This window comes from Vulpes vulpes, chromosome 5 (assembly GCF_048418805.1).
Source record: "Vulpes vulpes isolate BD-2025 chromosome 5, VulVul3, whole genome shotgun sequence".
In the NCBI taxonomy this organism is placed as follows: domain Eukaryota; kingdom Metazoa; phylum Chordata; class Mammalia; order Carnivora; family Canidae; genus Vulpes; species Vulpes vulpes.
The window spans coordinates 12,166,749-12,238,837 of NC_132784.1; the positions used below are offsets into that span (position 1 = coordinate 12,166,749).

General features: G+C 43.3%; 1 pseudogene; it reads left to right on the plus strand.

The window, feature by feature from the left end:
- The first annotated feature begins 6,786 nt into the window (after positions 1-6,786).
- On the plus strand, positions 6,787-21,579 carry LOC112932613 (sal-like protein 4; annotated as a pseudogene).
- The last annotated feature ends 50,510 nt before the right edge of the window (positions 21,580-72,089 follow it).

Consider the following 72,089-nt stretch of genomic DNA (forward strand, 5'->3'; position numbering starts at 1 on the left):
TGACAGCATTTTCTATCCAAATTCTGCCTCTTGCTGTGTTTGTAGGGGCCTCATTTTCCATTCTACCTAGCATACTTCTTATACTCTTGTTAATTTATTTTTTTAAGTAGTTTTCCTATGAAAAAATATATTAATTTATTTCAATTCAATTATCATACAATGTATTATTAGTTTCAGAGGTAGAGTTCAGTGATTCATCAGTCTTATATAACACCCAGTGCTCATTACATCACAGGCCCTCCTCAGTGCCCATCACCCAGTTACCCCATCCCCCATCCACCTCCCCTCCAGCAACCCTCAGTTTGTTTCTTATGATTAAGAGTCTCTTATGGTTTTTCATTACTTTCGTGTAACTAGGGGTGGTGGAAGGGGAAGAGGGCGGGTGTTGGAGGGGAATGGGTGACGGGCACTGAGGCGGACACTTGACGGGATGAGCACTGGGTGTTTTTCTGTATGTTGGTAAATTGAACACCAATAAAAATTAATTTAAAAAACAAACAAACAAACAAACAAACAAACAAACAAATAAAACAATGAATTCTCAGGGTGCCTCGGTGGCTTAGTCAGGTAAGCATCTGCCTTTGGCTCAGGTCATAGTTTCAGGGTCCTCGGATCAACTTTAGGTTAGGCTCCCTGCTCAGCGGGGGGTCTGCTTCTCCCTCTCCCTCTGCCCCTCCCCTTGCTTGTACTCTCTCTCTTTCATAAATAATAAAAATAAATATATATATTTTTTAAATTCACAAGGTCACAAACAGTGAACTCTGTAGTTTCAATTCTTCCGGGCTATGCCTACTGGCCTTCAAGTCCCTATCAAAAAGGTCCATGAAACCTGATTTGCTTACTTAATTTTCCCTGAGAGGAATTTTATGGTTATTTTCAAAGTAATCAACACCTCCCCTGCTTCCCTGCTGCATCATGTTGCCCATAGCTGGGAAAAACTGTCTGTGGATCCTACCTCTGTAACGTGTGACCACAGTCTGTGGCAAGTTGACATAACGCTCAAGAGCCTGAAGTCTTCAGACACATTTCCTGGGTTAGGTTCTGTCTTCCCCAGTTCCTGGCCTCTGACTTGGGCACATTGCTTCTCTATTCATCGAAATCCTCATCTTTAAAATGGGGATGCTAATAATATTCCCCTGGGGTTGTTATGAGAATGAAATGAGTTAATCCACTAAAGTGTTTATCTTGCTAAGTAGCAGCTATTATGCTTACTAGCAGTAAGTAACCTTAGGCAGACTATCGAACTCTTCAGAACTGTTATGTTTTTTCTACATATAATAAAACTCCTGATGACCCTAGCCACTTCATCAGACTCCTTCTTTGTTAATTTTTTTTCTGTTCATGCACTGCTGGGAGAGTTACACGTGCAATACATACCAGGATTCTGTTCAGATTGCAATTGCCCCAGAAGGCAATTGCCCAGCATTTGCATAGCTCATTGTTGAGGCAGACTGCTGCTTGATAAAGACTTGATAATGAGGAAGATTATAAGCATTGGGCTTAGGATCTCCCTTTCTCCAAATGCCTTCTGGATTCAATCTGAAATCAGGAACAACTAAAATGTTTGAAAGTTTTAAAAAGGTGACAATTACACAGTCAAGGAGACCATTAGAGAGACCTATATCGAATTCTGATACACTTTTCCTTCTGCCTTTCCTTCCTCCACCTCTAACACATCAGTCTATGCAGGCACTATGCTAGGCTCTAAGGGTAAAGTGGTAAACAAAATAAAATAGTTCCGGCTCCCTTGGGGCTTATAACTAATGGAAATGCAGACAAGCAGTCAAGTAACTATAGCCCAGCTTAGCTGGATCAGAGTAGAATGAGTGGAAGTTATTGAGTTTATCACCCCGAAAATGTTGTTTATTATAAACCTCCCTAACCATATCATACCCATCTTAAGTAACAGACATAATTTTTTTTCCAGTTCTTTTTTTTTTTTTTTTTTCAGTTTCAGAGGAAGAATTTAGTGATTCAGTTGCATAGAGCACTTGGTGCCCATTCTATCAAGTACCCTCCTGAATGGCCATCACTCAATTATTCCTTGTTTTCACCCACCTCCCCTCCAGCAACCCTCAGTTTGTTTCCTAGAGCTCAGCATCCCTTATGGCTATTTTAGAACAGGTAACCTTGTACAATATGCAGGATATTGTTACAGATACTTTATATCCATCAATTTATATTGTTCTATAGCTTCTTTGGGAGGTGTTTACTTAATTATTTCTCCATCTCTCCATCCGTGCATCTATCCATCCTTCCAAACTTATTGAATACCTCATACATTTTATCGAGGCACTGCACTAGAAATTGAGTATAATGATATATGGTTCTAGACCAAGAAAACCTCGCTATCAAATAGGAAATGATAATAGATAAACACATAGTTATTTTATAGTAATGAGTATGATGTAGGTGTGGGCTTCTCAGGGAAGAGAGTGTTTCTGGTTATTTATTGTTTTTTTTTTTTTTTTAAGATTTTATTTAATTATTTATGAGACACACAGAGAGAGAGAGGCAGAGACATAGGCAGAGGGAGAAGCAGGCCCTCTGCGAGGAGCCTGATGTGGGACTCAATCCCAGGCTCCGGGATCACAACCTGTGACAAAGGCAGACACTCAACCATGGAACCACCCAGGTGTCCCCTGGTTATTTGTTGTTATGTAACAATTCATTCTAAACTTAGCAGCTTAAAATAAGAAGAGTCATATGTTATCAGTAATGGTTTCTGAGGGTCAGAAATTCAGGAGCAATTTGGTGGGGCAGTTCTGGATCAGAGTCTCTATGAGGTTGTGGTCAGGTGGTGGCTGGGGCCTGCAGCATTGCAAAGGCTTTTTCACTCATGTGTCTGGCTCCTGTGCTGAGAAGACACAGCAGTTGGGGGCTGGAGCAGCTGGGGTGGTTGGTGACCTTTGGACATCTTTCTGCAATGGTTTGGTTTCTCCACATAGTCTCTCCCCTGCTTGGTGGCTTCTTGGTAAGTGGACTTCTTATGTGATGGTTCAGGGCTCTGAAGATGTATCTCCAAAGAGGGCACAAAACATTATTTTTCACTGTTGTCATCTTTTATAAGGTAAGACTTGACTCTAGGCTTTCATGCATTCTATTTGTGGAAACTGTCACAAAGCCTTGCTCGCGGTCAAGGGAAGGGGAAGTAGATTCCACCTCTTGATGGAGGAGGAGAAACAGGGGAGCAGGCTACCGGAAGAGCATGCGAGACTACAGATACTGCTATAGTCAATTTAGCATCTGTCCATTGCTGCAAATACTTTTCTTAATGGGAAGGTGTGCAGGAGCAGTGCCAAGGTGTGGTGATGCTCGGTCATGGTTTAAGGATGAGTAGGAGTCGGCAATCTGGATTAGGTAGGTAGGGCATGTTTATTATTTCCACTTTGTAAATGGGGAAACTGACATATAGGAGTTGATAATACACCTAAGATCGTGAACATTCCTAATGGAAATGCTGGACGTGGTTTCTAGTCTCCTGAACCTCAGTGTGGTTCTCAAGATAGCCAAGAGAGTGTCACCCATGCATGGGACATTTCCTCACCCCAGCTCCAGGAGGTTGATACTCCAGGAGTCGGAAGTGAGGGCTTTTGTTTACCAGAAGGCTATTAGATACTCTCTGTGAGCTCTTTGATTCTTAAATCGATTATTTAAAAAAAAAATAAAAAAAAAATCGATTATTTAATTAACAAAGACTACTTAACACAAATTCCCAGATACTGGAGATTCTAGGAAGTATGCTTGAATTTAAGGAAGAAAAATCGATTATTTAATTAACAAAGACTACTTAACACAAATTCCCAGATACTGGAGATTCTAGGAAGTATGCTTGAATTTAAGAAAGAAAAAAACTTTTACTCCACAGAGTTAATTCCTTAAGGAGTTACTGAGTGAATTGATGAATTGAGCTGGTAACTTATTGCTTCTCCCTCCCTCTTCCCCCCACCTGTTTTCTGTAAACCTTTGGAGATGATTGGATGAGGAGAGTACTCTCCTTAGGGATCTTCAGGTCAAAAAGTGTTTACTGAGAATGCAGCACCAGAAACTGCGTTATAGGTTGAGAGAAGAAGTGCACATGCCAGAGAATTTCCTTCCCAGAGCTTACACATAGTTAGTCTGAGGGTCAAGCAGGAACCTCTGTGTCTATAATGTGCGTGCACTGCTCTGCTGGTATTGAACGGGGGCCGGGGGGAAGGGCTGTCCTGTAGGATGGGAAGGCAAGCAGGGTGAGGAGGGATGTGCAGACATTCCCCAGGCATAGGCTGGCGGGAAACAGGCAGAATAAAACATAATCTTTTGGGATTTCATGCAATCCAGGATTAACTGGACTGGTAAGAATAGTGAATAAAATTAATTTGCTCTCCTTCTGGCCTAGTAGATTCCACTTGCCCACTTTAGTAGGTTTCCTTAGCCAGTGTCTCCCTGCACCTTTATGGATCCGATATAGGACTAATATATTTTCTCATTTGCTTCAAAAGAGGAAAAATATTATAAATCTATAAAACGAGCATTAAAGCATGGGCTGCATTTCAATACCCGTTGTTTAGTTTGTGTAGAGCTGAAGTTGTACTTTATCAATATTAACCTCTCAAGTTGGTTTGGGTTTGGGATGCATGGAGTCCTCAGTTTTGTAGGGCTTGCTTTAATTATTCCAGGGAAAATGTAACTACACTTGTAAAAATTGTATTTTGTCTTTTGTTTTTGCTGTGTTAAAATAATGACATAAAATTTGCCATCTTAACCATTTTTTAGGTGTACAGTTCAGTAGCATCGAATGCATTCACATTGTTGTGCACCTGTCACCACCATCTATGCCCAGAACTATTTTTTGTCTTGGAAAACTGAAACTCGATACCTATTAAGCAAGGACTCCTCATGCCCCCACCTCTCCAGCCTCTGGCAAACACTATTATACTTTCTGACTTTATGATTTTTAGAAAAGATTTTATTGATTTATTCATGAGAGACACAGAGAGACAGGCAGAGGGAGAAGCAGGCTCCCTGTGGGGAGCCCAATGCAGGACTTGATCCCAGGACCCCGGGATCACACCCTGAGCCAAAGGCAGAACTCAACCACTGAGCCACCCAGGTGCCCCTGACTTTATGATTTTTAACTACCCTAAATACCTTGAAGTAAGTGGAATCACACAGTATTTGTCTTTCTGTGGCTGGCTTGTTTTCCTCAGTATAATATCTTCAAGATTCATTCATGTTGTGGCACATGCAGAATTCCTTTCCTTTTTTTTTTTTTTTAAAGATTCCATTTATTTATTCATGAGAGACACACAGAGAGAGGCAGAGATACAGGCAGAGGGAGAAGCAGGCTCCATGCAGGGAGCCTGACATGGGACTCCATCCGGGTCTCCAGGATCATGTCCTTGGCTGAAGGTGGTGCTAAACCGCGGAACCACCCAGGCTGCCCAATTCCCTTCCTTTTTAGGGCTGGATAATATTCCACCATATGTGTCTATGACATTTTCCTTGTTCATTCATCTGTCTGCTCTTGGGCCTGCATCCATGTTTTAGCTCCCCTGAATAATGCTGCTATGAATATGGGTGTACAAATCTCTCTTTGAGAGACTGCTTTCAGTTCTTTGGAGTATATTTGGAACAATGGAACTGCTGGATCATGTGACAATGCCATTTTTAATTTTTTTTTTTTTAAGATTTTATTTATTTATTCTTGAGAGATAGAAGGAGAGACAGAGCCAGAGACACAGGCAGAGGGAGAAGCAGGCTCCATGCACCGGGAGCCCGACATGGGATTCAATCCCGGGTCTCCAGGATTGCGCCCTGGGCCAAAGGCAGGCGCCAAACCGCTGCGCCACCCAGGGATCCCCCCATTTTTAATTTTTTGAGGGAGCCTCCATACTGTTTTCCATAGTGGCTATTTCATTTTACATCAACTATACTTTTTAAGTGTGTTTTTTATTTGTAGTCTCCTCTTTAAACTGGAAGGCTGCGTCTGGCTTCCACAGGAACTTCTCAGTTTCCAACAAACGTGATCTATGGCCACTGGGGACAGCAGGCTCAGGGGTCCTGCAGCCATCACCACTGGAGCCTCCTCGCTGGGTTAAAGGTTCCACATCTCTCTATCTCCTGGGATGCTTTCTCAGATAATTCTCAGAGGTCTGCCTGTGTTGGGTCCTTAAATGTGCCTGGGTCATCACCACATGTCATGGCAAGACTGCTACATCAGAAAAAAAAGCCAGTCACAACTTAAATGCCCGACAATGGGGGAATGTCTACATAAGTCACACTGCACTGCCAGGCTACTGAATGCATTGCTATGGTTAAGATGAATGAGGTAGCTCTGGGTGCTCTATCAGAGAAAGATCTCCAAGATGCATTGTTGAGTAAAAAAAAGCAAGGTTCAGAGCAATACATGACATCATTTCTGTGAGAGTTGCTCCCACGAAACAGTGCTATGTATTTTCATGGGTACACGTATGTGAATGCCAATGCAAGAAGCTCTAGAAAGAGACATGCCAAAGGGTAGCAGCAGTTATCTGTTTAGAAGACAGGATGGGGCATGGTGGTCTAGTAGGACTTTGACTTTATCTGTAATAGTTGAGAGTTCTTGTTGCTTATGTTTTTTATTGTTTATAAGGAAGAGACCATACTCAGGTGTTACCTATGGGATTTAAAAACTAAAGAGAAGCCAGGTAGAGGTGACTGTTCTAGGTGCTGATTCTGGGCTACAGGGAGATGGATGCCATAGGGATATTACATTAATTCAACAAGGAGGCCTTTTGTCTGAGGTGGCTCTGAAGCCATGGCAACATGCGTAAGCAAACCCAAATCTAAGTCCATAAGTGCCTCAAGGTTATGAAATCAAAACACTAAGGACAACCAATCACAAACAGCCAAGGAGGCTCTCAGCTATAGTCAACCACATAGCTTGCTTGCTTGCTTTCTGCCTCTTCTCTCTAGAAGTCTTTCCCCTGGCTCCTGTCCACTGAGCACTCCTAACTGTGTCTGCTTTGGCACTGCCTGATTCAAATTGATTTTTGCTCAAATGAACTCTTAACATTTTCAACATGCCTTGGTTTATCTTTAACGGGAGAAAGGCCAGGGCTGGCTCACATACTAGTTCTGCTGCTCAGAAATGTGTTGATTTAGCGGGTCACTTACCTTCCCAGCCCCATAATAACTACCTTGGAAGGTTGTTAGGAGAATTATGTGTAATAATTGATAAAAATCACCAGACTCTTCTTACTGTTCTTGAATTTTGGTCCCTGACTTCAGGGCCCCAGCCTAACTACTGGCTTTGAACTTTTCAGGGTTAGACACCCACTTAGAGTCTGCTGTTGTACTTTTGTTTCCAATTCCTGTCCAGGTACCCAACATTCCACTTGGAGGGTTAGTGACCTCCCTGGGATGGAGGGTGCTCACTGTTTGCACTCCTTGTCATTTGCATTCTCATCCAATTAACACAAAAAGGACCGTTTTCAATTCCTAGCACATTCTGGGCCTTTATTCTCCTCTGGCAGTTCTCCTCCAGAAATTCTTCTTTGTGTGGGAAGTGGGCATTTGTAAATCAGTGGGAGTTTTGCCTGAAAGCAAACAGCGAAAGGAGAGCCCGCAGTGCCTGTGGATTTATTGGGATCTGGTACAAAGAAGGTAGGCTCTTGGTGGTGAGTTGGCCACTTTGGCTTCCTGCAAGAGCAGGGCTGCTGCCTCCCTCTGTGAGAGAGGAGACACTCCCAAGTTATTACATTTACAGGTCAGTGGAGGACTTGCAAGCTTTAGTTTCTTCCTTTATACATATTTTTGTTGTTTTACAAAATTATGTGCCTTTTGAGCTCTCTAGGGTGACGAAAAACATGGCTTTTAATTCCTTTTGTTCTCCCCCCAAGAACACACTGCCAAGCAAGAGATTTTGCTGCATGCTTATTGATTTACAGAGTATGTGTGAGACCCAAATTTCTTGTAGTCCTTCTTTCTTGTTGCTAACACGAAGAATGTGGATTTCTCATTGTTGATTCAGATGAGACTTTGTTGTAGATGTCCTTGGTGAAATGAACACTCAAGCCCAAGGAGGTGTCCATATTTCTGGAAGGATTGGCTCCACCTATAAATGGTCCAACAGCTACAGAATGATGGAGGTTTAGAGAATTTGGTCTCTTTGCCCACTTTTTCGTCCTGGTCCTCTCACTCTTTTGCTAGAAACTTCTGTAGTAAGAGTCTTCTCTGGGAGTGGTTGCAGCAAAATGCAAAATTGTCTAGAAAGGGGAGCTGATTAAGTCAGGGATCGTCAAATGGTTTTTGTGTCCTACTAACCCCCAAAATATTCTTTAAAAAAGCCTAAGAGATATGACATTAACTATCTCCTATCAGATATTAACAATATAAATCAGCATAGTAAAAGTTTGAGATGTTCTCAAGTAAATAAAGTCATTGACATTTTTCAAGCAGTGTAAACTCTTTCATCATTTCGAGGAACCAGTGTTCTCAGAACATACCGTTAGGGTATTTTGAGTTGTCTGTGACACTTAGCAACAACCTCATGGAATTTGGTTGTTGCTTTTCCCAGCTACCCAAGCTGGGTGAGATCCTGGGACCAGAGGAAGGAAAGTATGAAGAAAGTAGCAAAACCTGGAGTCTGCTCCAGGGGCAGTGGGTGTTGGTGTTTAATGACATCTAAAGGGCATAGAGAGCCCTGGTTAATTGATTAGCAAGAAGGAGACTTTATACAATTACATTTTTTTAATGTATTGGCTCCAATTGTATTAATTTTAAGAGAACTTATGTTCAGCCATTGGCAACTATTAAGCTGTTTCAGTGTTTTTTTGTTGTTTTTCTTTTTCTTTTCCTTTCTTTTCTTTTTTCTTTTTTTTTTTTTTTTAGCAAGTTGTGGATCCTTATATGACTTATATGGAGTAAATCCTAAATGGGATTGTGTAGTAAACCAAATCTTTTCTTCCTCCCATCTTCTCTCATTTCCCTCCACTGTCCCACCTTCTTCCTTTTCTGCTTCCTTAAAAGGCTCAGTCCCTTTGCCATTTTAGATTCCCATTTGACTCCTTTGGAAGATTTCTCAACTAACCAGTTTTAATAGTCTATACATTTCTGAACTTCACTCTTAGAACTTATGCTTAGCTCCTTTAAAGCTTCATTGGTCGGCACTTAACAAAATAAAGCAGAGTCTGTAGCAGTAACAACTAGGAGAGTAAGTCCCAGCATCAAATAGACCTCAAGTCCAAACTCTGGCTCTGCTGTGGGGGATACTGCAGCCTGGCTTGTCCAATCTCTATTCCAGCCTCCTGTTGTTCATCTAACTCTGTTAGGAAAGCTGTAGATGCTAAGAGCCAGAGCATCTGGGATTGCTCACATGACATTATTCTGGTAAATAAGTTATTACTTAAATATATGGTGGGAGTAATGGGGGAGAGAACATGGAGTGCCAGGTGCCTTACTGTTTTTCATTAGAGCTCTTTCTTCTATTTCTATGGGTGCCCCAGTACAGAATTTGTGATTTTTTTTTGTTGAAATGTTGCTGAAACCTTACTCCCCAAATAGAATTTAGTCTAAGTTGAGGTCTGCCTACCTCTCTCAACAAGTCCTTGGGACTGAGGGTTAGAGGCTCTTTGGAAGATCATGTTCTCAGCCGTCTGTCTAGAGATAGGCACTGTCTGCTTCCAGGTTGGAGTGGGCCAGGACAGAGCATGACATGGAGAACAGAGTTCCAGAGCAGGTTAGCTGAGCTGGGGAGGCAGTAACCGCTGGAGTTGTGTATTATCAGGATCAGTGTTAGGATAATGAAGGTTATACCTGGAGAAACAGGTGAGGTTTCAACTCTGAAGACTATGATGATGATGATGATGATGATGGAGAATTGTGAGTTCAGCACTCCTGAGAATAAAGACAGAGTGGGCCAGGAAGCAATGTCTAAGTGGTGACTGTGCCATGGCACTCTGGTTGTGACATGGCCCTTGTGAGCTGTGTGGAGTGTGAACAATGCACTACCTCACAGGAGGAATGTTTGGAGCAGACAATTGCCTGATTCTGATAACCTTGTTTCATTGAGGTGGATTGTTACCATGGGGGCATCCACCAAAAGATTTTCCCTGTAGGTCTCAGTTCGCTGATAGCAAAAAGATGTATTGTCCGTTCCCCTTGACTATTTCCTGGGATTCTTTTCTCCAGCTCTGTGGAAGCTGGCATGATGGAATGTACCTTGGCTTCACCATACACCCCCCCTCCAGGCGTTTGAATGATCTTTTTATCATCCCAGTTCTCAGAGCGTGGCTCCTTAGCCCTCTGCCAAAGATCACTCAGTGAATGAAGCCAAGTGTGATGGTTTTAGAGCTTTGTTGACTCCTAGTTTTGGAACAACTGCCTGAGCACAATGTATAGAGTGTTTTTCTTGTCACTGGGCCATGGAGACAGCTTGTCCCTGGCTTCAGTGAAAAGCCGGCATTGGAGGGTTGATGACTGGCTTCTGTGGTCTTTTCTCCCAGTATGGGAAGGTCCTACATACTATTAAAGATTAAGAGAAAAGGTGCTCCATTTCCCCTGCCCACCTATTCTGGAGGCCTATTGTCTGCATTCTGCATAAACGTACCTCAAAGAAGACTGTTTGATGCATAATTCAAATTTAGAAACAGGCACTGTGTGAAAGCCATATAGAATGCATACATTCTCTAAACAGGTTAGAATATTTAGCATCCGGGGATCCCTGGGTGGCTCAGTGGTTTAGCACCTGCCTTCAGCCCAGGGTGTGATCCTGGAGTCCCGGGATCAAGTCCCACATTGGGCTCCCTGCATGGAGCCTGCTTCTCCCTCTGCCTGTGTCTCTGCCTCTCTCTGTGTGTCTGTCATGAATAAATAAATAAAATCTTAAAAAAAAAAGAATATTTAGCATCCTTATCCTTTTATGCTGGGTTTTCTTTTGGATCCTACTTTTTTCAAGTTTGCTCTCTGCTTTCAGAGCCTCCAACGAAAGTTGTAAATAAGGCTTGTAGGTTGTGTGGGTTGTGCACTGCAGAAACACATCTCCTCTAAGGGCTCTAATATACTGTATACATCATGACTTCTTGTACTTACTATAAGAAAATCTGGCAGACGGCAATATGAGTTTTGTTCTAACAAATATGGAAAATTTTCTGACGACACATGATGTGTTTTGAGGAAGGGGTACTTTTTTTTTATTTGTATGAGGGTCCCAGAGAAGCTGGCTTCAGGAAACTTGAAAGAGGTTTCTTCCCCTTGCTTCATTACATGAAGGTGGCCAAATGTCTGTGTGGCTCCACCTAGATATTATCTGGGAGCTAGAAGCTCATCCAACAGATGGGGAGACGAATTAATTGGAATTGAGGCAGGCACTGGCTTGTGGCCCTCTTGTTCCTTAGAAATTCCAGTGGCTACCCTGGAGTGGGCAGTGGTCTCCACGAGAAGTGGAAGCCCAAGGCCTGCCTTTCTATAGCACTCTGGATGGAATGGTGGCTGTACGAAGCCAAGGGAGAATGGATCTGCTTAGAAGTCTTGGCAATAGATTCCAAGGCCCGCTTGGTACAGGTCAGGGACATCCCACCTCCTAAACAGGTCTTGCTAACTTGGACCCTGAGTATCTTAGCAGCAACTGCTAGGGATGTGATGACATAGATCCTCAAATTTTCTGGTCTATGTAAGCCATTCCTCTCTTCCTAGGACTTCTGAATTTGCATGATGGTAAGTGTCTCACCAAATTAAGTTGAACATAAAAATAAAGCAAGGTGACTTTCCTTGTACTCAAGTCGAATGGAGCATGTTTATATGCTCTACACCTGAACACGGATGACATAGTTAACTGAGAATCACACTATTTCTAAAGCAGGCCTCTAGTGCCATCGTTGGAAATAAGTATGACTTAGGTAAAGTCTGTCTTTAGCATTTTGTCTCTTTCTTTAAAGAGCTTCATCCACTTCCCCTCAGAAACCCAGCATATATCTAGTGCACGTTTGCCAGGCACCCCATTCTCCACGCCTCAGTTCTGTCCCTATCTAAGCATATGTGACACATCTACCCCTTCCAAATTTACCCTTTGGTAACAAATCAGGGGTGACACATTAACGGCTTACAGTGAATTAGCAAGTTACCCTGCTGTCAAAGACGAAAACAAGCCAGAGACCCAATTAGCTGAGGCCATTTATTCATAAGCTTGCAGCTACAAGGGGATGGTCCGCTGTCACTTCCCTTTCAGCAGGGGTTTGAAGGAGCTGGGAAGGTTTCATAGAATAAAAATTGTCCTGAAGATCATCTCTGCTGAGCATTCCATACGGGTAGCTTTCTGATTGGTCTTTAAGTATATTTGGTAGTCTTTAATTAATTCCCAATGTGTTTTTCCATGACTGCTAAATTTTCAGGTTGGGCAGAATTGGAAAGGCTTCTCTGCCTTTTCAGGGCTAGCTTAAGATATTTCTTAACTCCAGAGGGCAGAGTGGGATATCTGGACCTGGCAGAGACCAGGAAGGATTTCTTTCCTTTGTGAAAGAATGTGCTAGTCTTACTTCCAAGAATGCAAGTCCTCAAGAAATAGTTTCTTGTGGGGGTGCCTGGGTGGCTCAGTCGATTAAGCAAATGACTCTTGATTTTGGCTCAGGTCATGATTTCAGGGTTGTGAGACTGAACCCTGCAACGGGCTCCATGCTGGGCGTGGAGCCTGCTTAAGATCCTCCCCCTCCTCTGCCACTAAGACAGTGGCTTAATCTCCAAGGAAAAAAAGATAGTTTCTCATTCGCGGGACTCCATTCCTCCTCCTTTCTTATTTCAACAGCACAGAAAGAGCAACAATCACAAAAGAAAAAAAGACTTGCTTACTGAGTACTTACTAAGTACAGACTCTACAAGGTAAGTGGATTCCCATAAAAAAAAAAAAAAAAAGAAACTGATGCTCAGAGAGGTTGGGTGAGCTAACCAAGGCCCTTCAGCTATTCAGCTTGTAAGAATCAGATTTGAGACCAGGACCTGTTTGGTTCTGATACTGTGATCTCTCAACCATACCATCTCCTTATTGGGTAAGACTGAGGAGGGTAGTGACAGCAGCTATTCAGACCTTCAGGCAGGACTGGAGGGGGACCAGTCTTGGGTAAGGAACACTACTGGCATAGTCTAGCTCAAACCTCCTGTTTGGGCCAAGCTTTAACAAGCTCACGTGTAGCTCCAGCTTTGCACGGGAAACGTCTACTCTGAAGTCCAGCACCTTTCAGTTTCAGGGGTAGTCGCATTAGGGAAAATGGCCAAGGAGGAGGTGGAGGTAGCAAGAGGACTGTAGGTAGGGTCTGGAAGGGACAAGCAGACAGTGGCAACCCAACTGTTACTAAGTGCATTTGCTACTAACATCTGCCACCAAAACCTTACATCTTTAGACAGAGGGTAGAAAAAAAAATATGTTATTAAACTCTCAAAAGGCAAAAGAAAATGCAGCAGAGATGAGTATTTAAGTTCTAGAGATTTTCTCCCTTAATATACCGTTGTGTGCTCTTCTTCCGAAATTTTCAGCTCAGTCACATGACTCCACACACTCCTTTTATGGATTTACTGCCTCAGTAATTTGACATTAAGGTAGGATGATAGGGCACGGTGTCGAAACAGCCTCCATGGAGTGAGGAGAAGTGACAGCAACCATCCAAGAGAAGATAATGTTCTCTTTAAGTGACTGTCTGATGGGACTTTACTGTATTTTGTGGTGCATCATAAAAACCTCTCTTTCTGTCACTTTCACATCTTTAGGGACCTGATACCCTTGGATCCCAGGTGTGAAGGCCTTACCTAAAGCTCCCTTCCCCATGCCCTTGGGCATGCATACGTGACAGGGAGGAAGATGTAGACCTTGGGGGATATTTCTAGGACCTCGCTGGCTTCCCATTCACCACCAGGATGATTCCATCTGCAAATGGGGTATATTATTAGTACTTGAAAGCCATCCAAGGAAACTGGTTTTAGTTACAGCTTTGGAAGGGGCCCCTCTGGGTGTAACAAGGGAACTGGAATCAGATGTTGTCAGGGGAGGCATTGATGAGTTAGAAGTTTCTGACACCCCCACCCAGATGCCTAATGAATGCAGATGGGAGACGGGAGACCCATAAACAGATGTTTCTGTTGTTTGTGAATTTTATTGTGGAGGAGAAAAAAGGTTACCATGTAAATCAGAGCAGAAAGCCACTATGAATTACTCATTACTTTTTAACTGCCAACAATTAATGTCCCTTTCCCAAATAGTGTTTTGCTCTGTCTTTATTACTTAGAAACTTGTACTTTCATTCCCCAGAGCTGCTAAGTCACACTGGAAAGACGTAGATGGTATTTCTTCTAGAAGCATGAGGACTGCCAAACTTCTGCATGTGAGCCATATTTTAAAGAGAGTTACAAGTGTACTGAGCCAGGAACCTCCGTGTTTCTTGGGCCACCTGTGAAAGGTGATGCAGAAAGGAGGAGCCATCAAGAACTATCTAATGGTTCCCAACCTAGAAACCCAAACTCTTCTTGTGCTGCAAACTACTTAGAGCAGTTTGGTATTTACCAGATGTCCCTTGAGGTCCCCTGACCACTGAGATATAAATGAAGCTGCTTCTGATCCCATGCCAAATTCAGTAGGAAGTCTGAGTCATTCCCAATCTCCCCAGGGTTTCTGGGAGGGAGTGGCTTATATTTCTGCTGAGGGAGTGGCTTGCATTTCTGCTGGTCACACCTCTCACTGTGAGCCTCTGTTCTAAGTCACTCAGTTCAGAGAGTGCTGCTGTCCCCATATGCTGTCATGTTTCAAAATGCATCATCTGAGCTACAGTATCAGTCTCTGTGCTTGCCTTATCACCTCTTTCCTGGATCCCCACCACAAGGCCTTCGCATGGTGTTGACTTTCATGAAGACTTGGCAGATAGAAAGGACTGATATATCAAAATGCAAACAACCTAAAATTGAACAATATTCTTTGTAAGCCCTTCACCATCTTTACCAACCCAAGTTCCAGCTTCCTACATGTTGCTCAGTGGTACTTTTCACTCCTTCATCTGGTTTCACTCTGTTTATTTTCCTTCCCTCTTCTACTTCTATCCCCTTCCCATTAAGGAACAGCAATAAAAAGCTCAAAGCACTCAGATCACCTCCAGGTCTCCTTGCACATCCAAGGTCTCACAAAAGTGTTTTGTGGCTTAGTGGACCATGACAGTGGCCTCTGCCTTTCCCCCTCCCTAGCAGTGTCTGCTGAAAGGGAAAAGAAGCAGTGGAGAGATTTTAGCTCTCACTGAAGTGGTTTATGAGACTCCTCCCAGCCCCCTCCTTTGAAGACAGAAGTCTGTGGAGCCGATTTTGGGTTTAGTCATTCTCCCTTTTCATTACTAGTGTTTCACTGCATTACATGTCTTATATAGTCCAGCTAAGCAGACTTATGTTCAAAAATGTGTCCATTACTGTGAATCTCAAGTATTCTTCCTCGGCCAACAATTTGGGAACTTGTTGGGGATGCAAATTTCCAGGCCCCACTCTAGACCTACTGAGTCAGAGACTCTGGGGGTGGGATGCAGCAGTCTGATTAACATGCCCTCCAGCTGATTCAATATACCCTCAAATTTGAGAACTGCTGAGCTAACAGATGGGCCTAAAAGACATCTGGGCAGAGAACACCGACCACAAATGCCAACAAATCAGTAACTAATTAAAGTACATCAAGATACTACATTCTTCCAACAGGGTTGGTGGTTGTGGAGGGGCTGAGAGCCTTGTGGGTTGTACCAAGTGAGGCCAAACAGGAGAGTTAATGGAAGTTAACATTTACTGGGAACTGACTACGTGTGGGCACTGCTCTAAATTGTTACATGGTGGTTCACTATTCCCCCTCAGTAATCTTGTGATGTAAGTATTATTATCATCCTCATCTTATAGATGGGGAAGGTGAACCACAGGAGACAGCTACCTTGATTGAAGACATACAGCCAGGAAGGGAGAGTGCCCACACTAGAGCTTTGGTGTCTCCAGTCCCTTCCCTCTTCTGTTGCCACTTCACAATACCATTTTCTTTGCACCTATCTTTTTTGAAAGGACAATTTTAACCTCCTGCTTAGCCTCTTCCCCATTGGTAGTGGAAGAAATGCATTAAAAAGGCTGTTGGCTACTCTGCTTGAAAAGAAAGGGAACCAAGACAACAGAGTCATTTCAATGGCTCTCTTTTCTTATTTGTAGGGAAAAGAACTTTGAGAGGCAGTATACCACTATAGGGAAATACAAACTTTGAAATCAGATGGATATGGGCTTAAAGCACCGCTCACTGCTGGCTGAGTCTGCGGGCAAGTTACTTACCTCATCTGTAAGATGAATATGATAATACACATCTCAGGGTGGTTGTGTGAGCCCCCAAAGCCTACATATGCAAAGCTCCAATGAAAAACCTAAGAATGTGAGCCCCTTGCTTGCCTTTTCCTTTCTCCTGCATAGAATGATTTCCATGGAAAAGTAGAGTTTAGGAATAGATTATAATTTTATGGAGGATCCCTAGATATAAACAAATAAAAATGGAATGTTTCTAAATTTTTTCTTCTTCTGCAAGGGGATTTCAAAGCTTCTGATTGTTGATACAGTGGTAAAATCCACTGGTGTTTTTTTTTAAAGATTTTATTTATTTGAGAGAGAGAAAGAGAGCACAAGAACGAGCACAAAAGGAGGTGGTAGGGGGGCAGAGGGAGAGGGACACATAGGCTCCCCACTGAGCAGAGAGCCCAAGATGGAGGCTTCATCCTAAGATTCCAAAATCACAACCCAAGCTGGAGGCTGATGCTCAACTGACTGAGTCACCCAGGCACTCCTAAAAGCCACTGGTCTTGAGCATAGGTTATTAGGAAGCAGGGGGAGCTACTTACCTATATCCTGGGTATGTGGGCTGCTGTTTATCTCCATGACTGATATATGGAATTGCTCTCGGGATCATCTGGATTCTGGGTAAAATCTTCCCCAGAAGACCAGAAATTTCCTGTTCCTCTGGGGCTTCCTCACCATCTTACTTAGAATCTGTGCCTTCTAAACATGGCAAGACCTCTTAGCAGCAATGAGCAGGGACAAGTATTCTTGAGATGAAAGTGTGAAGGAGATAAATGCACCATGGAATGTTTAATTTTCTTCAATAACCTCACTTCCAAATCCCTCCTGACCTTAAAATGATTAAGATAATAAAAAAGCTTTGTCATTTCGTTGACCTACCATTGGCCCTCATAAAAAAGTCATCATGAACTTCAAATGTTAGTGTGTAGTACTAATATCATTTTAACTTTCCATATTCTTTACTTTCTCTAGTAATTATGTTCCTTCAAGTAATTTTTTTCTCAGTGACTATCCATGGTACATTTCATGCAATTCCAAAGTCTCAAAGAAACTTTCCGCTGGCCTGAAAGATGATTATACGGTTATAGAAAAGGTGTGTGACTTTCATGCCCAACATAAATGTTCTTTTTGTGTGTGTGTGTGTGTGTGGCAAGTGTGCCCTGATCCTCCATTGTCAGCCCATGTGCTTTGAGGAAATGCAACCACTCTGGATGACAGCACGTATCACATGATGTAAGCTAGTCAGTCAGTGCATCCTTTCTGGCTGTCATGACTAGTTCAGGAATAGGTCCAAGATCCAAGTCAGGTCGATTGGGTTCAGTAAGGCCCTCCTCAAAGATTGCGTGTACAGTATTATGGGAAACAAAGTCTCTCTTTCTTTGGACTTCATACTATATCAATGGGAATATAGGATGCTGGGCCTGATCCTGAGGATCTTGAGGATAAAGCCATCAAAGAGAACACTGAGTTGAAAGCTGATTTCTGATGGTATTATCAGCTATCTTAGTCTGCTTGGGCTGCTATAACAAATTACCCTAGACTAGGTGGCTTAAACAACACACATTTATTTCTCATAGCTCTGGAGGCTGAGAAGTCAAAGATCAAAGTGCTGGCAGATCCAGTGTCTGATGAGAAATAGCTTCATGGCTTGTAGACGATCATATTATTGTATCTTTACCTGTTAGAGAGCAGAGAGGGAGCAAACTCTCCTGACTTTCACAAGAGCACTGATCCTCCTTAGGTTTCCACTCTCATGTCCTCAGTAAATCCTAATTACCCGGCAAAGGTCCTGCCTCTTTTACCATCATATTAGAGCACAGGGTTTTACTTTATTTTATTTTTTTAAAGATTTTATTTATTTAGTCATGAGAGACACAGAGAGAGGGGCAGAGACACAGGCAGAGGAGAAGCAGGCTCCCTGCAGGAAGCCCAGTGTAGGACTTGATCCCAGGGCCCGGGGATCACAACCTGAGCCAAAGGCAGCCAGACGCTCAACCACTGAGCCACCCAGGTGTCCTGAGCATAGGGTTTTAACACATTTAACATTTATGGGGGTAACAGAATTTGTGGCGGAGTGGGCAAATAACCGAGGCTCTCCAGGCGCCCGATGCTCGCACCCTGTCGAGGCGCAAGCAGGGCAAACCCCAGCACATCAACTCGGAGGAGGACCGGGGCGAGCAGCCCCCGCAGCCCCCGCCCCGGAGTTTGCAGATGCAGCTGCAGCGGCGCGGGCAGCGGGGGAGCCGGGGGCTCCAATGAACCCCCCCGGGACCGGCAGTGAAGCCAACAGGGATGGAGTGACTGCAGAGAGGACTCGTCGGGAGGAGGCTCGCATCTGTGAGCAATGCTGGGCAGAGTTCTTCAGCTTCTCGGAGTTCTTAGAACGTAAGAAAAATTGCACTAAACCCCAGCCGTGCTCACCAGGAGCGACAGCGAGGGGCCGGCGGCCGCGCTCAGCACCCCCACCCCCCGCCCCAGCACAGCCCAGGCCCTGCGGAGGGTCCCGGGGAGGGCGGCGGCGGCTCGGGGGAGCTGAAGGAGAAGCCGGGCGCCGAGTCTGTCGTGTACCTGAAGGCCGAGACCGCCCTGCCGACCGCGTCCCAGGACATAAGCTACTTACCCAAAGGCAAAGTGGCCAACACCAAGGTCACCCTGCAAGCACTGCGGGGCACCAAGGTGCGGGTGAGCAGCGCAGCGCCCAGCGCCCAGCGCCAGCAGCCCGCGTGGGGCCTGGAGCAGATCCTGCGCCCGCAGCAGCAGCTGCAGCAGACCCAGCTCGCCGAGCACATCCGCGTGCAGGGGAGCAAGTGGGCCTCGCACGCCCTCCACTGGGGGGGGGGGGGGGCAGGGGGCGGGGGCGGACACCCTCAAGACCCTGGGCAGCCCCAGGTCCCAGCAGGTTTCCGCGGCCGTGGCCCTGCTCAGCCAGAAAGCCGGCAGCCAGGGCCTGTCTCTGGACGCCTTGAGGCAGCCCAGCTGCCTCACCAGACACCCCCTCCAGCGCCAGCTCCCGGCGCGGGCGCCCTTCGCCCCGAAGCCCGAGGGGACCAGGGTGCTTGATGCCCAACGTCATGTCGCGCCTTCCCGGTGCTTTACTACCTCAGGCCCCAGGCTCTGTGCTCTTCCAGAGCCCTTTCTCCACCGTGGCGTTAGACCCGTCCAAGAAAGGGAAGGGGAGGCCACCGAACGTGACCCCGGTGGAGGCCAAACCCAGAGACGAGGCCGTCCTCTGCAAGCACAAGTGTAAGCACTGTAGCAAGGGTTTTGGGACCAAAACCTCCCTGTAGATCCACCTCTGCTCCCATACCGGAGAGAGACCCTTCTGTGCTCTGTGGCCACCGGTTCACCACCAAGGGCAGCCTCAAGGTGCACTTTCATGACATCCCCAGGTGAAGGCCCACCCCCAGCTCTTTGCCGAGTTGCAGGGCAAAATGACGGCAGGCAACGGCATTCCCTATGCACTCTCTGTACCCGTCCCCGTAGATGAATCGAGTCTCTCTTTAGACAGCAAACCTGTCCTTTTTGTTTGTTTGTTTTTTGTTTTGTTTTGTTTTTAAAGATTTTATTTATTTATTCATGAGACACAAAGAGAGAGAGAGAGGCAGAGACACAGGCAGAGGGAGAAGCAGGCTCCATGCAGGGAGCCCCACCTGGGACTCGATCCTGGGTCTCCTGGGCTGAAGGCGGTGCTAAGCTGCTGAGCCCCGGGGCTGCCCGCAAACCTGTCCTTGTAAGAGGGACCCCCAGTCTAGGGCTACCTCAGAATCTCTCTTCAGGGACTAACCCCAAAGACCTTCTGGGCGCCCGCTGCCCAACCACCTGCAGCCTGGGCCTTCCCCTGAAAGTGAGGACGGATCCCTACTCTCTGGGGGGGGGGGGGGGGGGGGAGGGGCGGCAAACCACACTTCTCCGAGGGTTGGTGGCTTCCAAGAGAGGGGGACCCCCGAGCCAGGGTCACAGACCCTGAAATTAAAGCAGCTGGTGGAGAACATGGACAAGGCCACCACCGACCCCAACAAATGTCTCACTCGTCACCGGCTCTTGAGCTGCCAGAGCTCCCTCAAGATGCATTACCGCCCCCACACCGGGGAGAGGCCGTTCCCGTGCAAGATCTGTGGTCGGGCCTTCTCCACCGAGGCCAACCTGAAGACGCACCTCGGGGTTCGCCGGGCCAACACGTCCATAAAGACGCCGCACTCGTGCCGCATCTGCCAGAAGAAGTTTAGCAACGCGGTCCTGCTGCAGCTGCACAGCCGGATGCACGTGGGCGGCCAGATCCCCAACGCGCCTCTGCCCGAGAACCCCTGTGACTTTGCGGGTCCCCAGCCGCCCAAACGGCAGCGCAGGTGCCACCTGCCACGATGACGTCATCTAGGGCATCGATGGGGACGAGCGGGGGGCGCCCAGGACGCTTCGGGGGGCTCCCCGCGGGTCCAGGGTCCACTCGGCACCGCCCGCCCTGGCCGCCCCGGGGGAGGGGGCCCTGCTCCCCGCGTCCTGCAGCGGCAGAGCCGCAGAGGCCATGGCTTGACCACGGCTCTGGTCCTCGGTGATGGGGCACCCGGAGGAGCAGGGCCCAAGTCCAGGTGTGCTGGGGACCGCGTCCTCCCCGGCGCTGCCCCCGCAGTAGCCAGGCAGGGGCGTCAGGTCCGGGTCCCCTGATGCCGCCGCCTGCCATCAACATTTCCCCAGCCCAGCCGACCTGGGTCAAGGTCCGGGTCCCTGGGGGCGGGCGGGACCCCGCGGCCGCACGCGGCGTGGGGGGGGCCCCTCCTCGGGGCGCCCCTCGAATTCGCGAGCGGACTCGCACCGCGGAGAAGCCTTGCGTGTGCAGCATTCGTGGGCGAGCTGTTACCCCCAAGGGCAACTTGCAGGTCCACTCTGACGCCCGGGGCGAACAGGGCTCGGCCCCGTGGGGGGAGCTGGCCAGCGAGGACAGCAGGGCGCTGCTAGGAGCTGATGGCAGGAGAGTCCCTGAGATGTTTCCAGAGGAAGTCCTGGCCCCTGCGGTGACCATGGGCCCTGTGGTGTGGACCCAGTACACCACCGTGCTCAGCGGGCGTCTGGCCATGAAGACAGTGAGCTCTCTGTGATCCAGAGTGGGGGGATTCCCACCCCCCCAGTCAGCCTGGGGGCCAGCTCCACTGCGAACACCGCCACTAGGTCGAGATGAGTGGCTCCCAGCCTGCCGGCAGCGCTGAAGGGGAAAAACCAGGTGCTGCCCACAGCGGCCCCAAACACCAATTCCCTCACTTCCTCCAAGAAGATAAGATTGCAGTCAGCTAAGCTCTTTTTCGAGGGAGAAATGCAGGCAGAATGACCTCTAGAACTCTACTACTTTTCTTTTCTTTTTCCTTGTTAAAAGAACCCATCTCGTTTTGCTTACTGATGTGCAAATGATGTTTACAGTTGTGATCAGGACCTCAGGCAAGTCCTACAATCAGATGTTGTTAATGCTGCTTTTCAAAAAAAAAAAAATTGAAAAAAATTGAAAAAATAAAAAAAAAATTAAAAAAGAGAAAAGAAATTGAAAAAAGAAAATTGAAAAAGAAAAAAACCCTAAAATATATACAGACTAGAATTTTTTTTCTTTCCTACAATCAGATGTTGTTAATGCTGCTTTTCAAAAAAAAAAAAAAAAATTGAAACAATTGAAAAAATCGAAAAAAAATTAAAAAAGAGAAAAGAAATTAGAAAAAGAAAATTGAAAAAGAAAAAAAGAACTAAAATATATACAGACTAGAATTTTCTTTAATTTTGGAAAGAAGCGGGTCTTGCAGAGTAGCTTTGTTACTTGCAACAAACTGTATACATAAAACCTTTGTACAACTGAGAGTAACTATTTCCAAAGACCATCCTCCTATTTCAAGTTGGAACTGCCTGAACTACAATGGACAAGACAACTGTTAGCCTAATTGTGGAATTGGGGGAGGGGATACTGTATACTTCCCTGGTGACTGTATGCAGGTAGGTGGACAAAATCTGGCATCTGTTTAGGGACCTGTTTTGTATGACCCCCCCCCCCCCCCCATCCCTGTACCCATCCTTCCTTTTTCTTTTTTTTTTTCCTCAATGTACTTTTTTTTTTTTTTTAAATTTAAACTAAGGTTGTAGAATTACAAAATTCCTTCAGCCTTGGGACCTTAGGTAGCATACCCTCAAATGGACTGGTTTAGTCCTTAGGGAGTCAATGTGTGTTGCTGCTTATTTAAATAGAGTTCATTAGGAGCCCCAAGTGTGCCAAAGTACTCCCTACGCTTTCCAGATGCCTCCTTCCTGAGCCACCAGGAGGGCTAGGCACCTAAGCAGGGACCCTCAGGTGACTTAATTAGGTTCGCCAGTGCCTACTCGATAAAAGACCTGGGTTTTCCTTCTGGAAGAAACTCACAGAAAGGGCATATTTCTTATAGGTTCACATACTACTTTGTACAAAAAAATGTCCTTGGTGCAGCTTATGCCAAGTTAGTATGAAGATTGTTCTTGAGTATTGCATGAAGGCTACGATGTTTGAACTGACAAGTCATGGGTGTGAAAGCTTTAATTTATCTACCTCATTTGTTTTTTATTTTTGTAGCCATAGTGTCTATTTTCCTACTTTATGACCGCCGAAGTGTTCTGACGCCCTGTCTTAAACCTGAGCTGATGTGTGGTGGGAGCAGCTGGACGTTGGAGATAATTTTCATGATTCTTTTTTTTTTTTACCCCCCCCCCTTTTTTGTATATGTAATGATGAAACGCACTCTGATGGTTGAATAAGGAAGGAGAAAGAAAGACCTTAATTTCCAAGGGGGAGAATCTCCTTCTTTGTGGAAAAGTAGATCAAGACTGTTAACAAAAGTTGGTCTGTGTTATTGCAACTGACTTTAGGATCCAAAAATTTTTTTTTTGCCACGTTGTGCCTTTCCTTCTGGAATTATAAGTTGAGAACACAATGCTAGTACCTGTTTACACTGTAAAGTGGATATTGTTACAGAGAACACACCAGAGCCCTTCTCCCTGTTAAGCAAATCATCCCCATGTGAATGTATGATCTGTGGAGAGAAACCCCTGTAGTTTTTACCTGCTGATGCTGTCTGTCTTGTTGGAGAATAAATTTTGGATGTCCTCCCCCCCCAAAAAAAACATTTATGGGGGTAACAGTTATTCAGTCCATGATACTGGAGCTCTGTGCTACACCCCCAAATTAACTTAATTTTACCTATAGACTTTTCAGCATAAATAAACAATAACTTTTTTCTTTTTCTTTTTCTTTTCTTAAACTGGCTGGGTTAAGTCATCTACAATTTGCAGCTGCTCATAGTACCGACTTACACTATTATTTATTAACATTAGAAAGCAGCCATATACAACATGTAAATGAATGGGCATGGCTTGTTCCAGTAAAAATTTACTTACACACAAATGTGTGGTTGGCACACAGGCTGTAGTTTATCAACCACTGATCTAATTGAATCCTTCTCATCCAACCAATGAGGAACCAAGGCCTTCTATAGAAGTCAAGTGGCCTGCCAACAGTGGACCATTCAGTTCCCCGTCAAACTGAGAAAAGACACTTACCTTCTGACTTTCTTAGTATACCATGTTGTTAGCCCTTAATAGAATTTGGCTTGACATAAGTTTGAGGTTAAATGAGCTTCAGAATAATGCAACAGCCTGACTTGAATTCTTGAAATGTCTGCCCATGAGACTGGATGAGATAAAACCTGAACTATGTTTAGTTAGTGTGAAACAGTCAGACCAGACTTTTAGATATTGCTGGATCATCTCTGCTCACCAGAGAGGTTTTTATTCTTGTTCTTTACAGTTTGTTTTTGAAAATTTTATTGTTTTTTTTCAGTTTTCTGAGGTATAATTGACAAATGAAGTTGTCATATATTTGAAATATACAATGTGATGGCTTGGTATACATGTACATTGTAAAAAGATTCCCACCATCAAGTTAATTCATGCCTCTGTTAATTCACACCTCTGGTACTCGCTATGTGTGCGTGCGTGTGTGTGTGTGTGTGTGTGTATGTGTATGAACATTTAAGCTCTACTCTCAGTAAATTTCAGTGTACAATACAGTATTACCAACTGTAGTCATCATGTTATACATTAGATCTTTAGAACTTATTCATTTTATAACTGAATATTTGTACCCTATAGCCAGCCTCTCTCTACTTCCCCCACTCTCCAGCCCCTGGCAACTACCATTCTATTCTGTTTCTATGCATTCAACTTTGTTAATTTGTCTTCATGTTTAAGTGATACCATGCAGAAATCTCTTTCTCTGTATATCTCTGTCATATTTTACATACCATAATGCTCTCCAGGTTCATGCATGTTGTTGCAAATAGCAGGATTTTCTTCTTTTTAAAAATGAATTAGTATTCAGTATATATACACGCACATATACATATGTATTATACACACACACACACACACACACACACACACACTTTCTTTTTTTCACATTTTCTTTATCCATTCATCTACTGATGGACATTTAGGTTGTTTCTATACTTTGGCTATTGTGAATAATACTGCAATAAACATGGGAGTACAGATGTTTCTTCTAGACACTGATTTCAGGGGCAGCTGGGTGGTTCAGTAGGTTAAGCATCTGACTCTTTCTTTAGCTCAGGTCATGATCTCAGTGTTGTGAGATCAATCCCTGCATTGGGCTGGGCTCTATGCTAGGCGTGGAGCCTGCTTAAGATTCTCTCTCCCTCCCCCTCTGACCTTCCTCATATGTGTGCACTCCCTCTTTCTCTCTCTCTCATTAAAAAAAAAAAAAAAAAAGGATAGTGATTTCATTTTCTTTTAAAGAACCCAGAAGTAGGATCACTGGATCATATGGTACTTCCACTTTTAATTTCCTGAGGAACATCCATATTGTTTTCCGTAGAAGCTGTACCAGTTTACATTCTCACCAACAGTGCTCAAAAGGTCTCTTTTCTTCACATCCTTGCCAGCTTTGTTATCTGTTGTCTTTTTGACAATAGACATCCTAACAGATGTTAAGTGATATTTCATTGTGGCTTTGATTTGTCTTTCCCTGATGATTAATGATGGTGAGCTTCCATGTGCTTGTTGGAAATTCATGTATCTTCTTTGGAAAAATGTCTATTCAGTTCCTTTGCCCATTTTTAAATTGGGTTATTTGGATTTTTGCTATTGAGTTATGTGAGCTTCTTGTATATTTCAGATACTAAACCCTGATTGGTTAGGTGTCTTGCAAATATCTTCTGTTCAATAGGTTGCTTTTTCATTTTGTGAATGGTTTCCTTTGCTGAGCAGAAGCTTTTTAGTGTGATGTAGTCCCACTTGTTTATTTATACTTTTGTTGCCTTTGCTTTTGGTATCAAATCCAAAAAACAATTGCCAAGACCTATGTTAAGGAGTTTACCCCTCATGTTTTCTTCTAGGAGTTTTATGGTTTCAGGTCCAATGTTCAAGTGTTTAATCCATTTTGAATTGATTTTTGTGTACAGTAAAAGATAGAGGTACAGTTTCATCCATTTGCATGTGGATATCTGATTTTCCCAACACTATTTATTGAACACTTGCACATGTTTAAAAACTGCTTCTTTGTTTGCTACAGTCCTTTGGAACTCATGAATGCAAATCCCACTGGCTATTAGGTTAGGTGATTCGGGGGACCTATCCCTTGAATAGCAGCCATACAAGTTGGGTCACTAGATGCATGAGCAGTCTCCTTCCAGGGTGATACTGGTGACTTGATTTTATTGTTGGAGTGAACTAGGAGATACTGGTGACTTGATTTTATTATTGGAATGAACTAGAGGCAGAACTAGGAGAAATGTCCATCAGCTCCAGAGGATTGAAGATAGCACCTAGCCACATGCTAATTAAAAGCTGAGCCCTCAAGCAGCAGTTTATAGAGTATGCATTCAAACCTCTTCTAGGAAAGACTGCTAGATGGGTGTTTTTGCCTTTTTCCTCTGCACTAGGCTCTGGGGATAGCTACAGTGAGTGCTCATGTGTTTGCCTGTTAACAACCACTTCTCCTCTATTACATTCTTGGGGGACTTATGTATGTAAGCTCTGTTGGCTCTCTGAGTAGAATCCAGTAGATCTGGGGTTCTGTCCCTTGTGTGGCAGATGCAAAAGCTGGGACACTAGATATGAGCTCAAACACTTTAGTTATCAGGAAGAAGCTAGTTGGACAGTGGGTGTTTCCTTCCTACTGTGTAGTGCTGTGCTGAGGGTGTGGCTTATGGAGGGGGTGTGTCTCAGCCTTTCCCACTTGGTTTTAGGTGGGTATTTTCTCATTTGTTCAATGTGTAGGAGCAACTCAGCTAGTTTCTGGAATTCTCTGAGAGGGAACTGCTGTGTAGCTGCACATTTGGTGCATCTGTAAGAAGAAGGAAATTCAAGAGCTTCTGCGGTCACCATCATGGCTTAGGGTTCCCGGAGAAGTTTATAGGAAAAGGTAGAGTTTTTTAAAGGTCACATTAGACTTCAAGCATTTTCTGAGGTAAAGTTATTTCCATATGGTTAGAGTAATTTGAATCTCTATGTCAACTTTGTATTGCTGAATGATAGAGGGCCACCATCTAGCTCATTGTTTCCATGCATTTACACGTTTTAATGTCTATTTTTCTCCCAAATCTTCTCTTCTAATTCCTATTTTTTGTTCTCTTTGATTTTGGACTCAGAGTTCACATTTTCCATGAAATCTTTCATTGGTGATCTAGTTGATTTTTTGGTCAATTGTCTCTGATTAGGTGTCAGCCTGGGGTTAACATAAGAATTTGCACCTATTGACATGTTCTTTTGTATTATTTCCTTCATGGGTGGGTAAGTGCTTACTTGCGGGAAGGATCTCTCTATCCCAAACCAAAATCATGTTGGCTTCTATTTCTCCCCTAGCTCCAGGTTCTAGTTATGGTTAGTGGGTCTGTAAAGTGTGTATGATAACCCATGGGTTCTTGGTGTGCATATGAAAGTGACACAATACTGAATGTGAAGTGATGACTGGGGAACCTGCCACTGTACTATGTCCGGTAGGAGTGGGAGGATATCAGATGGTGCCACACTGGAATTACTGTGGTCTTCAGCATCAGAACATCAGCTTTATGATGGATTCCAAATAGAAAGTACCTGTCTCATCACCACAGCCTGTGGAGAAGCTCACAATTCAGACAAAATGCAGCTTCTAAGAAAAGTAAAGATCATATAGTTTAGAAAGCCAGAGAACTGCAATATTGTACATCTATTTCTGTGATGAGCAAACAAGCAAGGGAGGCTGCCAAATGTTTGCAGATGTATAAGATGAAAGTAATTTTGAACATTACTGAGCAAATGCTCAGAGTGCTTCATGATTCCTCAAAAGGAACTAGAGCAAGAAGTCAATCCTTATACGGAGGGTATAGGTGGGTCGATGTGGGTGGGATTCACAAAAGGATCCGTAGGACCTGAAAGAATATAATCCAGATCAGAATTATCCCTTTAGCCACATTGGTGCTTTTTAAATATTTGGCAAATAATTATTATTGATTGAGTACTCTGTCCCTAACTCATTACGAGTTTCTTGGGAAGAATGAAATGGAGATGAGTATCAGAACCCATTCTTCTTTGTGATCTATTAGATATTTGAGTGTATAGTAAATTGTATTTGTTTTCACCATAGAGTGTTGGGTCAGTTACTCAACAAATTCTTTTATAGTCTTTGTAATATTATTTATCAATGAGAGCTCTAGGCATTATATATGTAGCTATATCGAGGTGCCTTGATTAGGTGGCCTGTACCTGATTTTTTATACTCATGATTTTGGTGTCCAGTCTGCAGATAAGCAAGCTTCCTACAGGAATCTGTCTTAACAAGGCTTATTCCTGCCTAGGCTTGGTGCACATTATACTAGCACATGAACAAACCACTATCTTTTTTTTATTTTTTAATTTTTTTATTTATGATAGTCACACACACAGAGAGAGAAAGAGAGGCAGAGAAACAGGCAGAAGGAGAAGCAAGCTCCATGCACCGGGAGCCCGACGTGGGATTCGATCCCGGGTCTCCAGGATCGCGCCCTGGGCCAAAGGCAGGCGCCAAACCGCTGCGCCACCCAGGGATCCCCAACAAACCACTATCTTGACAAATATTTTCATGACTTTCTATGGAGAAATTCCTGTTGACAATCTTTACTGCTAAAGAGTTGTATCCTATGTCTATGGAAGGCTTGAGGACAATTCTTCTGGCCCCATCATTCCCTAAATAACACCATCCAGTTCTTTACTTTTCAAAAAAAGCTTCCTTTTTTTCCAGCTGGTTTTGAGAAAGTGAGATCCGCTTCTGCTATGAATTTAGTTCTTGCTGTGCATTAATCCAGATTATGAATTTCCCCAGTAGGCTGAGCCTGAATAAAGCATAGTCTTTATATCCTTCACTCCTTTCCAAGCTGTTAGGATCCTCACGGTGGAGGTAGACACTCCAAGTCTTCCAGATGCCGCCAACCACCATTGTGGCACCACCTCCAAGGTCACCTTCTTTGGAAAGGACACCTTTTGAAGGACCAACATTAACTGAGTGGCTATGATGTGCCGTACACTGTAGAGTCTCTGCATTTGGTATTCAAGCAAGCCCATGAGGTAGGCATCATTGAATCTAATTTTTTAGAAAAAGGAAACTGAGGTTCAGAAATTTTGAATAACTAGTTCAACTCAGTCTGATTCCCAAGTCTTTATTTCTTCTGGTATACCTAGGAGCTCTCTACTTTACACTGTTCCCTTTATACATGGTAAAATTTGCCCCAAGCTCTGACCAGTTATGTTCCATCCTCCAAGACCCTAGTGCTGGGTGTTAGTGCTAAGGTTTTTGCTAAGATGTTGACACCTGACTTTATCTTTCTCAGGCATATTTGCTTTTTAAGAGTTCACCCAAGCAAAAAATATTTGCTAATACTTAATGTTTAAATATTCATAAAGAGAGGCCATGTAATGTAGTTATTAGGTGTGGGCTCTGTGGTGCCAAACTGGATTTAAGTCCTCACTAGTTGTGTAACTTGGCCAAGTTGCTTAAACCCTATGTTTCATTTTAACAATATGATGATTGTGAGAATTAAACAATTAAATTTATATCAAGATCTTAGAGGAGTGCCTGGCACATAGTAAGTGCTCAAATTCTTCTTTTTAAAAAAGGTTTATTTATTTATTCTAAGAGGGGGTGGGGGTAGAGAAAGAGTCTTCAAGCAGACTCCCCACTGAGTGGGAAGCCCAAGGTGGGGCTCACCCCAGGACCCTGAGGTGACGACCTAAGCCAAAATCAAGAGTTGGAAGCTTAACTGACTGAACCACCCGGGCGCCCCACTCAAAATATTCTTAAGAAACAGGGAGTGGCCCAGCAGGCACATACTCTGTGCCAGGCATAGAGGATCCCCAGCGTCACATGGGCTCAACTCAGCTGTCTAACAATATTACTTAGGCTATTTCAGAAATGAATTTTTGGGTAATAACAGAACTGTAATGAAATAGCTGAAGTGGACTGAACATTTATTATATGCCAGACTCTAAGCTCAGGGCTTTACTCGGATCATCTCAAATAATCTGCAACAGCTCCATGAGGAGCCATGATCTCCGTTTTATGAGGAGAACGTCTGAGGGGCAGAGCTGGGATCTGACCCCACTAACCAGTCTGACTGCAGAATCCGCCTGTTGTGAATGTCCACTCCTTACTGGGATGCTTACCTTGATCTTAGTTTGATGTGGTCTCTCACGTCTCTCTGTTAGAATCCCTCAGCCTCCCCTGTGTGCCATAGCTTTATTTCCCACATGAGTTCACAGTGATGTATTGCTAACTAGAAATAGACCTTTTCTTTTTTTTTTAAAACCAGTGGGGTCTATATTTAAGAGCTTTGTGCAGATAAGCTGTGAGACACCAGCTGAGGCTGCTGTTTGCAGAAGAGATACAGAGGGAGGAGGGAGGAGGAATTTGGCCAAATGTGAATATTTATATTTTTCCAGATAATTAACTATGGCAGCTTGTAAGTGAAATATTTGCCAGTGCTCATGAACATTACCCAGTGTAATGTTATCTTTTGATTAAACAACATATGTTCCCTAATAATGCATATGTATGAAGGATAAAGAGAAAGGTGCCAAGATGCTTGGAATTCTGGATTTCTTAGATTTGATGGATGTCAGCCAGATTTGTACACAGTTCAGGACTTTCCAGGGAGAAAGGGAGACTATGGTTCTGTTGATTACATATTGTTCTTTTTCTCATCCACCTACAAACAATATTGTCAGTGTGATAATGTGAGTAATACTACATGCAAAGGGCACTGGATTAAGTCTGGTAGAGGGAAAGAAAATGAGCTATTTCATGAATTAGGCTTCAGTTTAATTTCTCACTGAAACTCATTTTCTAGGTCAGTGGGTCTCAAACTTTAGCTGCATCAGCATTACCAGGTGGTCTTAAAATAGATTTCTGGGCTCCAGCAGAGTCTCTGCTTCAGTAGGCCTTGGGTAGGGACTGAGGATCTTCATTTCTAGCAAGCTCCCAGTTGTTGCTGGTGCTACTGGTCTGGGGATCACACTTTGAGAACCACTGACCAAGGTTGAGTTTCAGATTATATGGAGCATGCTGATTGACAAGAGGTCCCACTGTGATATTCAAGGTGCATTTATTCTAACATGCTCTGTGAGATTCAAGTCACACACATTTCCATTTACTGAGGTACCAGGGGTTTGGTGAAATGGTACCTGGCATAAAATCAAATTGTGGCTAGCCCAAATTGTAAACTAGACTCTAATTATGAACTTCTTTTTGTATATTTTTTTTATTGAAGTTCGATTTGCTAACATATGGTATAACACCCAGTGCTCATGGCGTCAAATGCCCCTCTCAGTACCCGTCACCCAGTCACCCCATCCCCCTGCCCACCTTCCCTTCTTCTACCCCTTGTTCGTTTCCCAGAGTTAGGAGTCTCTCATGTTCTGTCTCCCTCTGATATTTCCCACTCATTTTCTGTCCTTTCCCCTATAATCCCTTTCACTATTTTTTATATTCCCCATATGAATGAAATCATATAATGTTTGACTTACTTCATATTACTCTCCAGTTCCATCCATGTTGAAGCAAAAGGTGGGTATCTGTCATTTCTAATGGCTGGGTAATATTGCATTGTATATACAGACCACATCTTCTTAAAAATCTTCTGCACAGCAAAAGAAACAGTCAACAAAACTAAAGACAACCTACAGAATGGGAGAAGATATTTTTGCAAATGACATATCAGAAAGAAGGCTAGTAGCCAAGATCTATAAAGAACTTATTAAACTCAATAGCAAAGAAACAAACAATCCAATCATGAAATGAGCAAAAGATTTGAACAGAAATTTCTTTTTTTTTAAAATTTTTTTAAAATTAATTTTTATTGGTGTTCAATTTACCAACATACAGAAAAACACCCAGTGCTCATCCCGTCAAGTGTCCACCTCAGTGCCCGTCACCCATTCCCCTCCAACACCCGCCCTCATCCCCTTCCACCACCCCTAGTTTGTTTCCCCGAGTTAGGAGTCTTTATGTTCTGTCTCCCTTCCTGATATTTCCCAACATTTCTTTTCCCTTCCTTTATATTCCCTTTCACTATTATTCATATTCCCCAAATGAATGAGAACATACACTGTCCTTCTCCGATTGACTTATTTCACTCAGCATAATACCCTCCAGTTCCATCCACGTTGAAGCAAATGGTGGGTATTTGTCGTTTCTAGTGGCTGAGTAATATTCCATTGAACAGAAATTTCACCAAAGTAGACATACACATGGCCAACAAGCACATGAGAAAATGCTCTACAGCACTTGCCATCAGGGAAATTCAAATCAAAACCACAATGAGATACCACCTCACACCAGTGAGAATGGGGAAAATTAACAAGACAGGAAACAACAAATGTTGGAGAGGATGTGGAGAAAGGGGAACCCTCTTGCACTGTTGGTGGGAATGTGAACTTTCTTGCACTGTTGGTGGGAATGTGAACAGCCACTCTGGAAAACTGTGTGGAGGTTCCTAAAAGAGTTAAACATAGAGCTACCCTATGCCCCTGCAATTGCACTGCTGGGGATTTACCCCAAAGATACAGATGCAGTGAAACACCAGGACACCTGCACCCAAATGTTCATAGCAGCAATGTCCACAATAGCCAAACTGTGGAAGGAGTCTTGGTGTCCATCTAATCCTAAACTTCTAAGTTGTTTTTCTTGCTATCTGTCAGCAGATCTTTAGAAATGCAATTACAAGAAAACAGTATAAATGGCAAAGTGCCCATCTGCAGGCATCACTGTGCTCAATGGGCACTCAAGCCCTCAGTCTCTGGTTGGTCCACTGGTTGGTGCACTGTTTTTCTCAGCACTTTCTCCCTTCCTGGTAGGCTTAAGTTCCTAGGACATGCACTTCAGAAGGATGGGAACTTTGTATGATATTTTGGGTTACTTTGAGTGCTATTAATATCCCAACGCAGTTACAAATATTGGATGATATCTAACTGAAACCAAAACAAATATGAAACTCTGGCAACCAGATTGTCTATATCATGGCTATTGCATGGTGTCCCCTGATAAACAAATATTATCTGTAGACTAGGAAGACTCAGACCCCAAGTTTAAATGGGTGTTAGAAGTAGAGCATGTCAGATCCAGCACAGTCAGAAAAAGAACCCCCTAGAACTCAGGGACTCCTCTTATTTCAATATCAGATGAGTGATTCAGCCATTCTCTTGGGTTCTTGCATTCTGTCATGACCTTGATACACATTTTCTCGTTACCATAAAGAATATGTTAACTTTAATCAGCAGATGACTTGTCCAGGGTGTTGGATTCTGAAGTGAGGATTTTGAACAGCCATGGGACAACATGAGGACACTGAGGTAGATAATTAATAAATCTGTCCAGGTCAGATGTTATCCACCAGGGACATTTGGCAGGGTCTGGAGATATTTTTGGTTATTACAACTGGGGAATTGCTACTGGTATCTGGTATACCAGATAGAGGCCAGAGAGGCTGTGAAATATCCCACAATGCCCAGGGCAGCCCCTCACAATGAATTATCCAGCTCCAAATGGCCATTGGGCCAAGGTTGAGGAAATCCTGGCCTAGGGGGGTGGGTGAGGAGAGAGCTGAGACATCCTCAGTTCATGTGATCCCTTGAAGAGGGTAAGTGGTTCTAACCTGTGATATCTCAGGTACCAGCCAAAGGATCTGAGAGGGCCATACAGTGACTCAGGAGTAGCTGGGACTGTCAGGCCAGCCAGGATGAGGGCATGGACAGATAGGAGCATCCGCTTGAAGCCTCTTGGGAAGCAAAGCTATACAGGTCACATCCATCAGCGTGAAATCCAGTGCCTGTGAGAACATGGCATTCACTCCAAGTCTGAGAAACAAATAGGCCCATTCCTGTTATCCTCATGTGGGGCTGTGGAAGTCATTAGATGCATTTTGAAGGGAGAATGATGATTTCTTTCCCTTCAAACACAACACTCAGTTAATTTATTCCGACCGGATGTGGAGCGAGCCAGTGCTGGACAGTGTGTGGAAATACATGCCTATACCTCATTATCTCTGATGGGAGTTTCAAAGGAGCTCTCAGATTTAGTGTCCTGTTTGGTCTGACTTGTATAACACCTGTCAGTAGGCTGCTTTCCTGCTATGTCATTAATATTTAAATAATACGATTTAAAGGTCAAGCTGTGCCTGCGGCAATATTAAAATACATCATTTAGTTTTTCTAGATGGTAATGCAAAGGACTAGGAGCAAAAGCTTGCAGGAGGCAGTGAAAAGGTAATAGCCCTACTACCTAGGAGGCAGAATCAGCCACATATATTTTCATTATATTAATATAATTAATAAATTAAGGAGGCTGCTTTTTCAAAAACAAAATCTGGACCAGAAATTTACATTGTTGGGTTGAATTGTTACAAAGCCCAACTAAAGGGTGTGGGTTCTACCTAGACTAACCCTGAGTGAACAGGAGAGACCGGGGGACTTGCCTTCCCTTTGCTGTCTCTCTTCTGAGGCTTCCATTTCCCTCATCTCAATGGTCTATCAGGTCTCCTCTCCTGGAAATGCCTTGGTGGGATCTCTCCACCCATATCTGCCTGCTGTGCACTCATTCTCAGCAGAGGGAGCTAGTCTCCACCATTGCTACTTTGGGAAGTTGCTCATTAACAAATTTTCAATGTTCATTGAGAAGTAGTGGTAAACATCTGCCAGTTCTGGGCCACTCAGCATCCACCTGGCAGCCCCTCCTTCTATCTGATGTTGGCTTGACAATAAATCCAGGTGCCTGGGTCCCACCATGGGGAACAGGAACCTGAATTTGTTCCTCTCCATTTGAGGAGATTTAGTAGGTATGATAAATTGTCCTCAGTGGCCTCACATGGAGTAAAATGTTCCTGCTTTTTGGAGCTCTGCTTTTTGGAGTTTTCTTGGTCCTCTCTGTGACCAGCCCAGGCTCCCTGGACCTTGAGCTTCCTGATGCTGTCCTCCCAAGAACTTCCTTTTGCACAATGAAAAAGAACTTTGGTGAGACTTTACCCATTATATGAGAGTTTTGTCTGAAAGCCAGCACTGAGAATCGATACCTGACAAACACTCCACAAAGCCACACTAGTTTTTTGAACTTGAGCCCTTGCACAACTTCTTGCCTTGATAAGAATGGCTGTATTGGCTTCCTGTTACTGTTGTACCACGTTAGCACAAATCTGGTAGCTTAAGACAATACAAATGTGTTATTTTAAGTCAAAAGTCCAAAATAAGTCTTTTTGGGCCAAAGTCAAGGTGTCAGGCCAGCAGTGTTCTTTCCTAAGGTTCTAAAAGAGAATCTGTTTCCGCTTCTGCATTCTGCCCAGCATCCTTGGGTTGCACCCCTTTCCAGCAACCACATTACTACAACCTCTGCTTTTGTCATCACGTCACATGTGACTCTGGCTTTCCCCTTTCACTTATAAGGACCTGTGATTGCATTAGATCCACCTGAATAATCAAGGAAAGTCTCCCTCTGACAAGATCTATAACTCATTTCTTTTGCTATGTAACGTACCCTATTCATAGGTTCTAGCTGTTATGATGTGAACATCTTTGGGGCCATTATTCTGTCTACCACAAAGGGAGAGGAATATATTTTTCTTCCAGATTTGTTTCCTATACAATATTTCTTTTTTCCTTTTTTGGGCATACTTTTCATTATAAAATAAAGCACATAGGAGTTTTATTTTATTTTTTTTAAGATTTTATTTATTTATTCATGAGAGAGAGAGAGAGAGAGAGAGAGAGAGAGAGAGGCAGAGACACAGGCAGATGGAGAAGCAGGCTTCATGCAAGGACCCCGATTGGGACTCGATCCCAGGACTCCAGGATCACTCCCTGAGCTGAAGGCAGATGCCCAACTGCTGAGCCACCCAAGCGTCCCAAGGTGTTTTATTTTAGATGAAAGGGATTAAGAGTATACTTACGTGATGAACACTGTAATGTAAAAACAAAAACAAAAAAACACAGATCCAGAAACCCCAAACTTTAAGCTTAGTAAATTATTATAAGGGACATACTCGTTTAACCACCATCTAGATTAAGAAATGGGAGTTTACCAGCTGCCCCAGAAGTCCTCCATATGTCCCACCTCAAACGCTGTCCCCTGCTTCTGCAGAGTCTAACTTCATAGTAATCAGGGCTTTGCACTTTATATGATTTTATCGCTAAGTATATATCTCCAGACCCTGTGGTTTAGCCTTGCACATTAAAATTTAATATGTCTTTTAAATCTCTTACAGTTTTCCTCTCCATTCCTTTCTTTTTCTTACAATTTATCTGTTGAGCTATTTGACCAGTAGGAGCTTATCATAGCCTGGATTTTGTTGATTGCACCTTAAAGGCACAGTTCAACATGCTCCTTTGTCCTCTGTATCTCCTACAGTATGTGGCTAGATCCAGAGGCTTGATCAGATTTAGCTTTGATCCCTTTGGAAAGACTGTAGGTGATGGTGTATTCTTTTACCAAGAGCCTCACGATATCTGCTTTTTGCTCTTTTTCTGATGTCAGTGCTGTTATTGCTCCATGCCCAGGCTCATTCATTCATTGAAGGCTGGCTGCAGGATGTCTTAATGACATCATTTAAAAAATATATATATAGTTGTGGGGAGAGAAGGATTTGTGGGTCATGGGCATTTGTGGATGTGGAGCTTCCCAACCACTATGCCCCCTGACTGCCAAGTCATAGGAGGAGGGCTTCAAGAAAACCCCTGTAGAATAATCCAGAATATAAGATGTCATAAGCTGTCCCCTTGCTATGACAAGGTGAGGACATGGAAGCATCCTAGGAGAACCTGAGGCATCTCTTAGGATTCATGTGAGTGTAACTGATAAAGATAGAGGCTGGTGGAGATGTACTATCAGCAGGATGAGGAGAAAGAGCTCCATGGGGCAGCGAGTCATGGTTCCAGGAAACCATTTGGACTTTGTGGTGAGTAGCTAGGTTAGAGCCATCCCGGACTTCGTCTACCTCACAGGGCTGCCTGCTTGGACCAGGAGACCCAACAAAATCATACCTTGTGGGGAGGCTGGCTGGAATAGCTGAGGAGGGGCAGCTGAGGGTGCAAATAAGGCTAGGATAGGTCACCTGAGTCACCGGATTGTGCTTCTTGGAGGTTCCTGTGAGGGGGTCGCCCTTAAGAGTCTCTCACAAAAAAGATCTAGATTTGGATATCTACTACACAGCCCTTTGCTGCTTTACCTTTTGTCCTTCCTTACTGTGTTGGCCTGGAGAAAGCCAAGAAGCAGTGGAGAGGAGGAGTGTAAAAGAAGGTGGCAGGAAGGTGGAAGAGCAGTGCACCCACCTTTGCACTCCCACTGCTATTTGTAGGTTTGTGGGGTCTGCCCCAAGCTGAGGGTAAGGCCAGGAACTCAAGTAGGGACGAGAGATTACAGTCTTGATGCCAGCAAATTCGACCGGGATGTTTATGCCTGAAAATGACACTGTTCATTAATATGAAAAAAAGAAAAGCTGTAGAATCTGATCTGCCTCAGTCGTTGCCAGGGACCAGGAAGGAGGTTGCCCTGTTAGAGGGTGTTTGTAGGTAGCAGAAGAGAGAAAGAGGGAACGCCCCCACCCCAGATTGTATCTTGGCAATTACTAGTTTCACTTAAGTGGCCCAGAGTCCTGCCAGAGTTAGCTTCCCACACTTAAAACCGTAGCTCTGTACACAATACGTGTTCTCACCTCTCAGAGGCATTTGCATTGCGAGGCAGGATTCCTTTTTAAATTCAAGGTTAGATTTTTCTGACATCCTTCACAGGGTAGGAGTGTGGGAGGAGGAGACTCTCCCATTCCCTCGTTAAATGAAACCCAGGGAGCTTCCCCTGTGCTCCAGGCTGCCACGTCCTTGGTCCTTGTCACATGCTTTTGGCAGAGTAACTCACTGTGGCCTTGTCTTTATGGCTTTTGCTAGTGACCCCAGGTCACTTAAAGATTTTAAGCCTAGTTTCCTTGTCTGTAAATCGGGAATAGTAACAATTTGTAGGATTATGAGAATTCAGTGAGGTGACACGTGTGAAACAGGGTTCTAAACTGTGAGGGATATACAGACAGGAGAGATTTTTCTTTTTAACTTAGTTTTCGAATATGTAACACATTTGCATGGCTTACAGTCCTTTAAAAGGTGAAAAGAGAAATTTCCTGCTTACCCCTATTCCTCTAACACCGTGTTCTTCTTCAGGAGGAATTCTTTTATGAATAGGTGTAATTTCATGTGTTCTGTGGGGGAGATGGGTTGGGGGGGATTCTTCCTATGGTGCCATCTTGGACTGGAACTGAACTGGAGCTCCCAATTCTCATCCCAACCTCCTACAGGTATCTAACTGCAATTGGTTTCTTAATGTGTAAACAATAACAACATACATTCTCGTTCTTTCCCCTCTTTTTACTCAAATGTGTTATACTAATATACCATTCTTCTGCAACTTGCCTTTTTCCCCTTCTACTTGAATATGCTTCTATATCAATATGTAGCTCATCCTTAAAAAAATAGCTAGTTTAATAAGTTCTCTACTGATATACAGCTAGATTATTTCCAATATTTTTCTATTCAGACAAGTCTGCAGGGAAGCATTGTTTGTATGTGCACGCGTATGTTTGCATACTGAAATTTCTGTGTCAAAAGGAGAAGAGTTTTTCTTTCTTTCTTTGCTAGTACAAGTGTCCTGCTTGGAATGGGAGATTTTAGGAACCTCTCCCTTTCTGAAGTGTTCAGCAAGTTATGGTTATTTTCCCTTGGACAGGACTGACCCATGTCAGGGGCCAATTCTTTGTGACTTTTAAATTTGAGGGACAAAAAGGCAAACGGAAAGGCTTGGTCTAGAATTGAATTTCTTTCCTTGGGGCACAATGAGTCTGCCTCTAGGAAAAAGGGACCACTATTGCTTTCTTTTTGTATTTTATTTTATTTTTAAAAAGATTTTATTTATTTATTTGACAGAGAGAGAGTGCATGAGTGTGTGGAGGGGCAGAGGGATAAGCAGATTCCCTGCTGACCATGGACCCCAACTTGGGGCTCAATCCCAGGACCCTGAGATCATGACCTAAGCTGAAGGCAGATGCTTAACCAACTGAGCCACCCAGGCACACAAAACTCAAGCTTTGAAACAATTCCAAAGGCTATGGGTTGCACTGAATCTTTTCAGTAAGAGTGTAGCTTGCAATGTGTCCGTATTTGTATGTAGAAAAAGCACTCAGGCAATATGTGGAAAAGGATGGAAAGGGAGGATGCTGGGCAGGAAGCAGGGTGGGGGCCATGGGGATGGAGGCTATGTCCCATTAAGAGAGTGCACAGTGGGGGACCGAGTGATGGGTAAGGGGAGGGCCCAGGTCAGAGTCCAGAGTGACGTCTGGGTTTCTGGCTCCATTGGCTGCATGGATGGCGGTGCCATTTCTTGAGCTGAATGCACAGAAGAAGCTGGTGTTGCAGGATGCCTGGAGAGTTCTGTTTGGCAGTAAGCTTAAGTGGCCGGGGGACATATAGATGGAGGCATCCAGCAGGCAGTTGCCATGTGAGAGAGATCAGGCCACACAATGACACAGACAGGCCTCTACATCCTTGTGCCATTATTATTTATTGGGCATGTTCTTTTCTTTCCTTGGAAATGTTCTTGGGAATGTTCTTTTCTTTCCTTCATGTTCATATCCTCTCCCACCCCCTCAAAGCTGTCTTCCTCCTCTAGCAGAGACCACGCCACCCAAGGTCCAACACAGCATCCTAGCATGCTCTTCCTCAGCTCATGGACCCGTGAAGACCATTGCCACCTGCTTGCTGAAGCAGAGCTGGGTGCGCACATCTGAAAGTAAGTACTCAAGGATTTCTAACCTCTGATGGACACTGTGTCCACTAACTACACTCACATGTAATGAAATCACAGATTAAATGTTTCCTTCTGTGATGACAGAAATAATGAGCAACTATTTAGCTGTTTGTTTTATCAATGTATCAGCAGGTCTCCTGACTAAAATTCTTAAACTCCATCCTTTCCCAACATCAATGGTAGCTTGCTGCCCACCCCCCCACACTACCTGTTTCTTCACCTAATGGAGTTAATTAACCACTGTTCTTCCCGTCCCTAAGGATGTCTGCAAGCCTACAGGCAGACGGCCTAGGAAGAAACCCGGCTGTTGAGAAGAAAGTGAAAGCCCCTTCCACATATCTTTTTGAACATTGTGAACAAGCATTACATGAATCACCCCAAATTTATCAGCTCTGGCCTATCATCAAAGAAGAAGAAAGATGTTTAATGGGGTGGTGAATCTTTGTAAGTCCAGTAGCTCCTTTGAGAAAAAAAAAAAAAAAACAAAAAAAAAAACAAAACCCAAAAAACCTCACATTTCCTGCTACCATAGAAACCATCTCCTTCAAGTGAATTGTAAATATAAAAAGGGCCCTCTGGCTTCATGTTTATATTAATAGGAGTATTCTTTTTTTTTTTAATATGGAGAAGTATGCCTTATTTCTCTTTGAGGTGTCTGGTCTGTTGATCTTATTCTCGTCGAGTCTGATGATAGTCACTAGGGAGACTTAAGTCCATCTTTCTGGGGTAAGAGATAAGAAATGCATGCAACTAGAAGGTGCCAATATTCATTTCAGTGCAGTCAGAGGTTTCGTGTTCCTGAGAGCAGATGAATCACAGAAGAGGATTTTGCAAAATCTCTCCCTCGGCATGGCTAAAAGTGTCATGGATCTGTGTGGAATTGCTTGTGGACCGTCTGCGACATGGAGGCCTCCTGCACTTATCACAGTTCACTCTCTGAGAAGAATCCAGTATTTCATCAGGGCCATGGAGGGTTGCCTTCATTGGAGGTTTGCCCTTTGCACACTCCTCTCGGGTTTTGATTGGCAGTCCTGTTGAATAGCACCTGGGAGAGCCTGCATCTGGATGGGAGCACGGTGGCTGGGAGTTGCTCCTGCCTTCAGCTCCACCTGCCAAATGCCGATAGCCGCAGTGAAGCATTCTGGGAGCCCTAGGGCTTGAAAGCTTTCTCTGCTAACCTTGAATTAAAGCACCACTGATTTTGCACATTTAAAATGCACACCAGCAGAAGTCTCCTAAAAAAAGCTGCCTGTTTACCTTGATTTAGCTAAGTATTTCTCGTTTGCATTTCCATAGACTCCATCTTGTCGCTCAAAGAATGTTGAAATTATGTGTTTATGTTTCTGTGTTCCCCACCAAACTGTTCACTTTTAAAGGTAGGGGCATGGCCTTATTCATTCATTTTCTTTAAAGATTTATGTATTCATTTGAGAAGTAGAGAGAGAGAGAGAGAGAGCCTGTGTGTGTGCACAGAAAGAGGGGGGGCAGAGGGAGAGGGTGGATCCCAAGCAGACTCCCTGCTGAGTGTGAATCCCAGCACTCTGGGATGGGGCTGGATCCTAGGAATCTGAGATCATGATCTGAGCCAAAATCAAGATTCAGATGTTTAACCGATTGAGCCACCTAGGGGCCCTGGCCTTATTCATTCTTATATTACAGTGTTCAGTCCAGCTCCCTGCACATAGTAGGTTCTCAATAAATATCATTCAAACAGAGCTGAAGTGGGTTAAAGGCCCCATCTCACACCTTGGAGTGAGCTTCTCCAGGGCAGGTACGATATCTTATTTATCTTTGAAATAATAAGGAAGAGGATAGGTTACATTATCATCTCCAATCATCTAATCAATTCTGTAAGATACATTCTATTATTGTCTCCATTTTTCAGATAATGAAACTGAGTCAGAAAGGTACTTTGAGCTTATGCTGCTAGTAAGTGGAAGATCTGGGATTTTTTGCGTAGCCTCCCTAATTCCAGAGCATGTGGCCAGTGCCATGATGTTATACTGCCTCAGAGGCTGAAGTACAATTTCTTGTTCAGAGAAGATATTGATAGATGTTTGTCGAATGAATAACTCTCACAGAGACTCTGGGAGCTCAGAATCATTAAATATGTCCAGCTCGCTTTGTAGAAGTAGCCAACACCTAATTTCTCAGGGACGTACTGGAGACTATTGTAGTGATCAGTCATGAGATTTGTTCATAAATATTTTGGTTCCTATTCTTCCAGACACAGAGTACAGTACACTTCCATGTTGCTTTCTGTTAGTCATGGACACGTGACTTGCCATAGACCATTAAATATGAGCAGAGGTGATATGTATCATATATGGGCAGAAGGTTTGAGGGCCAGTGTGCGCTTCGGCATTTACTCTTTCTCCTGCTGGTGAGTGTGGACATAAGTGCCAGGATGATACATTCCTCAGCCTGATTTCCTGAGTGACCTCAATAACAGACTCCCCTGACAATCCGTGATGGCCATGCGTAGTGTGAGGGAGAAAGAAACCATTTTTTTGTTGTTAGCCATTAGGGTTTGGTTGTAACTGCAGCATAACCTTATGCATCTTGACTGGTACAAGTATCAAATGCTTATTTTCCTCTCCTTTCAACCATATGGACATCCCTGGCAGTGGTGAGGGGTCAAAGTATAAGAGGTCCTCAGAAGATCCCTGGTCATTCAACAAATATTAAATTATTTCTCCTACCATCCCCTTTAGACCTCAAGAGCAAACAGTCTTGTCTTAACTTGAAAACTCTAGATATTACTCCTTTTGAGGCTATTGTTTCTGTGATTTCATTGCTGGGTTTGGCTTGTCTTAGGTTCAGCTCCCCAGAAACAGACTCAAGAGATGAAAATGTATGTGCAAATGTTTTATTCAAGAAGTGCTCTCAGAGGGGATGAGGGAGGGAATTGGGGAGCAGGCAGGGAAGGGGACAAAGTCAAGCCAGCATGTGGTCTCAGGTGAGGTCTTCAGCAAGATCCCTGGGGGACTCTGGAAGGTAATTTACACTGGCATGTTCTCACTTGAAGCAAAGGAGTTAGGCCTCCTTGCTCTCTTGTTTAATAGCTATTGGCTAATGGTTGCTGGGGGGTGAGATATACAAGGTGGGGGGGGGTGGTGGTGGATATACACTCTCAGGAACTGACCTTCTAGTAAATCGAGGGCATCCCCAAAGAAGATATGCAGGTGCTGCTCATGGAAAGCACAGTGAAGGAGGGAGGAACGGTTGCATAGAAAGAGTTAATTCCAGGAGTTTTAAAATTTTGGATAATTTTTAAATTATCCTTGCCTAGGCATCCATCAAGGAAAAATCCAGTGGCCTCCCTGTTTCCATGTGACAGTGAAAGACAGTGACATAGAGGCGCAGAATGACCGTCCCATCATCAGAGAAGACATTGTGATGAAAGATGAAGTTGGTAGGACTTCTGAGCCTGGCATTGGAGAATCATCTGCCAGCCTTTGGGCACTCTTCGTGTGAGTGCTGCATGTATCAAACTCTAAGTGGGTTCTTCTTTAATAAAATCCAACATGCAGAAATCTAAATGGACCACAAAGACAGATTAGAGTATGTCCATTCACCTTACAAAAGCATTTACTACAGCTGAATTGGCAAGTGCCAACATTCCCATAAACACTTTCCAAAACATCAAAAATAAGAATCTTACTGTGTAGACTGTTTAAAAAAAAAAAAAAAGGAAAAAAAAAAAGATTTACTAAAAGAGGTTGGAGGCTTTCTTGTTTTCTTTTTTTTTTTTTTTTTTTTTAGGTTTTTAACAATGACTTATGTGGGGGCCTTGGATGACTATTCAGATAGGATGAGAAAGAAAGACCTTTCAAGGTCACTCAGATATTGTGATCACATGGCAACAAAATTAGGATTCCATGTAAGTGTGATCAGAGTTGTTGATGCGTGACACCAGGCAGTGCATGAACATATGGAGGGAACGCAGACACTGACAAATGTATAGATTGCATCATTATGTTTGTGTGACTTCTGTTTTATGCATCTGTCACAAGGAAAGAACGAAGCCTGTGATTATCTCTATCTTAGACCGGCAAATGAATGTGTAAAAGTTGGAGACAAGACAGGCATTGTATTTACCAGAAACTCATAAACTACCAGCAGCTGTAAGTAAATGTGTGAGAATCAATTTCTTAGTGCTTGAGAATGTTATCAACATTGCAGTAGTAACTGCAAATAATGTGAGATTTAAAAACAAATACCAAATACGTTTCTCTTTTGCAATGTTTTAAACTTTGGTCTTTATCAATAAATCTGAATCTCTTCATTCCACAAAAGCCTCTGACATTTTATTTTCAAAATGTTGTTTTTCTTTTCTGGCTACACAATTCTTCAACTCCTTTACCCCTTCTATAATGAGGTATCATACAAACAAATAAACAAAAGTTATCCCAAACTTTAAGAGTTCACTGTGTTGGGCTCCAACTTAGAAGTTGTCTGAACTCCTTAGAATCATTTTTAATATGGTTTATTTTACTGTATAGCTATTATACTTACCTTTTTTTTTGTAGAAAGGAGAATAGCAGAAATAAATACACTTTTTATTATAATTTTTTTCTAATCAGAAGAAAACATGACTGTGCAACTGCTGTCTTCTTCTTCTTCTTCTTTTTCTTCTTTTTCTTCTTCTTTTTCTTCTTTTTCTTCTTCTTCTTCTTCTTCTTCTTCTTCTTCTTCTTCTTCTTCTTCTTCTTCTTCTTTTCTTCTCCTCCTCCTCCTCTCCTCCTCTTCCTCCTCCTTCGCTTCCTCCTCCTCCTCTTTCTTCTTCTTTTTCTTTTTGGAGTTCTTGGATTCTCTCCATCTTTGTGAAGTCTTACCGGGTAAACTCTAAGGCACCTGTTATCGTGGAATTGTGCCTCTTGCCTCTCAATGCAAAAGGGGCATGTTCAATATGATCCCTGGCAGGCAGATTTAACAATAAGTAGAACATTAAAACTAATGGGTACAGGTAGAGTGGGTGTGGTGGTTTAAAGTATACAAATTTTTAAGCTCTTCTCCCTTCAAGAGATGGAGCCTAATATTCATCTCCTCCTTTTCCTCTGAGTGTGGGCTACCCTTGGTGACTTGCTTATAAAAAACGGAGTAAGGCAAGAAAGGAAGTGACAATTTGGTTCCAGAAACTAGGTCATTAAAGGTATTTTGGCCTGGTCTTTACTCTCTCTGTCTGTATCTCTTGGCTTGCTCTCTGGGAGATGCCAGCTGACACACCACACGAGGATACCCAAGGAGCCCTGTGGAGAAAGGCCCACTGCCAACAGTCATGTGAACAAGCCATTTTGGAAGTAGATTCTCTAGCCTTGTCAAGTCCACAGATGACGATAGCCCTGGCTAACATCTTGACACCAACCTCATGACACTCTGAGCCAGAGCTACCCCTCTAAGCTGTTCCCAAATTCCTGACCCCTAGAAACTATGAGATAATGAATGTATGCTGTTTATAGCTGCTAAGTTTTGGGGTAGTTTGTTATGCAGCAATAGATATTTAATTCAGTGAATAGGGAATCCGAAGAAGGACTGTGGCTCCTTATTTCTGCCCACCTGCCAGCCACTATGCATGGAGACTCAGACTTCTTCATGGGGGATGTTGGCATAGCAGAGATGCATTGAAGATGAAGGAAAGCAGATGCCCAGCAGAGGGGAGGTGAATTTAATGTGCAGGAGCTTCTCCATTAGCCGAGATTGCACTTTCTGCCATTTCCACCTTACTCTGTCCTCCTGGAAGCCTGGCCTCTGTGGACTGCCCTATTTGAGCTCCCATGTTCTCCGGTTTCTGTTGGATTTGGCCCCAGGCAAAGCCAGCAGGAGATAGGATGGTGAGAAGAGAGAGAAGCCAGGGAACTGATTGCCCATGCTCCCTCCTTGCTGGCCAACAGACTGGAAATCACTGGATTCTTTCACTGAAGGACCTTCATCGACAGCCTTCTACAGCCTGACTCACCTGTTTTCTCTCATGGCTGAAACCTACTCAGCAGCCTTGTAGAACCTAACTCCGCTGCTTCCTCTAACGGCCCTTTCAGGTGTAGGAGTTTTGAAGGTTTCCCACTACAATTAGCCTTAGAATACTTCACCACCAGTTTGTGGCTTCCCCAAACTCTGGACACCTCTGAAAATAGTTCTCAATCACCCCTTTTGAGTATGCCATCTGCTTCTGGCTGGGACTCTACCGGACACATTCTTTGGTGTTCTCTGGTACTCATATAGCACTGATGGGAAGAGCTGCTTTGGCCTTGAAGGTTGCAAATTATCACTATTCTACTGCTACTGCTACTGCTACTCCTTTTGCCTCTTTTCCTCCTCCTCCTCCTCCTCCTCCTCCTCCTCCTCCTCCTCCTCCTCCTCCTCCTCCTCCTTCTTCTTCTTCTTCTTCTTCTTCTTCTTCTTCTTCTTCTTCTTCTTCTTCTTCTTCTTCTTCTTCTTCTTCTTCTTCTTCTTCTTCTTCTTCTTCTTCTTCTTCTTCTTCTTCTTCTTCTTCTTCTTCTTTCTTCTTCTTCTTCTTTCTTCTTCTTCTTCTTTCTTCTTCTTCTTTCTTCTTCTTCTTCTTCTTCTTCTTCTTCTTCTTCTTCTTCTTCTTCTTCTTCTTCTTCTTCTTCTTCTTCTTCTTCTTCTTCTTCTTCTTCTTTCTTCTTCTTCTTCTTCTTCTTCTTCTTCTTCTTCTTCTTCTTCTTCCACTTTTTCCTCTTTCCCTTACTTTTAACATTAAAAATTTCTTTCTGAATGGAATTTTATGCTGAACTCCAAAGATATATGGATACACTGTATAAGATTATAAAGTGAGGTCTGCTGGGTTGAAATGGGTGAGGAGGGCAGGCCTCCCATCCAGAGACCCTTCTCTCCCTCTTCTCTAATATTAGTTCCTCGAGGCACTGACTGAGCGTGAAAGCTCGGAACCCTAACAGCCATCTCCTGGCACCCCCATCTTCCTCCTTCCTTCCTCTGAATCTGATTTTACTATTTACTATTTATTATCCTGTTCTCGTTCCTTCTAAGTTTGGATGCTCTTATTCAGAGAAATCCATCCTTGTCTATACTTTTCCTGGCATCCACAGCTTTCTTATTCCCCCAGCGCTTCAGCTGTGCCTGCTTTGACAATCCCTCACCACACACGACTCCCCAGGGTCTGCATTCCATTTCCCAGTGTTTACTTCCAGTATCTATTTACACGTGTGCATTGTTGTGGAAAACCGAGATGAGATTGAGTGTAATAAGTGTCCACACCCTCCTTTCTCAACTGGGGCCCCAATTCCACAGTTCTATTTTGTTGATTCTCTGTTATGTCAACTTGGGGTCCACACTGCCCTCATATCGTCTATTCCTCATTTTTTTCCTCCCAGCTAACAACAGTACCTTCTGCTTTGCTGAGAAGATGGGTCTTTCAAGGGGAGAGCCCTCTCAACTAATTAACTTCTTAGCCTGGTGTTTGTTAGGAAACATCCCCTCATATGGCAGTGGCTCAAATAACATAAAGTCTATTTTTCTCTCTTGTGTATAGTTAGGAAGTGGGAGGTTCCAGGCTTCCGTTGGCTTCACGATCCTCAGGAACCCAGGCACCTTCCAGTAAAATGATCTCCTGTACCTTGGGTGTGGCCTTTATCATCGTGATTCAAAGTGGCTGCTTGACATCTAGATGTCATTTCACATTCCAGAAAGGAGGATGAGGGAAAGGAAGAAAACAAACCTGTCCCTCTGTTTTAAGGACGCATCCTGGAAATCCCACACAAGACATCACCTCACAGTTCACTCAAGAGTCAGTCCCATGGTTTTACTGAGCCTGCAGAATGCAGTCTTCTCTGGATGGCCATTTGACTGCCTACAATGTCAGAGCCTCCTTTCTAAGGAAGAGGAGCAGAACAATTGGTGATCTGCTTTGTCACTTCATGATAGCTCTATACGGTCACCCACTCTCTGCTTTTGTTCTTCTGCCCAGGAATCTGAGCCCTTCCTCCTTTCTGAGGAGACACTTTCCACATGTGCCTGGGATGCCACTCACTTTATAATCATTAAAAACTACACATTTGTCAGAATTATGCTAAGTGTGTTCATTTCTCTTTGTAGTTCCGACAATGGACATCTTCTCTGCATCTACTATTTATTACATTGGATTTATGTGAAGTTGAGGTTACTCCACAAGAGCTAATCCACTGTGTTTAATAAATAACATAAAAATACTCTTCTGCCTGCTACCCTTTTGGGTCTTTTGAACTTGTTTTAATTTAAAAAAAATGTAACTCATTTTTTAAATAACATTAATGTTGCTATTTAAAAATCAATATATTGATGAGGAATACATTATTAGTCTCTTGAAATAGTAAATTTGTTCTGCTTCATTTTGGCTGAGCTCTTCAGATCTAAGGGATTATCTGTAGTCTTGTACCAGAGAGGATGCTTTGGAGGTAAATTTTCATTTCAAGATAAAATGTTATCTGGGCCCATGATCTGAATCCTACCCTGGTCTTAATTTATAAAGGAGACTGAATGATGACACAGAGGCCAATGTCATTGAATGAAGAACTTTTCTTATTTCCATTCCCTGAGAACAGGAGTTATGCATGCCCTCCAGGGCCACGAGGGTCTTACCAGGTTTGGTCAGGAGGCAGAAGCAGGAGCAAGAGGAAAGCTTAGGCCACAGCCTCATTTTTAAGTTTCCAAAGGGCAGGGCAAGGTAAATATCTTATGAGGAGGAGCTAGTTTGAATAATTTTTGTGGGCTTTGGGGCATCAGGGTTCTCCCCAGCTGTCTGGTTGGTATCTGGCCTGGGTGATCAGGCCAGAGTTAAATTGCCTTCTGGAGTCTACAAACTAGATAGAGGAAGTGGTTTGGAGTAAGGGCTCTGGCTTAGTTTATATATCTAAGGTGTGTTCTGGACTGAGCCCGTTTTTATCTGTAGTAATTGGCTAGTCCAGAGACAGGCAGTTTCTCCCTGGCCAATAAGGTTTTTAAGATGTCAGCACATCAGGGGCCCCTGGGTGGCTCAGTCAGTTAAGCATCTACTTTCTGCTCAGGGGTCATGATCTCAGGGTCCTGGGATTGAGCCCCGCATTGAGCTCCCTGCTGAGCAGGAAGCTCCCTGCTTCTCCCACTCCCCTTTCCCCATTCCTGTCAAATAAATAAATAAAATTAAAAAAAGATGTCAATATCAGAAAATAATTTAAAAATGATTAATAGAGCTCCTCATCATTCTCTTCTCTTCCTAATACCCTAGGTCTTTTTTCTCTTAATGCCAGCTCACGTTATCTCCTATGAGTCAGACCACATCCCTCGTCTCCTCTCTCTCTACCTGCTTTCAACCTGCTGCTGACCACATACCCTTGCAGGTCCTCATTCAGTGCTCCAGTGTCTATCAAGGTTAGACACTGGTTAGGTGCATGGTCTCGGCTTAAGTAAGTTAGTGCCTCTTTCTGGACCTCTGCATTCTCGTCTATAAAATGGGAAGAGGTGGGGATGGAGGCCTTCATTTCCTCAGATCTATGCCTTTCATTTCTGAGTCTGTGGCAGTGCCTAGGAAGGGACTTCTTTCTGAGATAAGGGAGGGAGGACATTCTCTATTACCAAAGCACTGACCTTGGAGAACAGAGGTGGGAAGGTGGGCTATTCTGGGTCAGACAGGGAAGGAAGGGGAAGGAACAGTTTTCAAAACTCTGCCATCCAGCTGAGCATATTCTCATTCTACTTGAGTACAACTCCTGTGGTTATAGATTTCAGGCCCCATAATATTAATGTCTGCTAGCTCCCAACACAAGCCTAGCAGGTGCTTGTTCATTGTCTGGCTTATTTCCACCAATGCGCTCTTCCTCATCTGTCCCCTCTGCCTTGCATACTCTCCCTCCTTTTTCCCTTCTATGATTAATCTCCATGGCCTAGCATTTTGACTTTGGATTTTCTTCTCTGATTTCTTTTTTTTTTTGGCCTACACTGAGCTCTACTTTTGGGCTCAGAATCAGCACCATGCAGTGATTCCTTAACTAATCCTAATTGTTACATCTGCTTTTTAAATTGGATTCCAAGCTTTGGGATGTCAGGGGTCACTTTTTGGATGCCTTGCCAACTTCAGATGTCTGTGGTCAAAGTTTGTATGATATGTTTTCTCCATAGATCTTTCAATGACATGCTTTCTTCCTCCTGTACCAGCTGAGAAAGGGTTTCTAAATGCCTTGCTGCTTTAAAATCCAATGCTTCTATTCATCCAGTGCTTTATATTTGTACGTACCCTCCATCCCCACTACTGTTTTATTGGCCTCATTATTTCACCTATAAAACTCAATCAGTTCTATAAGCCTTGGTTTACTTATCTGACTCTCCCTCATCTGTGAGCCCCTTGAGGAACACAATTTCAATGCTTGGCACAGAGTAGGTGCTCAAGAACTGCCTTAGTAGAATAAAAAGCCCAGCTGGCTTTTCACATTTTATACTCTCCTCCATCCAGAACTCACCACCTCTAAATTATCTGGAAGGCTAAGTTTTCACCAGCACAGAGAGGGACTGAATGTGCCATGAATTATAGCTTCCATTTGACCCTTGTAGAGAAAATCTGAATATTTTCCCTGCGGGTGCTTGAGTGAACCAAATTAGCCCCATGCTTGTCAGATTCCTCCCTCTCTTTGTGCTGCAGATGAAAGCATAAGAAATGAAAACTGGAACTCTCTTAACCTTTTCAAGTCTTCAAATAATGATTTTTTGGACAGATAACACTAAATTGGTATTGGATCTCTGCTCAGGAGCAGGAAGGGTGGCTGTTTACTGGCTGCCTGCGGATCGCTCATGGCTTCATCATCTTCTTTGCTGCTCTGTGGAGGAAATTAAAACTCTGATGGGCAGATTAGGTGGTTCTGAGCCTCTGCCCCTTGCCTGCTGCTGCAGATGTGAGAATTAAGCTTATCTACCGGTTCAGATGAGGTGGTCAATAATTTGAACACTTGAAGAAATAACTGAGGTAATAAGATCCTTAAACTAAAGGACTTGTAAATTGTCAAAAAAAAAAAAAAAAATCCACAACCCAAAGGAAACAAACAGCCCTCACCCGGAACTTCCTATCACAGAGCCAGAGGGTCATCTACCTAGGGTAAAGTAGAGGGCACTGTAAAAATCATCCACCTCTTAGGACTGCCTCCCTGTCTGGACTGTCTGAGTCCTCCCTTTGGGTTAGGAATCTGTCTACAGTGAAGCCGTGCATGAACCAGGAGTTAACCTGCTATAGGAGTATCAGTCAATAACGAGTATTCAGTTGGGCTTGGGGAAGCTGGACCATGGGCTAGGGAAATCATCAAAAAGAGAGTTGGTTGGCAATATTTCAGAGGTCTGGGTCTATTCCTGAAGGCCCATTATTTAGGGTAAGGGGCAGAGGAAGAGAGAGTGAGAGAATCTCAGGCAGGCTCCACAACCATTGTGGAGCCCAGTGAAGGCAGGGTTTGATCTCAAGACCCTGAGATCACGACCTGAGCTGTAATCAGGAGTCAGATGCTTAATCAACTGAGAGGCCCAGACACCCCCAAAGGCCTGTTTTGATTGCATTATATAGGGAAAGTAACCAGAGAGTACTGGTTGATTTTCTGAAAAAGAAAGATCAGTGGTTGGGAGGAGAGATCCTCAAAAACGCATGTGACTTACTTTCCAGTGTTGCCAACACCAGCTACGAGCTCTTCCAAGCATCTTTATCCAGGGCTATTAGTTAAGCCACATTTACTGGGTGTTTAACTTATGGTGAGTGAAAATTATAAGACCAGACAGAAAATTTAAGTCATCAGACTTCATTCAGTTGAGTGTTAGGCATCATTATGAGATATACTTCTCTACCTGCTCCTCTGTTACTAATCATGTTAGGGAGCAGCTTTTAATTTCAAATCATATAATTCAGCACTCTCTGGGTTAGTCTTAGCAGAAATAAGCCCTGGATATTCAGTCTATAACACAAATTAGGCTTCACTTTTTTTCATGCTCTGCCGTTAAAGGATGCAGACTATCATCGTTTTTGATCCTTAGAACATTGTGACTTTTCCTCAAAACCCAGTGGAGCAGGATTGGGTTTATGCTGCCACATAAGTAAAGAATCTGAGACTCATAGTGGACTACCAGGTAAAGCTTAAGTAACACTGTACCCCAAAAAAGTACTAATAAGATGCTGGCATTTTTTTCTCCATCTCTTGATCTCTTGTTCCTTCTCCATCTCTGTCTCTCTTTTTCTGTTTCTCTTTGTCGCTGTCTCTCTCTACCTCTGTGTCTGTGTAGAACGAAGGGGTCTCTCTAGACAGCACATGGGCACTTTCTCCTGTGACCCTTCCATCTCATGAAAGCCTCTCTTTGTTGGGCAAAATTAGGTTCAGAAAAGCACGTGCTATTGTTCTTGAGGGTACTTAATGAAAGAGGAAGTCATTATTATGGGAAGTTTAGTGAATATTTACAGCCCCCAAACTGAAGGTTGTAAATTGTGTGACCCCTCCTTTTTATTTTTATTTTTTTTTAATTTTTATTTATTTATGATAGTCACAGAGAGAGAGAGAATGAGAGAGGCAGAGACACAGGCAGAGGGAGAAGCAGGCTCCATGCACCGGGAGCCCGACGTGGGATTCGATCCCGGGTCTCCAGGATCGCGCCCTGGGCCAAAGGCAGGCGCCAAACCGCTGCGCCACCCAGGGATCCCTGACCCCTCCTTTTTAAAAAATAAAAATAATAAAAAAAAGCTGACTAGTTCTAGCCTGCAACGTGTCCAGAATGTAGATGGTGAAAGCTCCAATCTCTCTTCTGAGCAGACTCTGCCATGTTAATCCTGAGCCACACTTTCTTTTTTTTTCTTTTTAAAAATTTATTTGAGAGAGAGATGGAGGGGCAGAGGGAGAGAGAGAATCTCAAGCAGACTCCCTCCTGAGCACAGAGCCCGATGAGGGACTCAATCTCATGACCCTGAGAGATCATGACCTGAGTTGAAGCCAAGAATTAGGTGTTTAACTGACTGAGCCACACTTTCTAAGAGGTCATTGATGAGACCTAAAAATGAGTCTTACTGAAAAAAGGTGTCTTAAGAGCAGTGGCAGATGGAGCTAGGGTATCTAGGAAACAAGGAAAGTGAGAATGCATTTGTTGTCTTGAGATGAAGTGTTGCCCAGTTGCCAAGAGGAAGATTTTGTCCAAAGGTGGTCTGACATCTTGGAGTTCAGAGCAGGGACATATGAGCTGATTATAAAAAGGAATGGGGACACCCGGGTGGCTCTGCAGTTAAGTGTCTGCCTTCAGCTCAGGTCATGATCCTGAAGACTCGGGATCAAGTCCCACGTCCAGCTCCCTGCATGGAGCCTGCTTCTCCCTCTGCCTGTGTCTCTGCCTCTCTCTCTCTCTCTTTCTCTCTCTCTCTGTCTCTCATGAATAAATAAATAAAATCTTAAAAAAAAAAAAAAAAAGGAATGATTCCATCAGAATTACCAGGTGAAGTAGTGAGCCCTCTGTTACTTGAGATATTCAAGCAAAAACTGGATGCTCTCCCGTGAGAATGTTGTAGTGAGATTAGGCTGGGTTATTCTGTGTGCCTCCATCTCAAGTGAAGGTTCCCCAGAATTAACTCTCAAAAGAGCAAGAATTCCTTCTTTCTTTCTTTCTTTCTTTCTTTCTTTCTTTCTTTCTTTCTTTTTTGAGCAAGAATTCTTTTATGTTTGAGTTCTTACACAGGAAATACAATCAGTCTCTACTTGGAGAAGACACATAGCGTGGTAGTACTTTAAATTCTTTAGCTGGTGCTACTTTGAAAGTAGTATAGATTTGAAGAATTACAATCAATGAAATATGAAGCAAAGGAGTTTCTAAAAATCTTGGTAACTATTTCTGGGTATTTGATCTTGCAATTCAAAATATTGAGATTGTTGTGAATAAATAATTTTAAAATCATGTAATATAATGGTAAGAAGTCACTCCAGCAATGGTTGTTCTCTGGGGGTGATGTCCCCCTGGGGATCATTTGGCAATTTCTGGAGACATTTTGATTGCCATGACTGATAGGGGTGGAATGTGGTACCACAACTCGTGGACAGAGGCCAGGGATGCTGCTAAACATCCTGCAGCCCATAAGACCATTCCTCATCACAAACAATCTTCCAGTCCAAATATCAGTAACTTCAACTGAGAAGTCTTGCTTTGTGGAAATCATGGATCTAACTACAAGACTAATAAAAATTGTCTAGTGACAACATCATGTGGATTCAAAAAATGCCATGTCTTAAACAACAATTATAGGAGGAGATGATGTATTTGGGGAATTTTATGTTATGTGCCTCAAAAAATGGCTTTGGTGGGCAGCCCCGGTGACTCAGTGGTTTAGCGCCGCCTTCAGCCCAGGGTGTGATCCTGGAGATCCGGGATCGAGTCCCATGTTGGCTCCCTACATGGAGCCTGCTTCTGCCCCTGCCTGTGTCTCTGTCTCTCTCTCTCTGTGTCTCTCATGAATAAATAAATAAAATCTTAAAAAAGACAAACAGAAAACTCTCCTGTTTTAAAAAAAAATGGCTTTGGTGATAGCAGACCCTCTGTTGTCAGCAATATGTATGAAGAGTTCCAGGAAAAACGCTGTTTCATAAAATATGGGAGTGAAGAAAGCGGTATTTCTAAATCAGTATGTTATCGTATATGATATGTAGTTTTAAGTATTTGTAACCAATTTAATAAAGCAAATCTACTCTAACAGTTGACATATTTAAGTGGGCCAGAAATCAGGGTGACTGGGTGGCATGTCGGTTGGGTATGCATTCAGCTCAGGTCATGATCCCAGGGTGCTGGGATTGAGTCCCGAGTTGGGCTCTTCACTCAGCGGGAAGTCTCCTTCTTCTCCCTCTTCCCTGCTCGCACTCTTTCTCTTTCTCTCTCTCTTTCTCTTAGATAAAGAAATAAAATCTTTAAAAAAAGTGGGTCAGAAATCATTTTTTGATTTTGTCATTGGGAAAAATGGCTGCATGCCTCCCAGCCAGGCTAATCTTGTATTTGGATGTGTGCAGAAAATTGAATTCCAGGGTCCTAGCCTCTGTGTATGTGGCATTTGGTCATGAAATGCATTTTTTTTTGTTCATGCTATGAAATTCCTTCAATCTTCTGAATCTGGAAATAACTTACAAAGGTAATCAAGTCTTTCCTCCTTTTATTTGCTTTAAAAATTACACTCTGTAAAATTCAGCACGTTCTATGAGTTTTAACAAGTGCATACGATCGTGTAACTACTGCCACATTCAAGATGCAAATCCGTTCTATCATCCTCCAAATTCTCTCACACTGCCCCTTTGTTATCAACCCCTTTCCTCCACATTCCTGCTTTTTAGGTTTAATCTTGCACATTTTACCAGTAGAATGCTCATTAACTTTTATGTGGAGACCCAGCATCTAAATCCGACCCACGCAGATCTTCTTTGGCAAATTAGGGCATGGAGTCCTGAGCTTACCTGCTGTGTCTGGTCTGTCTCCTTCTGGGCCCTGCTGGGGGCTGGGGACTTTTCTGGGAAACTGATGCTCTGCAAAAACAGTCAACACCACTGATTAAATCCTTTCACTGATCAAATGTTAGGTGAGCCCTTAGAGTGTGCTTCTGGGCAGAGGAAGCTTCATGAAAGCCCAGAGGTGGAAGCTGAATCAGGAGAAAGCTGATATGACCAGATAGGCAGGGAGTCTCTAGAGAAGTCTGCAAGAGCTAGACTGAGCAGGGCTTTGTGTGCCATTAAAAAAAAGATAGAAAAAGAGAAAAAATGACTCTCAAGATTTGGAGCCACAGAAGGCTATTAAAGAGGAAAGTGTATTATATAGGAGAGATGGTCAGATCTCTCTCACTATCTCAATCACACTGGCTGCTGTTTGCAGAGTGGATTAGTGTGGGGTGGCCAAATATGGATTTGGATGGAGTAGCACAAAACTGTTTCAGTGTTTCAGGCAAAGAGGATGGTGGCCTCACTAGGGAGGTGACAGTGAGAATACAGACAAGCTAATGTATTGCAGGTGCTTGCTAGAGGTGAATGAGGAGAGGCTGACAGGGAGATCTACCAGGTTCCTGGCTCAGGGATGACATAACAAAGGTGAAGCCTCCTGGATGTGGATCAGGTTCTGGAGGAGAATCAAGAGTCCACTTCTGAATAGGTAAGACTGTGGGCTATGGGAGGCAGCTTAGAAGGAGATGCTGAGGTGGCAGACACATATTAAGGTCTGGAGCTTCTAGTTTACTTTCTTTTTTTTTTTTAATTAATTTTTATTGGTGTTCAATTTTCCAACATACAGAAAAACACCCAGTGCTCATCCCGTCAAGTGTCCACCTTAGTGCCCGTCACCCATTCCCCTCCAACACCCGCCCTCCTCCCCCCTTCCACCACCCCTAGTTTGTTTCCCCAAGTTAGGAGTCTTTATGTTCTGTCTCCCTTCCTGATATTTCCCAACATTTCTTCTCCCTTCCTTTATATTCCCTTTCACTATTATTTATTAGTTTACTTTCCAACCAGCATTCACTTCTTCTTTGGAAGGGCTCACCATACCTTGGTCCCTAAGGTAGGTGTTGGGGACAAAATCATGTGAGCCTCAGTCATGCTGTGACATGATCCCTGTCCTGAAAGCACTGGAGAAGGTAGTAGGGTACATATGGGTTAATATTGTAAAGAAATATGTTCATGCAGTTGTAAGGGCTCAGCAGAGGATATGATTTCTTTTGCCTAAGGGAGTCAGGAAAGTTGTTTTCCAGCCTTGCTAGATGGAGGAAAAATGGGAAAAAAAACCCACTCCAGGGAAAGAAAGAAATATGTTGGGTTTGAAAATTTGCAGGGCATGAAAATTGATGTTATCCGTGGGGACGTTCATGTAGGTGATGTAGAGTCTGTGTACTGTGGGTAGCGGTTGCAAATGGGGACTTTGAGGTGCAAATGTTGAACTTGTAAAATGCCTTATAAGGGAAAAGCCAGGGTGGGCAGGAGGGAGAGAGGGGACATGATGGGATTGGTGGTGCAGAATGCAGTGCTGGCTGGGCAGGGAGGGCGTGGGCTCAGGGAGGCTGCCCTGGAGGACATGCAGCTGTGCAGATGGGAGGCTGTGGCAATAGGGGTGAGAGAAAGGGGTGGTTTGGGTATTTGGAGGCCGAATCTACTGGTGTTGATAGAAGAGGTGAAAGGGGCAGGAGATGATATTACTTCCATTATGAACAAACAGGTGGAGTAATGGCGTTAGCTACAGCTGCAGGCTGGGGATGAGAAGCAGTTTTGTGGGGACTACGGTGTATTTGTGTCGCACACATCTTGTGTGAGTTCCTGAGGGGCCTCTGTGGACCTCCAGGGGGCAATCAGGGCCATGTGAGCCTGGCGTGTCTACTGGGATTCTCTGGCAGATCGTAGCTGACCCAGCCCCGTCTACATGGCATTCCAGTGGCTTGTTAGGAATCTTTCTTTAGATTATGGATATTCCCAAAGACAGGAGCTGGGCCATATTTTCTCTTGCTCTCCAGTGGTTGTGTTGTAGAGCAGTGTCTTTCAAAATATTTTTACTCTGACTGCAGTAATAAATTTTACATCATGTGCGGGCACATATCTAGAACATACCTATAGCATCTGCAGTGCAGTTCATGACTCCCCTCTCTTCCTCCCCAATTCTCTCTCCCCATCTCTCCTATGCTCTTTTCATGTCTTCTTTTCATTTTCTACTCTCATTTAATCTTTACAAGATCTTCCTTCCTATATTCACTTCGGGACAATTGGGCAGCAGGCTGCAGTGAATATGCCACTGATGTAGAGCACAGGACACAGCAAAGATCCTGGGATCTGTAGTCTGAGACTCCGGCTTGAATTTTGCTCTGTCACTGTGGCCTTGGGCAAGTCATTTAACTCCTGTGAGCCTCAATTGTTTATTTATCCATAAAGTGGAGATAAAAAGCCTGGGTCAGTGAGGATCAAATAAGGAAGTGAATGGTATAGACAAAACGAATCATACTAGTTTGTCTTGTTACAAGCTACCACAAAATTGATGGCTGAAGATTTTTTTTCTCTTATGGTTCTGGCGGTTAGAAGTTCAAAATAGGTCTCACTGGGTTAAAATCAAGGTATGGGGAAGGCTTTGTTTCTTCTGGAGGCTCTGTGTAGAATCTATTTCCTTAGCTTGTCTAGTTCCTAGATGCTGCCTGGAATTCTTGGTTCATGGCCATTAACTCAGTTTTTTTTCTTTTCTTTCTCTTTCTTTCTTTCTTTTCTTTCTTTCTTTCTTCTTTCTTCTTTTTCTTCCTTCCTTCCTTTCTTCCTTTTTTTTTTTTTAGAATTTATTTATTTTAGAAAGAGGTAGAGAACTTAGTAGGGGAGGGGCAGAGGGAGAGGGAGAAAGAGAATCCCAAGCTAACTACGAGCTGAGCACAGAGCTTGATGTGGGGCTCGATCTCACAATGCTGAGATTGTGACCTGACCAAAACCAAGAGTCAGATGGTTAACCGAACGGGCCACCCAGGTGCCCCTACTTCCTCAATTTTTAATGCCAGCAACCTAACATTTAGAATTGCTTTCAGACACTGACTTTCTGCCTTTTCCAAATTTCCTTGCATACACTTGACTCACTAGAATAATCCAGGACAATCTCTTTACTTTAAGGTTAGCTGATAAGCAACCTTAATCCTCCCCTGCCATTTAACAGAGTATGTTCACAGGCTCCGTGGGTTAGGATGTGGACATCTTTAGGGGCCACTATTCTGCCTACTGTGAGTAGAACCCCATAGATGTTCCAGGAAAGTTGATGACACTGAAGTTCCCTTTTAATTGTGACATTCTGTGAAGTTAAAAAAAATACATAATTTAAGCCAATGCAACAAAACAAGAAATCTAACTTCTAAATGCATACTCTACTTTAAGCCAGATTCCCATTTTACCTGTAGAAAACTGATGATTGAACCTAAGTACAGGACTTTGCATTTGAACACAGTCAACACCATCAAAACTGCTTCTTAAAATGTTTTGTTTCAATTGAGAATTTGGTGAGCATGCTCTCAGTGCCACAGTTCAAGTCCACTATAAAAATGTTGCACAAGTCCAGTCGGTTAAGTGTCTACCTTTGGCTCAGGTCACGATCTCAGGGTCCTGGGATAAAGCCCCACATGGGGATCCCTGCTCAGTGGAGAAGCCTGCTTCTCCTTCTGTCCCTCTCCCTACTTGTGCTCTCCTCACTCTCGCTCTCAAATAAATAAATAAAAATTTTTTTTTTTTTAGAGAGAGAGAGAGAGAGAGAGTACAAGCAGGGGGAGTGACAAGCAGAGGTAGAGGGAGAAGCAGGCTGCCCACTGATCACACAGAGAGAGCTTCATGTGGGGCTCGTTCCAGGACATTGGGATTGTGACTCTAGCTGCGGGCAGATGCTTAACCGACTGAATCACCCAGGCACCTCAATAAAAAAAAATCTTTAAAAAAAAAACGTTGAGCAAGCCAAGCCTCAGGCCAGAGTCTTGCTTGGGAAGTTCTGTCTCCCAGAGGCTTCTCTTTACTCTGAAACTGACCAGTAATACATCCCTGTGACCCAAGAGAGGAACACGAGTGACAGCAGAAGAGAGAATGAATCAGAGCAAGCTACGCTTCTGGGAATATGACATAAACAGATGCTTTTTCTGGGAATTGGTGCCTTGGGGGGGGGGGGGGAAGGTGAAGTTGTAATAAGGCCAACTTTCAATAAATATTAGCTATCATTATTATTCTACGTATTTCCGGCATTGCTCCTAGATTACACCTGGAGCCATGTACAAAGCTCTTGCTGTTTCATGCTGGAAAATTTGCTTCCCCTGCTGATGAGATTAAAGAGCTAAATCCCTGGATGGTTAGTTTGCCTCTGCAAGCCTCAAGTCAAGGCAGTGCTTAATTCCCTGGCACCTGGACTGCAAGAGATTTGAAGCAAGGTCAACAACAGCACAAAAGGATCCCCGGGAGCCCCTGAAGCGTCTTAGGCAGCACGGAATAGTGTGACCCTAGGCTGGGAGTTAGGATTCACAAGGATGTTTCTGGCAGCTCTGCCTTCTCTGAGGAGGAGTGATAAACAGACTCGGAGCACGGCAGCAGTCAGGTAAAAGCAGGCAAAGGACATCAGCGCTCATTCTAATGTTGGGCCCACATAGCAGAAAACATGAGGCCTTCTGCAACCATCTGAGTGACGGATTAACTTTTTTGGGCTCCATTTGTCCTTCAATGCTCACCAGGAATCACAGTTTTCTTTATTCCAGGTTATTTTGCCTCTAGATGCATGATTGAATCATGCAGTCAGCTGAGGTCTGCCATATTGATTTAGGTCAAGGTTGTTCTAGAATATGAGAATGGTTGTTCTTCTGAAACCACTAGCAGGGGGCTTGTTGAATTCATTTCTGTAACTCAGTGCCCGAAGCAGAGCAGACCCTCAGTACATTTTTATTGAGTTTAAGAGATAATGCATTCAAATGGCTTCCCAACAGACTTTCATACCCATTTTCTTGACTCTTGGTCATTAAGCAAATAATTTTCTAGGAATGAACTCTGCCTTTCTAGGGTAATAAGAGTTCACAGTAGTAAGAGCAAACTTTGGAACTAGGCTCATGGTCGGATCTTAACTTGGGCATTCACTTATATGCTATGTGACTTTGAGACAATTAATTAAATTGCCTGAGTCTCAGTTTACTCACCTGTAAAATGAGAATAATAATATTACCTACTTTCTACTCCACTGGAGTTAGGATACTTTTGCCTGCAGGTAACAATAACCTTCAATGAATATTGGCTTGATTTATGAAGATGTTCATTGTTAATTTACAAACAATTTATAGGTAGGCATTTCCAAGGTCTTTCAATGGCTCAAAAATTTCAGCAAGGACCCAGATTCTTTTTTTTTTTTTTTTTTTAAGATTTTAAAATTTATTTTAGCAAGAGAGAGAGGGAGAGTGAGAGAGAGTGCACAAGTGGGAGGGGCAGATGGAGAGGGAATGGCAGAGACAATTTCAAGTAGACTCCACGCTGAATGTTGAGCCTGATGCAGGGCTAGATTTCTCGACCCTGAGATCATGCCCTGAAGTGAAACCAAGAGTCAGATGCTTAACTGATTGTGCCACCCAGGTGCTCCTAGGACCCAGATTCTTTATGTATTCGTGCTCCAACACCGTGCTGGTTCTTCTTTGCTTTAAACCTATGGCCACAAGATGGCTGCTCCAGCTCCAGGATGCCATGTGTTCAGGGCATCGTCACAGGAAGAGTGGTACCAGAAAGCTTTCTTGGCAGAGTCTGTCCTTTTTTTCTACAAATGAGAGTCTCTCATGGATGCCTTCCTATGAATCATTGGCAAAACTATGCCCACCGCAAGATCAATCTCTGGTAAAGATAAAGAGAGTCCACATCAACTTAGAATGATCATGATTTATTTTCTGGAAGGAGGCGTGGAGGTATTTACTTCCTTCTCAGTGTCAAGGAGTCTCTGCAGGAAGATGGAGAGGATTGTCTGTTGGTTTGACTATGAGCAATATCTGCCCTGCCTCTCCCATGCTCTCCTCTCCCACATTCTTCACCCTGCCTGCCTTTTTTGGTACCTAATGCGTAACCCACACTTTGACCTTTGCTTTTTCCAGAGGTCAAAATCCCCAGTAGATTGGTCATTTTAAAGAATTCAGAAGTAATCCTTTGCCACATATTTTCTTTATTTAGTTTGTACAGTCTGTCACTCCAATACAGCATAAAGTCTTTAAGGATAAAGATCATATCACACTCATTTTTGACTCTATACCTAGCACATTTCTTGGCAGATGAGTTGTGTTCAAAGTGGAAGTGCTGAGTGAAACAAAGTGGCCAAAACTTGAAATTTAATGAAAAAGTCATATATATTGGGGTAGGGATAAGGTTCTGGCTCAGTAAAGAACTTATGAGCACTAGAATGGAAGAATAATTTACCTAAATGCCTGATGGGTGGAAAATCAGGTATTTAGTACCTAACTTGCTGTTGATTTGCAAAGTAATGTTTGCAACTTCTGCCTGGGAAGTGGGGGAGGGGCTGATGAATGGTATGAAGCAGCTGGGTCTAGCACAAATGTTGCTGTGTGTGCTGAGTCAGGTGGAATCTCTAATGGTCTATGATCTCTAACTTCTACCTTATGCGCAGAAGTTTTTGGTCCAGCCCTACTCTTAAGCCTCTGCCTTTTGTGTGTATGATGCCCCACTCCAACATACACACACAAGGCAAGGGTAATATCACACTCATGACTGCATTCCCTGAATGAGAATGTTGTGCCATTGCACAGGACAGCTCAGTATTTGTGGCATTGAGTAGGATTTCCTCAGAAGAGGAAGAAAACACCAGCCTGACACTAGGGCTTGCTTGCCTACGTGGGGATTCTTTAGTCAGCCTTTGGAGAGGCCATTCAGCAGTGCTTGAAACTTCACTTCACTCATATTATGTGGTTCTTCTTTTTGTTTTGTTTTGTATTTTCTACTCTCTACATTGCTAATTTTTTAAGCACCCCAGAATCTCTGGGGCCATAAACAATGATTGTTGCATAGGATTGGGGAATCCTTTAAAAATACCTTTTTAATGAACATTTTATAAATTGCACGAACCTTTGGTGTTTGTGGATGGAATATCTCAAGGTTTACATTACTCTAGGTGTATAGAAAGTATTTAACTAACAGATGGAGGTCAAGATGGAAGTGAGAACAGTAGGCAAGTGGAGGTGAGAACAGTAGGCAAATGGGAAGGAGTGAAGCATGGCTTGGCAAATTTATTCATCCATTGCCCTCACCATCCCCTTTAGGTTTTTTCCACTTAACTACGGGTGTGAAGCTGAGGGCATAATTAGGGCAAGACCACATACAAGGCATAACTCATATGAGAACACAGCGAAATTGAAAACAATTATACGGATGAAAATGCAATAAATGATTATTATACCTTTCATTACTTGGAGCCAAATGATAACTTTATATTTCTAAAATCCAGTGAAAATCATTCATTACGATTATGATCCTAACATTAACCCCAAATTCATATGATAGCTTTCTGAATATGTCAGATGCTGAGAGAATGGATTTGTGCAACGAGTTTATTTGAGATAGAAAAAATGAGAACCACATGGAAGAGAATGCTATTGAAAATATACATGTAGATTCTAAAATGACTCCTTCAATAGGATGAACTGAACTTGGCCCATGTATTTAGTCTCTGAGACTCAGGTTCCATCATATGATAGATTGGGGCATTACCACCTACATCTTAGCATTCTTGACCTGGAGGGTCAAATGAGCTCATACATGTAAACAACATGAAACAATGCCTGGTACTTAGGAGGTGCTCCACACATGTTTCTTCATTGTATGCTGTAAGTTTTAAAGTGTTAACTTAAGTGTAATAGGACTCTTTTTGTTTCTATTTTGACTGATACCCAAGGCATAAAGTGCCAACGATCACCATATAACAAAGTGAGATCCCCTAGTGTTAAAGGACTTGCAAAGTAAATTAACAGCTTATTTTGGTTCATAAACCCCCTTATCCATGTAAGGGGTTACAGGCGGCGTATGAATGCTCACTGTTACTTCCTATATTTTCCCCCATTTCCTGGCCTGCTTGTAGTTAGGTGGAGCCACATGACCAGTTCTGATCAATGGGCTGTAAATAGATGGGATACCTGTCACTTCTATGTCAAAGGGCAGAAGTATGGGTGTGTCTTCTACATGTACTCTTTTTGCTAGCCTGGGTGGTTGTGACTGAGCCAAAAAGCTAAAGTTGCCTGGAACACTGGGTCACCTGATGGAGCAGCCCTTGCAAGACATCCAGGTTCTCAGCAGGCTTTGCTTAAGAGCAGAATAAAGTTCTGCTAAGCTGCTGACATATCAGGGTTAATTTGTTATTGCAACCTAGTATTTTTATATAAAGGAGAATCTTGCAGGTCAGGAGAGGATTTTTTTCAAGAGAGTTGTCCAAATATTGTAGCAAGTTCCTCTCCTTGCCCTGATGGGAATGCGCAGGTGGGTGCTTCTTTTTCACTTCTACTCATTGAGAGGGTCTTCAAGGAGACCAGGTGGAGGGCTTGACCTATTCATCTGAGGATCCCACGAGGCACTGAGATGATAGGATTGAGAGCAGTAAGTCTGAAGGTGGGATATTGTGTCCAGCTGGACAGCTGGCTGCTTTGAGGATAGGGTACACTTCCAGAGCTCACCTGGGGGTACCTTAAATGGACTGTATCCAAGACAGCTGTTTGGAGGATGCAACTGGGCCATGCTGTGTCTGGAGGGCTACAGGGGGCAGAGGCTGAGGAGGGACCCTGAAGCAGTCAGTTGGGGGAGATAGTGCCTCCCATTGGCCTCTGAAATACCCCTGCCAAAAGGCCCTGAGAGAAAGATTTGACCTCAGCCTTCTGCCATAGCTGGAGGTAATCCTTTCCTGCCCAGAATTCTCCTCTCCCCATCTTTGGAGAAATAAGAGTTAACTTCTTGAGTTGAGGAGATCTCAAAGGGAAAATGGAGAATGTGACCTTGACCTTTTTCCTGGATGAAGAATAAAGTCTCCAATGAAATGCATTGAGATCTTTGACTCTTGCTTGGGACAGAATAGTTTTATTACGGAAAAAAGATTGGAGATCTAAAAGTAGAGGATGTTTTAAAAAATATTAACAGGAAAAGTAGAAAAACAAATATTAATATAAGGAAGAATTAGTCCCACAAAATAGATTTGAAAGAGCAGAGGAGAGAAAAGTATTTCTTTTACTGTTGTTATTGTTTGCTGCATTCCCTCACTCAAAGATGGGGTTTCCCAAGCATCATATAATCCATACTATTGATTACATTAACACCAAAGAACTCCAAACAGAACAATAACCTGAAATATATAAGAGAGAGATGTTTTCTCTTGAATTATATCAGAGAATATGAAACTGTTATATGTCATTCTCCTAGTATAATCTCCTGGTATGGAATAGGATACTGAGAGCCAGGGGCTCATGAGCTTTCTATACAGTGTCTTAAGCCTCTTAAAACAGAGTCTTAAAAAAAAATCAATTAATTGGAATGCAAAACCGCTTGATGGAGCTCAGAGAAAAATTTAACAATAATTTTCCTAAATGCCTTTTATTGTTTGTAGCAATGGAAACAGCAAAACTAGAGATTATATTCTGCAAACATGTTCTATGAAGAAACAAGTAATTACATTTTTATCAACTGCACTTCCTGCCTTTTTTAAATGGTTGTGTTTTATCCTACTCTAAAATGCTTTACCTTATCTGCTGGTGCCCTGCAAGAGCAGCAAATGGTGTGGTGATAAGCACAATAATTATGGACACTGTAGGTTCTGGAAGATTTTCATGGCTGGAGTCAATGGGCAGCATTATTATCTGAGGCCATCACACTGGGTTAAGTATCTTTCAGGATGACTTTTCAGAGGATCTCAGTGTGTGTTCCATCTCATCAGTAGAGCCCAGTGGGTGGTGGTGTGGGGTAATGAGGAAATGAAGAGGTTTGAAGAATGACAACCCCAAAACAAGCCCCTACCTGACCACACTGAAATCTCGGGCAAGTCACTTAACCTACACAAGCCCCGAGTTTCTTCTGTATAATAATATTATTACCTACTGAGTGTTGCCGTGAGGGTTAAATGTCATGTCAGCATAAGATTGTTAGGGCCCAATAATTTAAGCCGAAGTACTTATTTGGGATCGAAGAGTTGCAGTTTGGGTTACACAGATTTGGGTAGCAACCAAATAGTTTCCCACTGGGGAGTCAAAGTCAGGGGTTTCTAAAGACAAAAAGGGGAAGCTTGTATATACTGCTTACAAAGAACTTTGATTGGTGTTGGTGGCAGAAAACTAATCTTGCCTAAACAGAATTGGTTGCTAAGGCTATCGCTAGGCGAGAATTCATTACTGCAGCAAGTTGCAGGTGTTTGTTTGTGTAGAGAATATTTCGAGTATTTGTGGTTTGGCCCAGCTCAGAAGCTCATGTTTCCACCCAGTGAAGACCTGAGTAAGGCCACCTCCTAAATGGCTTCCAGGCTCCATTTAAAGCACCTGGACATAAGTGACTCCATTTTATTTCATCTTCGGCAGTAATAATATGTGTCAAGCACAAATACCATGTCAGATAAATGACATGAAAAAAATTAATAAAATAAAGAGTATTATTTCGGAATTATGAGACAATGTTATTGACCAGAGTTATAAAAGAACAGATGTTACGAAAAGGATAAAACAATAATGAGAAATGATAATTAGGTAACTGTCAAAGGATACGATGTTAAGACATGTAAAATTTATAGAATTATAATGATAACAAAATGGGCTTATGTTCGTGTTCCTCTTTCGAATTTGTTTTATAAAAATGATAGGGCTGATATTCCCTTTTAAAGTTCAGGAAAGAAAAATATTTAAACCATATCAGGCTATTCCTTCTACAATAATGTACGTAAAGCACTGTACACATTAGAGGAGAGTCAACGAAATGTGTGTCCATCTCATTCATTGTTGTGATCTGCTTGGCGCAAGGGAGAGGATTCTCACCAAGGGCTTTGCTGATGGTCCCCTTCCAACTGTGCTCTTGGCACTTGCACAGAATTTGAATTTCCCTAAAAAGGTGTGGGCATGCTTGTCTGAGTGGGGAACTGATTGCTCCATAGGGACTTCTTTATCTAGAAATACAGGTACATTTATTAATCTCTCTTGCTTGCATACATACAAAGATGACAGACGATTGCTCCTTGCTGAGGAGTAGGGTGTTTGAAGTTAGTTTTTTTTTTTTTGAGAGAGAGAGAGAGTGAATGTGAGAGCATGTAAGTGCCTGTGCGGGAGCTTAAGCAAGCTCCATGTGGGGCTCAATCTCTGGGCCCTGAGATCCTGACCTAGGCTGAAATCGAGTTAGACACTTAACCAACTGAGTCATAGGGTGTTTGAACCTAATGCAAAGACTGCAAAATCTTAGGAATATCCAACTTAGAGTTTATTCCCTACTGAGCATGAGTGTCCTGGATTTGCATTTGTGACAGTTTCTTGCAGAATAAGACACTGTCTGCAGTTTTGAATCTGCTGAGATTTGGTCCAAGGCTCAGAGCTCTGAGCATATCCTGGAGCAGTGCTGTGTTTGGGGAGGGGCTGGGGATGCCAAAGGGAAGGGGCTGGCTGGCTCCTTTCCTTCCTTCCTTCCTTCCTTCCTTCCTTCCTTCCTTCCTTCCTTCCTTCCTTCCTTCTTCCCTCTTTCCCTCCCTTTATTTCCTCCTTCCCTCCGCTCCTCTTTCCTTCCCCTCTCCTTCCCTTTCTTTTTTTCTTTTCTTTCCCCCCCCTCCTATTGGTTATTCTGTTGAGGCTGTCCTGACATTTGTTGGAGGAGGGTCAAGGTGGGAGAAAAGAGAAAAAAAAATACACAAAGGCCCAGTGACCCAGCATGCTGAGCTCCATTTGTGCTCAGGTGTGGCCCATCCAGGTGTTCTCTGGCTTACAGATTATTTAGACCTTTCTCTTTGTTTCTGTCTTCCCCTAGCGGAGGTGCCATCTGGTCTCCCCCTATGGGTATCATTTTTAAGACTGTGGCGGTGACAAATAATAAACAGAAACCACTCATTTTCTTCCTGCCAGACGCTTTCTAAAGCCCATAAAGGCACAGGTATGGTCGGATAGACGTGGTACCCTTCTCTGCTTTAGCTTTTATTCTACTGTCTGTGTTTACGGCATGAGTAACTTGCCAGAGATCACAGGACTCATCTATTTTTTTTTTGTTTTCCTCCCATTATAAAAGTAATATGCCAATTTCAGACTATTTGAAACATTTGAAAACAAGTAAGATAAAACACTCTTTTGAAATCTCACCACTGAGAAATACTAGCTATTTATGTTTTGTTGGGTTTCCATTTTGGCTTGACCTTGTTTATACATAAAGTTGAAATCATGCTACATATTGAGTTTTTCGTCTTGTTTTATTTCACTTAACATTATCTTATGAGCGTTTCCTCATGTCAATAACCATTTTTCAGAACTTTAATGGCCAACAATATGCCATTGTATGGATATTCCTGATTTATTTAACCTTTCCCTTTGGTTGTATCTAATTTTTCAATGTCATAGATAATGCTGCAGTGAACATCTTCCCCCATAAATCTTTGTTGGCTCTGCAGAGGTTGGGATGCACAGGGCTAAATGCTTTCCAGAGGGCTTGTATGCATTTACAGTCCCTTTGGGTGTGTGCCAGAGTTCCAGTTCCACCCAATTCCCTCTATCGTCGTGAAGCATATCTTACAGAACAGAATTTTAGAAAGAAGAAATGGCTTTTCAGTGTTATTTTCTTTTATTTTTTTAAAAGATTTTATTTATTTATTCATGAGAGACATAGAGAGAGAGAGGCAGAGACACAGGCAGAAGGAGAAGCAGGCTCCCTACAGGGACCCCAATGCAGGACTCCATCCCTGGAACCCAGGATCACACCCTGAGCCAAAGGCAGACACTCAACCACTGAGCCACCCAGGTGTCCCTTCACTGTTATTTTAATATATATTTCATTGGTAGGTTTCCCCTGCTTTTCAAAAGTTTGCATGATGCAATGTCACATTTATGAAAGACCTACATTAGTAGTTGTTTTTACTAACCGAGAGAAATCCAAATGTGTTTTCACTTTCATGGAAGAAGCTGAACATAGAAATAGTGTTTTGCAGTGAGCAGGGCTGTAACAGAGACGCGTGCACCCCAAGTAGCAAGAGCGTCCCCCAAACTCATCCCAGGGGATACACCTAGCATCTCAGCATCAAGCTGCCAGAGCTTTGAGCATAGTCTGTGAACATCTGTACTTTATCTGGATTTTTTTGTGTGTGCCCATTATCAAGATGTGTCCTAAGGTATCAGAAAAGTTTTTTTGGGGACTGGGAACACTCGAAGACTTTTTCGTATAAATTAGTGGTAATTGCTTCTTCCCTTAACACTTTTGACTTGTGGAAGGTTTCATAGGAACAATCTAGTTTTAGGTAGCAAGGGAAACCTGTAGTACGATCTGTATGACCTGCTTTACCTCCTCAGGATATAAATATAATGACATCACTCTAAGTACTGCAAAGGATTATTTAAGCACTTATAGCCAATATATTTTTAAAAGATTTTATTTATTTATTCATGAGAGACACAGAGAGAGGCAGAAACACAGGCAGAGGGAGAAGCAGGCTCCCTATAGGGAGCCCGATGCAGGACTCCATCCCAGCACCCTAGGATCACACTCTGAGCCGAAGACAGATGCTCAACCACTGAGCCACCCAGGCATCCCTGCTTCCTTTTTATTTTTAATTAAACATTTAATCTTGAGAAAATGTGTTGAGATGCAATAATAAGAAATAGTAGAGAGAGATTCTGTTAACTGTTACCCCGGTTTCCTGAGTACGCATATATGGGTGCATGTGTTCCTGGTTTCTCTCTGTTCTTCAGATTGTACCCTTTCCACTGGTCATGAATTCTTAGGTTGTATCTTTCCTGCTGTTGAGTCCATAGCTTACTGTAGTCCTCAGTTCTAATGTTTCTGTTGTTTCTTCTTTACACCCTCTTTCTTTGCTGAGATTTTGCATTTCTTTGTTAAGAATTTCTATTTTTTCATTTGTTTCAACCATGTTCTCAATTGCTCACCGAAGTATCACTTGATGGCCAATTTAACACCTTTGTCAGGTAATTCTAACATCACCCTGTTGGTGTCTATTTTTTTTTTTTTCTTCCATTCAAGTTGAGGTTTGCTTAGTTCTTTGTATGATGAATGATCTTTGATTAAAGCCTGGAAATTTGGATATTTGGTTATGAGACTCTGGGTGTTAATCAGACCTTCTGTTTCTTTTTTAGCTAGTGTTTGCAACATGGCTCCATCAGAGGGAGAGGGGCTATTTTTCATTCCTGCCTTCAGGGGTGGGAATCTTGGCTCTTCGCTCTCTGTTGTCATCTGAGGGTGGTGGGGCTCCTCCTGGCCACTGGGCAGGAGTGAGAGAGCTGGCTTCTCACATAGTCTTCATCCCTCCCTTGTCTGGGAGGACAGTGGCACCTTGTCACTGTTCCTACTTGGCTTCCCTGGGGTGGAGGAGCAGGGTGACCTCATTAGCACTGGGTGGTGATGAAAGCCCTGACTCTCCCTGAGGCTTTCTCTGGTCCCCCAGCATGGAGGAAGGGCTGGTAAGGTTACATGGTGCTGTGGTACTGTGGCCTGCCCACATGCTCTCCACAAGGTCGGAGTAGGGAATCTCCTTACTGCCCGCTGCATACCTGTCACTGCTTGGTTGAAAATCCAGCTCTCTGCTCTGCTTTATCTGACATCATTCTGGTGGAGATGTGTAGGGAACCTTGTTATAGTCCAAAAAAGAGTGGAAATCTACTCTCCCCACCTGGCCTTTGCTGGCATGGATGTGCTCAAGCCATAGTTTTAGCTGTGATGCTATTATTATGTAATAGTGTTCCTTGGCTGCTCTTGGGTTGGTCTTTTTATTAGAGAAAATAAGCTTTCTGGATTTTTTTTTCCTTGGGTCTACCTTCATGGGCATTTCCAGGTTGCTGGCTTTGTCAACTCCCTGTCTGGGAAAAGCCAGGGAGCTGACTACCACATTGTTGTTCATGTTCCCAGGCCCCTAGCTGGTTTGCATTCTTCTCTCTACCTTTCATAGTCTTCTTGTTTGCTTTATGTATAACATGCAGGCATTTTAGTTGTACTTAGTAGAAGGAGGAGGGAAAAGTGTATCTATTCCATCTTCTGAGAGATAGAAGTTTCTCTTTGCTGCCTTAAAAAAAATAAGATCTTATTTGTTTTTCTTATAAACTTTTTATAGGTATATATTAAGGATAACAGCCTCCTGAATGTCAGAAGTATAACATTTTTTCCCCCTATTTGTGGTTTGTGGATGCCTTCTCAAGACCCGTGCCACATTCTGTTGGACACTTAAAAAAATCATGTTGATGATGGTGGTGATGGAGATGAGGATGAAGTGGAAAGTATTGGCTAAAATGAAGTGCTTAGACCTTCGGCCAAATTGAGTTATCCAGGCTGTGTCTTGCTGCCATGGATAATTGAGCATTGGTTTCAGAGGAATGAAGCCTCAGTAGCAGATTTAAGGCTTGCCTGTCCTGGCCTTGACTAAGAAAGTGGGGCTTTCAGGGGATTGAGCAGGCGGCTGCTGGCAGCTGGTGTGCCTTGCCTCTGGCTGGGCCAGGGAAGTTTCTGTCAATGATTCATGTGGACTCTGCTGAAGGATCTTTGTGAGGCCTTAATACTTTGGACATTTAGAAGTGCAGCGAATACCTTGTCTCCTTGACAACATGCTGGGGACCTGCCCTTTATGGCTCAAATGTTGCAAAGTTGAGACCCTCCTGGAACTCAGAGACTCTGGGGTTATGATATGCGTGGTACTTCCAGGTAGCTGCTGGACTTTCTGGTGCTCATATTAAGGGGAGGCCCTTGGGAAAAGTACTTGGATGATGGTTTTGGGTGACTCTACTCCATTTTTGCCCTTCATTCATTTACTTTTTCATTGAATCATCTACTTCACTGTTCATGCACTTGTTAAATTACTACATTATTTTTGAGAGGCACGGGGAAAACATGAATGACAATTGTTCTTTTTCCTGATAGAATGATAGTCAGTAGGAAAGACAATTAGCTTTAGATTTAGCATCATGATGGAGAGAAGCACACGATCATCCTGAAGCTGAGTTTTGTTGGGGGGAAAGGACTTTGCCAAGTAAAGACAGGGCAGGGCGGGTAGAGAGGCTGATCCTGCAGCAAAGGGGTGTGGTTGCAGGATGGTGGGACTGTAGCGTGGGAAATGGAGTGTGTGTGAGACATGGGACGGGAGATCTGAGAGGTCTGGCAATAGGCTCTCAAGTCAGATCTCAGGCCTGAAGGCAATGGGCAAGCATGAGGAGTTTCTATGCAGAATAGAAGTACAATCTTCCAGAAAGCTCATTCTGAACGTCATGTGGAAGAGGAGTGGACTGGTAGGGATGCATCGTTGTCTTGAGGGTGCGCACTGACTATTTCAGTCTTGGAGGAGCTTGTTCATTGTACTAAGATAATAGTGACTTTCTATGGCCCTAAGAGCAGTATTTTGGTGGTGTTGTGGTTGTTGTAAATGAGAACTGGGAGAATGGAAGATGCTCCAGTTTTGTGGTAAGCCCTCAAACCATGCCAAGTAAGTAAACATACACTTGCAGAGATCTAGGACCTGCTGGCCTTTCTTATAAGCCACAGGTAACTGAGTGCTCTTATCACATAAATTCTTTTCCATCCATCTATTTATGTAAATAACAGGAAGGAAGGGCCTTTCCTGTGAGTTGTGAAGATTGCTCTGAATGTGAAAATAGCTGCTTTTCAAAGTTCTGAAAAAATGATAGGAGCTGATGGTAGAAGAGGGGAAACGAAGGCCACTTCCTATTCATTTCCTCCCTTTGGATCAGAAACTATTAAAATGTAAATCAAACCTTGAAACACTCAGACAAGCAGACTCAGGAAAACAAAGGACAAAGGGTGTTTGAGACTTA